Raw genomic sequence first — 54,862 nt, 5'->3', positions numbered from 1 at the left:
TGTTCACTCCTGCTCAAAGGAGTTTGCTGCCCACTCTAGCAGTCCAAACTTGATCGCAAGCCCAGCTCCCACCGCAACCCCCACAGTGGGGGGGCACTTCAAGCCCAACCACACCGGTCAGCCCGACTGCGCCACCCCCCTCGCCTCCTTTGCCAGCCCCGCCGGCACCCGGTCACTCTGACAATCCAGCCATCCAACCCCCCTCAGGGACTTCCCCTCCCTCTAACACGGAGCCCACACCGCCGGATGGGTTGGATCTCACAGACTCTTTTTTGGCCTCCCTTCGTTCGCTTGCCAAGCCGAACTCTCTGAGCAAGCCCTCCCCTCCGCTCTAACTGAATGTGGAGGTTTATGGTACAAAGACACTAAGCTGTATGTGCCTAGGGAGCTCCGAAAAGAAGTCCTACGGCTAGTCTATGGAGCCAAGACAGCGGGACACTTTGGGTTTCTAAAGACATTGCATTAGTTACGGAGGCAGTTTTGGTGGGCGGGCATGCGAACTGATGTGGATTCGTTCATTCGCAGTTGCCCAGTCTGCGCTACGGTCAAAAGGGCCCAAGGGAAACCTCCCGGATTGTTGCAACCATTAGAGACCCCCACTAGACCTTGGGAGGTGATTGCTATGGATTTTATGACTGACCTCCCCCTCAGCGAGGGAAAAACTGTACTTTGGGTAGTCTAAACAGGTGCATCTCGTCCCTTGCGCAGGTATCCCGTCTGCCCCAAAACTGGCCCGCCTCTTTGTGTCACATGTCTTCCGTCTACATTCCTTTCCGCGCAAGGTGATCAGCGACCACGGAAGTAACTACGTGGCTAAATTTTGGAAACCTTTCTTAAAATTAGTGGGGGTGGAACAAGGTCTCTCAAGTGCTTTCCAACCCCAAACCGATGGCCAAACCGAACGAGTGAATGCTGTACTAGAATGCTACTTGCGCGGTTATGTTAACTATCATCAGGATGATTGGGTTGAATTGTTACCCTTTGCTGAATATGCGTACAATAATGCTGTGCATCAGTCCACTGGATTCAGCCCCTTTCGGGCCGTTTATGGGCAAGACTTCAGACCCATAAGCCATAACGATGTCTCTAGGGTGGAGGGGGGTGAAAGTGTTGCAGACTGGGTCCACACGATTCAAACAACCTGGCCTTGGCTGGTACGAAATCTGGAGGGAGCTAAACGTAAATACAAAGCTCAAGCTGATAAACATCACTCACCAGGCAAAGACTATCCAGTGGGGGACATGGTTTATTTGTCCACCAAGAATTTACGGTCTAACCGCCCGTGTAACAAACTCAGTGCCAAATACGTAGGTCCCTTCCCCATTGCTCATATCGTTAACCCAGTGACTGTGAAACTTTCGCTCCCAAAAGCACTCAGGCGGATTCATCCTGTCTTTCATGTCAGTTTGCTGAAACCATATGTGCCTGCTCCCGAGTGGCATCCTGAGCCACTTCCTGAAATACCGGTGATGGTTGGGGGGGGGGAGGAACATTTTGAAATTGCAAAAATCTTGGACTCGCATATCCATCATGGATCTCTCCACTATTTAGTTTGTTGGAAACATTTCAGTTCCGCTCACGATGAGTGGGTACGCGCACGTGATGTGTCTGCACCCCATTTGGTTTGCCAATTCCATGCTGCCTACCCTCACAAACCAGCGCCTCCAAATGGACCGGTGGAGAACGGTGGGGAGGGGGCCTAAAGGAGGGCAGGATGTCAGGCCTGCTTTCCACTGCTCTCAGCAGCCTGTCAGACTGAGCATGTTTTAGTTTCAATTCCACCAGGTGCCTCTCAATGTCGAGCCTGCTAACTGTTGAATTCCTGTTCCAGCGCTATCTCCTGTGGGAATGGCTCCCAGTTGGGAGGGGGGTTACTAACACTTTCCCATATAGGCCCTGTACTGTGCCACCATTTCCCATTCGTGCCAATTTACCTGTAGCTCTGCAAACCTGTATTTTTTCCAATAAATTAGCTCTCTTTTGGACTCCTTGTCTGTGGATGCTGCTTGTGGGATTACCACGGGGACAAGTGCTTACAGCCTAGTAAACATCGGGATGTGACGTCACCCCATGGGTCAGGAATGACCCGGTGCTTGCACAGCGGACCTTTACCTTTACCTTTTTAATAAATTATGCAAATAAATTTCCCTATACCTGTTTATATCCAGAAACGTAAAGCTAGTTCAGGTAGGAGAGCCAGCGTGGTATAATGGTTAGGAGCAGTAGAGTCTAATCTGGAGAACCAGGTTTGATTCCCCACTCCACCACATGAGTGGTGGACACTAATCTGGTGAACCAGGTTGGTTTCCCCACTCCTCCACATGAAGCCAGCTGGGTGACCTTGGGCTAGTCACAGCTCTCTTATAGCTCTCTCAGCCCCACGTACCTCACAAGGTGTCTGTTATGGGGAGGGGAAGGTAAGGCGATTGTAAGCTGGTTTGATTCTCCTTAAAAGGTAGAGAAAGTCAGCATATAAAAACCAACTCTTCTTCTTCCTGCCCTTCTGGAAAATGTTCAGGCGCATACTTTGAGGAGTGTCAGGAACACAGATCCCTGCAGCCATCTAGAGCACCTGGAAACTGTACTGTCATCCCCTCTCCTTAGAATTGGGCTTGGAGATGAAGGCCAGTTTTTTAAATTTAATTTATTGAAACAGTGAGAGGCAAAAAGAATATGTGCACTTTCAAAGTGAGACTTTATTATTGAGAGTTTGGGGGGTGGGGGCGAACATCCTTAGGTACTGCAGTAAAAATTACATCAGCTGTAGAATATGATTAAACAAATACAATAAAACCTGGGAGTTTATTCCTAGCTTGCCTCCAGCCAGAGCTGCTCCAGAGCTAGTTAAGGGCCTTACATGTGGGAGAGGGAAACATGTCCTTGTTCGGGCAACAGGAAGCTAAAAGCACAAAGAAGCAAAGAATCAGGAGCTACCACACAATGGCAGGTTGCTTGGGCACGGAGGATCCTGTCTTTATTTGGTGATTAATTCTGGACACCATGATAATGCAGTATGGGGGAATGGTTAAGTCAGATGGCAGGAGCTGGGCGAGCTGGGCTACCCCAGAACCAAAGGGTGATTGAAGCCCTGCCTTGGCAAGCAGTTGGAATGCAGCTCGCCTCTTAGTCACTGCGTTTATTGACGAGAGAAAGAAACAAAGGGATTGGCCTTTCCAGGAATAGATCCCGAAGTCTCCTTGAAACTCACGCCTGGCAGCATGAAGTCCTTCACTGTGGCCCTGTCAACATGTAGGCCTACATTTTGTGTGAGAGAGAGGGAGCTGACACATCATTGCGGTGCCCACTGCCTTCACGAACTGGCCCTTGTGCCACCTAAGGCAAAGTGACAGTTGACAGAAGAACCAAGAGGAGTGAAGAGGAGAAGAGGGGAGGAAAATGGTTTGCGGCTTTTTCAAGAGGGTTTCATTGACAAGCTTGTATAACTTGCCAGCAGCACTTAGGCATTTGCAGCTACAGAAAGGGAACTGACACAGGAGGAACCACCCAGTTATGAGAGCAAGGAGAACAGGTGGGAATTTGAGCCCAGACTCCCAGAGAATCATCCCAGGAACCTCTGCCCCTTCCGCCCTGAGGACGTGCCTCTGTGTTTCCCCCTCACTCAGAGGCATAGGCTTAAGTCGGTGGTGCACCAGAAAGTTTTCTGCCACTTTGTGAAAATACACGTTGGGTAGTTTCTTAGGGAAGGTACCTGCTGGTGTCCATGCCTGTTGGCTTCCACTAATGAGAAAAGGCTCTGTGGTTTGAGGACATGACCACAGAGATAAAGAGGCTTCTCTAAACACTGCAGCAGTCTTTGGCTGCCTGTCTTGTGCCCCTTTCTTTCCTTCTATCTCCTCAATCAGAAAGAAAGAGGCATCTGACCCCATGCAGCCTACACTGACTGGCAGTGGAATTAAGTGTCTCACCTAAAGATCATTCCCAGCCATGTCTGGACGTGCCAACATCTGAACGTGGGGATCTTCTGCATTCAAGGTATGTACTCCACCACTACACTATCCCACCTCCCCAATCTAATCTGGAAAAACCTGCATCTGAAAAAGTGGACCCTGCTCCACGAAGCAGTGCCAACAAAAATGTGTTATTTTGAAGGTGCCACAGAAGTCCTTGTTCTTCAAAACTAGTTTGTCTTTTTAACTTTTGTAACAAATGCTTTTGGACAGGAATTTCAAGCAAGAGCTAAAGGGCAAATACCTCAGGCAAGTTTACTCACATCACATGTAGCATAGGATTAAGGAATTAAACATTTACCGTAACACAAAAGCATCGCTTCGAGGAAAAGAGCTGCCAATCCTGCTGCCATCAGCAGCACAAGAGGTGGCTTGCTTCTGCTCTTGGGTCCAAGGCATTGCTGCCCACTCCCAAACCAAGCCTTTGTAGAGAGCCAGCGTGGTGTAGTGGTTAAGAGTGGCGGACTCTAATCTGGTGAACTGGGTTTGTTTCCCCACTTCTCCCAATGAAGCCTGCTGGGTAACCTTGGGCCAGTCACAGTTCTCTCCAAACTCTCTCAACCCCACCTACCTCACAGGGTGTCCATTGTGGGGAGAGGAAGGTAAGGTGATTGTAAGTCACTTTGACATTCCTTAGGGTAGGGGAAAGCAAGGTATAAAAACCTTCTCTTCTGTTCAGCTTAGACCTGGCTGCCAATGGCTCAGCCCTGGGAGTAGGGTTGCTAACTCCAGGTTGGGAAATACTTAAGAGATTTGGGGGTGGAGCATTGGGAGGGCAGAGTTTAGGGAGGGGAGGGACCTCAGTGAGGTATAATGCCATTGAGTCCACCCTCCAAATCTTCCCTTTTCTCCAGGGGAACTGATCTCTGTAATTCTGGAAGGTCTTCCCCCTCGATGTGTTGTTGGCATTACTCTTCGTTCCGAGTTTGGCCAAATGTCACTTGAAGCTAGGGTGTGGCTGGCCGCCTTTAAACTACACCTTAAACTGTGCTTTAGCACTGAGGGGTTCCTAGCTTCTCTGAAGCATGACCCTTTCAAATCCTCATGGCAAAAAATCTTAGATGAGAAACTGTCGTTGTTGGGCTTCTTGTAGGACATGTTATTAGATCTTGGGAAAACTGAAGCTTTTACCAAAATTAAAAAGCGCATTAAAGAGCTTGATTGTAACAGCACTACTTTTCGTGCTCGTCGCGTCTGTTCATCCCAGTTCTTCGGAATACCCCCTCCACGTGGTCTGCCTGCCTACACATATTATCTGACAACTCCTCGTCTCTGTAGAGCTTTTTGCTTGGCTAGATTGAATGCTAACCCTTCTATGGTAATGCAGGGCAGAATTCTGAATATACCATACTCAGACAGGATCTGCCCTTGCTCTTCTGGCTCTATTGACACATTACCCCATGCCCTTTTGGAATGCCGCTTTTACGAGGAACTTCGATCGCACTATATTTCCCCCCTTTTAATATACAAATCCAATGCCTCTGTGACTGACATAATGCCTTTTTTACTAAGCGATAGGGACCCCAAGGCTACATTGTCAATGGCAAGATTGGTTTCAGTCCTTATATCCCTCCAACACTAGATATATGCTGCTCAAGATCAATTGATCAAGGAGCTTCTAAGGGATAAAAGGAAAAAAGGAAGGTCTCCCGGCCTCATCTGGTGGTCGGAAACCCTAATCTGGAGGCGTGGGCATACTTTGCTTGGTGTGAACCTGGCCCTGGCTCTCACACTTCTCAGTTCTTTGTGGCCTCCGAGTGAAGGAAGCGGTTCTGCACCCAGCCTTGTGTTCTTCCACTCCTTCACAGCTGCTGAGAGCCCTCAGGGCTGCCAGCCAAAGAGTGACAGGGCAGATGGCTCCTTGGTTGCCTTTTGAGGAACAGGACAGGGAAAGATGGCTGGAGCGTGACAGGGTGTGAACGGCACAAGCTCTCCAGCCATTGTAGAAAAAAGCGCCCCTTGATCTGGGTCCTCTTCCCCATAAATCTTCAACCTTTTCTTTCCCTGGGAAGATGGCTGAAACCCTGAACCTTCAGGACAAACCTTGAGACCTTGAAGTCTTGAGAAGGCAACAGGCCAAGGAAAGTCAAGAGACCACCAAAACCAGGGTGGGCAATGGAATGGGGGGATACTGGTTGGAGGAACCGCAGGGAAAAGACGGCTGCAGAGTGGGCTGACAGGAGAGGTTCAAGCAGCCGGGAGCTGAAGAGTGGGTGGAGGCTGAAGCTCACGTATTTGCTTGGGGAAATAATCAACCAGATCTTTGGCTGCAGGTCATTTTTGACCCAATGCCTCCTGCCGGAAGGGAGTTCTCTTTGACAGCAATGCCATGGCACATACGCCAGGGAAGCTGAGGAAAACTGGGGCCAACGGAACTGGGTGATACAATCTTCTCTCTGGATTAAAAAAGTGAGGCAGAGCTTTCAGATCCCTTTTTTGTGCCATTTCAAAAAGGCCAAAGGCCAGGTGAATCTCACCTGAGCCCCGGATGTGTGTAGCGCTTCTCAGCAGGAGCTCAGTTACGACAGATGTTGGATTTACTCTTATTGCTGAGGCAGCTGGCTGTGATACGAAACCTCGAGGCAGTTGGTCCCTGGGATGTCTGACGTAAGACAGCTCTATTTATATGTGCACTTTACATTGTTTTTACACTGTGTGTAGCTGACAGTCTCCTTTTGCGGGGGTGGGGGCATTCTGCATGATGAAAGAGTCTGTGTATCTCACGCTGCTAGATCAGGAAGACTCGAATCCAGGAGCACGTTGGAGACCAACAAGGTGTTCAGGGTGTGAGCTTTCTAGAGCCAAGGCTCCCTTCGTCAGATGCGAATAGGAAGCTGTTAGATGTTTCTGGGCCACTGTGGTGCGTCTCCTGTTCCTCCGCTGTTCTGCTCCAAAGCAGAGATGCCCTCCAGTGGGGCAACTCGGGTCCAGGGCTGGCATCGGCTGCCCCTCTCTTGCCCCCTATGCCGAGCAATCCTATGAAGAGTTATAGGCTCAGACTGAAGTAGAATAGCATGTAAAAGGCACGATGTTTACATGCGATTGTGTGTCAGTCTTGGTTGGGGGTGGGGGAAATTACCAACACCCAAGAATTGGGTCTTGGCCAGTCATCCTCTTCCTTCCCCAACACTTTCCACATTCCCTTGTGCAGTAAAAGCTGGGGGAGGCAAGGGGCATGAGGTTTAGACACCCTGCACAGTTTTGCAGGAGCCGGGGACCAGGAATAACTACTAAGGGGAGCGGAGGGACAGGAAGGCCAGCCTTGATTTGGCCTGGCAGGCTCCCAGCCGCCCCTGCTCCCCGCCCTTCTCTGTCACTCCAGGCTGCACATTGTCAGGATGAGAATGAAGCCTCTCCCCGTCTTCTTCCTCTCGCATTTTCTCACTCTCCCCCTCCCCTCATCCTGTCAGGGCCACTTACCAGCAGCTCCGGAAAGCCATCCGCCTGCCCGATTCCTTTCTATTCCACTGCTTTGTTGATTCCTAACAAGGGCTGGCAGGTCCTTCCCTGAGCCATGCGGTTCTCCAGGCGCAAGCGGGACCAGAGGCCAACTGAAGAGGGGCAAGCGAGGGGCAGCCGGCGCCAGCCCCCCGGAGGGCATCTCTGCTTCGGAGCAGAACAGCGGAGGAGCAGGAGACGCACCCCAGCAATGCGCCACCGTCCTTTGCCTCCTCCTGAAAGGCTGGCTGGAGCACTGCCACTCTGTCCAGCTGGGACTCGAGAGGGCAGCCATCCCTCGCTGCTGTGCTGAATCCACGCATGGTGGCAGAAGCTGAGGAACTGCGCTGCATGCCAGTGGCTTGCCTTCCCTCTGCCCCGCGGGGCATCTAAGTCACTCACACGGCGGGCGGTGATCAGGCGCTGACCGAGCTCCTGTTGGAAGTGAAGGACTTTGCGCAGTCTCTTAACCTCAGGCTTCAGAGGTGGACTAGACTGTCAGGTCCCGACTACAGTTGCCTGAAGAAGGGCTCTTGGCAGGACCAGGCCAGGCTCTGGCTTCAGGTCAAGTTCCTGGTGCACATGTCACAAACTCTGTGTATAGTTTCCCATCCTGGTTTCCTGTTATTCACTCAGCCTGCAATCCATAGCTGTTGTGTTATCTACCTTTCCCTGGGAACTGTTATCTCGGAATTGTTTCACTTTGTTTTACTTTCTCTGGCTGGAGTGCTTTTAACCGTGTATTCTACCCTTGTCATGCCATTAGCAGCCTTCTTCATTCTGTAGACAGTCAGTTCTTTTAATTTACCTTTTTGCTCCTAATAAAGTATTATTGCTTCAGGACCACCTGCCTGGATGAATTTGCTTTAGGGGTAAACGCCTGATCCTGACATTGACTAGTGAGTCAGAGAGCTAGAGGGGTCAAGGCTCTGGGCATCCTTTCTCTACTGCTCTGAAATGTCCCTTTGATGTGTTACTCTTGATACTCTTAGGGAAAGTTCCTTCCTTCCTGTTTCTTCCACACCTCCACTCCACACACACGCACACTTCATGTTGCCACCACAAGGGAAGGACGTAGGTCTTGTATCTCCCTCCATCCTAGTTAGCTAGACTAGAAATGGGAGTTCCAGAAATGGGAGTTCGTACAATAAATAAAGTATATTAGTTTGAATAGAAAATAAAGGCTCTGAGTATTTTTGTTCCTGGCACACCCAGAGATGAAATGGGGCTTTGCTGCACACATCAGCCTTTGTGTACCCTACTATATGAAACAAAATCTATCAGCTACAGCATTCATCTAGTCCTGGCTGGGCTGTTTGGCATTGCCTTTTGGCTGAATGGGAAACAGGGCTGTGGTCAGTTTACTCAAGGCACACATTCTGGGAAAGAAGATTTTTTAAAAGTCAGCAAAAGACCCTCTGATTATGCATCTCAGGGCAGAATATGCAGTTCTGGCAAATTCCCTTCTTTCTCAGTTATGATCTGGTGCTCTAAAAAGTATGTATTTAATTGAATCTTATTGATACCCTGGTCTTGTAGAAGGGCTCAGGGCTATTAACAGCACACCCTGCTAATGGTTCTTGTGGCTCATTTCTATTACTAAATTAATTAACACAGCAGTTAATTAATTTAGAAATGAATGTCTGCTTTTCAAGAACAGAGGCAGGCCCAGTCCTGCGTGGAAATCAGACCTTCTGAGACAGAATCCCTTCTTCTGTAGCCCAGCCGATGCTGGTTTGCAAGCTCTAGATCAGACTGCAGCTCTCTGCAAAATGTCAGCTCCGTTGAAAATTTAAATGGGTTAACTTTGTTTAAGAGCTTAAATCTACAGCTTTTGTTGAGGTATCACCTGCACCGCATTCCTCAGAATTTACAGAGCAGAGCAGAATTAAACTCTAATTCAGGGGGCTGGATCTTGCTAGCTTTTCCACTCAGTCAACCCAAGTCCCCTCTTCACAACAAGCCCTTGTCCCACGTGACTGTTGTGCGTGCCAGCTGCGTGATAATCAGCATAGCCCCCTCCTTCCTTATTCAGCCCTGGGTTTCCAAAGACTTATAGCCTAAGTACCGGTATGTATGCAAGTACCATCAAGTTGCAACCGACTTATGGCGACCCCAGGAAGGGGCTTGCAAGGCAAGTGAGAAGCAGTGGTGGTTTGCCTTTGCTGTCCTCTGCAGGGCCTTCCTCGGCGGCCTCCCATCCAAGTACCAACCCTGCTTAGTTTCTGAGATCTGACAAGATCAGGCTATACCATGCCTCCTTCCCTCCCACCAGCCTATGTACAAGGGTAATATCATGCAGAGATCCATCGTCTCATGGTTCTTCTTTCTGGACTGTCAGCACTGTATACCATGTTGGCAGTCAGAGGCTGAGCAGAGAGATGAGAACCACCTATGAGATTAGATGCAGGGTCCACCACCCAGCCTAGTATTCTGTCTCCATTTGAGGAGGAGGAAGAAGAGTTGGTTTTTATATGCCAACTTTCTCTACCACGTAAGGGAGACTCAAACAGGCTCACAATCACCTTCCCTTCCCCTCCCCACAACAGACACCCTGTGAGGTAGGTGAGGCTGAGAAAGCTGTGACTAGCCCAAGGTCACCCAGCTGGCTTCATGTGGAGTGGGGAAACAAACCCAGTTCACCAGATTAGCCTCCGCTGCTCATGTGGAGGAGTGGGGAATCAAACCCAGTTCTCCAGATCAGACTCCACCACTCCAAACCACTGCTCTTAACCACTACACCATGCTGGCTCTCTTGGAACAGCAAGATGCCCAAGGGAAGTTTACAAGCAGAGCAGAATGGAGGTACACATACCCTGTGGTTTGTCCAGAGCCCCTGGAGGGGTGGTCTCCTGCTTCTGTCCATGGAACTTAGCTGGGACAATCAGTGGCACCACATTGCCTCGGAACAGTGGAGTAACATAGCAAGGATTAATGCAATGCAATGGATTTAAGACAGATCATATGTATGAGTGCCATCTTTGCATTCTTGAGGCAGAACCTGTTGATCTATCTAGTAGATTTTTTCCACTCTTCCTTCAAGGAGCTCTGAATGGTCCACATGGTTCTCCCTTCTTCATGTTATCCTCACAACAGTCCTGTGAGGAAGACTAGGCTGAGAGAGTGTGACAGACCCAGCAAGCTTCCATGACAGTGTCAGGATTTGAATCTGGCTCTCCCAGATCCCAATCCAACCCCGAACATAGATACGTCATAAATAAATCCAACCAATCAATTTTGAAAGCTATGCTCTCCACAAGCAAGAATTAAAGTGTTTTAGTGTTATTATTCTATATCTTTAACCCCCAGGTTCTATAGGTCTGTACTTGCTCATGTAAGCTGTTTTCTCTCTGCCTCTCCAATAGGTTCTATATTTATCCTATTTCCTCACTGGACGTGCATCTCAGCGGGGTTATATTTTCACTGCTGACAGTAAGGTATGCTACAATGCTCCAGCATCTAAAGGTGTGAGCTGTTTCACTGGTAGGTATCTTCACCTGCCCACCCCCCAGCAGAGGTGATAATGAGGCCAGGTTGAGAGGCCACCTGGGGAGCAAATGCTAAGCAAGCACATGAGCTACAAACAGGACTGAGTACACCAGGATGTTTGGAATACCATAGAAGAGACCCTCGTGGACACTGGGATGTCCCCCCGCCATTGGTCTATATCAGTGAACCCTAACATAATACCCATGGCTACCATGATCCAGAGAACTTTTTGCCATCTTCTGGGCATGGAGTAGAGGGTCACTGGGGGTGAAGGTGGGTAGTTGTGAATTTCCTGCATTGTGCAGGGGGTTGGACTAGATGACCCTGGTGGTCCCTTCCAACTTTATGGCTATTTATGCTTGGTAATTAGCAGCACGTTCCAGTCTGATGTGCCCCACATTTTTTTTTCCAGTTTGTCATGCTGAAACGTCATTCAGGAAGTGATTGCAAAGGTGGCACATACCTGCTTCGCATTTCTTAACAGCCCCTTTAACGTGACCTTTTGTGTTTGCTCCACCCCTGCCTCAAGCATGCAAAATCACAGCTGCATGTTAGCTATGCAAACGGCGGTTGCTAATGGAAGGAATGAAGGAGCAGGTGAGTGGGGAGGGTGGAATTTCTCCTTTTGCATGGGGACCGTGAATAGGCATTTTAAAGGTCGCATTTAAAAAAAGAGCTTTGAGTGAGCATCAAAATTGACCATGCATAAATGGCCAAAGATTCTATGATATTCCCTTGCTGAGCCAACTGGGGTTTTCCTCCGCTTCCTTTGATGCAGAAGATGCTTCAGCCGAGCCCAGGGTAGGGTTGCCAGCTTCAGACTGGGAAATTCCTGAAGATTTGGAGGTGGAGTCAGAAGAGATACCTCAGCAGGGTACAATGTCATACAGTCCGCCCTCCAAAACAGCCAGTGGAACTGATCTCTGCAGTCTGGAGATCAGTTGTCATGCCGGGAGATCTCCAGTCCCCCACCTGCAGGCTGGCAGGCCTTTGTGTCTGCAGTGAGTGCCCATTTGGAAGCAACATGCTTTTATACTGATAGATATTTGCCTGATAATTGGGGGGGGGGGACAATTTTAGGGCCAGTGCAGCAACTTAGATAAATGACTACTCATGATTACTCTGCTCCTGTGACTGAAATTCAGATGCACCTGTTTTTCATGCCACAACTCAGCATGAGTCAAATAATCTCTGAGCATGTGCAGAATGCCTTTTCCTCACCACTGAGTAACCACTACTCATTGGCACAGATCTGGAATGATGGGACAGGCCTTTAGGTGTACATGAGGGTTCCACGGGATCTCAGACTGGATTAGAATCTGCATGCAGCCAGAGAATTTACCCCTGCGTCTCACTCCCCACCATAATGCTATGTGCCAGTGCATAATTTTTTACAGAGAAGTACTGGGACTCAAATCGATCTAGAAGCTATCATCTTTGACCTGCAAGAAGGGTGGTCAGATCTCCTTTTTAGAGGCCTGTCCTCTGAAACGTCCAGGTTCTGTCTGGCCAAGCTGCCTGAATGGCCGAGGAGGAGACCTGATCGATGAGTAGCCACAGGGTGCCCAGAACTCCTTGCAGTTGGCAGAAGAGCTGCTCAAGTTATCCAGGCTGGGTGAGGGGAAAGAAAGACAGCACGTATTAATGGGTTAGAGATGTTGGTACTTGCATATTGATTGGTACATGTGCACTCCCCCTCCCAGTACCCATCTGGCTCACAGCAAATGGACTGGGAGCTTTTCCTGACATATCGATCAGTTCAGGAGAGAGCAACCCCACTTGCATTTTTCCCACCACCTGTTAAACAGGAATTCACCAAATGATTATTATATATCCGTATTGCCCAGCAAGGTGAATATATCCACCACAGGTGGTCATGCCCTGTAGTGTCACAATTTTGGGGGAAAGTGTTTCTAGAAATGACAAATATTATGCATCAAATCAACTACCCATGGTACACCAGCATTGGCTCTGTTGGCAATCTGGGGGAACAACATGGAAAAACAGCATCAAAGGGATTAATAGTGTTTATGTTGATGGCAGCCTGCATAGAGTAATAGCAGCATGCTGGAAAACCACAGAACGTTTAACACTATATTCTTGGTATCCCAAACTGCAGTTTTCCAACATGTTGCTTTACTCTACGGGCTATCATCAACATAAACACTATTAATCCCTTGGTATTAACACTACATTCTTGGTATTCCAAACTGGCAAAGAGGTATGGCAGAAAAACTGACACATCAAATTAGAGTACTCAAAAGTAAAGCTAAAATATCAGATTTCTATGAAATGTGGCATGATTTTATTTCATACATTAATCAGAAAGGTAGCATCTATCTAAACCCTTCCTCAGATTATGGAAAAGAAATTAAGTCAGAAATATATAAAGAATCATTAAAAAACAACAGTGCCATCAATGAAATTCTCTTATTTGTAATTGTAAGATAAATTTGAAAATGTGTGAAATACTATGGCCTCTGTCAATGATCTGATTTAACTTTATATATTTTAAAAATTATATAATTTCTATGTTTATTTTTAAAAGGGTTAGTTGTTATTGTTCTTTGGGGGGAGGTTTTCTGTTTGGAAAATTAATTTAAAATTTAAAAACTTGTATATCTGTATCACATGGCCTGGGTCATAGTTAATCACTTTCTTATTAGTGCTGACTGATTTCCACATGTAAATGAGAGATACCACAAATACTGTACAATGAGATCACCTGTGATTGTGGCGTTGCCACACGGTCCCTGGAGCGATTTTGTACTGGAGGAAAGTAGTGAATCAGTTCAGTTTTGCTTTAGATAGAGGTTGAAAACGCTCCTGAAATTATGTTACTAAACGATGTGCCGACAATCCCAAGTATTGTTGCCAATCTCCAGGTAAGTCCTGGAGATCTCCAGGTAAGTCCTGGAGATCTCCCAGAATTAGAACTGGTCTCTAGGCGATAGAAATCAGTTCCCTTGGAGAAAATCGCCTATGGTATTAAACCCCGCTGTGGTCCCCCCCCTCCACCCTCACGCCACCAGGAATTTTGCAATCCGGGGTTGGCAACCCTAATTACAAACTATATGAGTTTTTTATTTAAGAATGTTCTAACTATAAAATGATGTTTTAAATATGTTGTGCACTGCCCTGAGCCCGGCATTGCTGAGGAGGGCGGGATACATTTAAATAAATATACATTTAAATAAATTAATAATTAAATAAATTAATTAAATAACCAAATAAATTAATAATTAAATAAATATACATTCTGCCCTGAGCCCGGCATTGCTGAGGAGGGCGGGATACATTTAAATAAATATACATTTAAATAAATTAATAATTAAATAAATTAAATAACCAAATAAATTAATAATTAAATAAATATACATTTAAATAAATGAATCAATGAATGAATGAATGAATAGATTACAGCTGTAGGGTTTGCACAGCCTGGAAGTCAAAGGAAATTCCTGAAGTTAATGAATACTTAGATAAGTTAAAGGAGGTTTATCTTATGAATAAACTCACCTCTCTTCCGAGAGTGGAAAACTGCCGAGCTGCGCTCCACGTGGTTAAGAGTGGTTAATCAAACCTGCTTTTGCTCTTAAACGTGCAAGTGCTCGCACTTAACACTTTCACGTTTATATAAAATAAATTAGCACAGATAACGGCAATAACCATGCAGGTAGCCGACAGTCATAACGCGCGAGGTTTCTTTTGCAACCTCAAAGGGCTCCTCGCGGCCAGGGGACGGGCGCCCCGCCCGGCGGTGCAGTTAACGGACAGGCCACAGAAAAACTACAACTCCCGGCATGCACGGCGGCGCCCCTCTTCCGTACCTCCCCTCTGTTTCGCCGAATGGCCAATTAGGTGAAGCCTTGAGGCTGCGGAAGGGGCCAGGCGACCAATAGGAAATAGGCGAGGCCAAATTTGAATCGGGGCCTGCGGAGGAAGGCCGAGGGGGACGCCCCGGTAAGTTGCCCGTTGGGAGATGTTTCTCCCCCTCCCCCCCCCGCCGAGAAAGGGGTCGAAGGAGCCGGTGTCACCCCTGCTCTTTATAGCGTTGCCAACTGACCGGAGAAGGAACCGGTTGGGCAGCTCTTGGGCCTTCAGCAGGAGTTCTTGTTAAGGCATGGGGGAAAGAAGCATTTGGTCACCCGCGGATGTCTGCAACATAATTTTTTTCCGAAAGCATATCGATCAAGCTTATGATAGAGATCCAGGAGCAGAGTCCAAGGAAAAGATTGGCTACCTTATCACTGCTCTGTGAGACCCATTAGTGGAGGATGGGAGAAAGAGTTTAATGACCTTTCTTTCCCTCTGAAGGGAGTCGGAGTGTCACCCCCAGGTCTGGGTTGGGAAACACCTGGAGGTTTTTTTGGGGGGAGGACAGGATTTGGGGAGGGGAGGGGCCTCAGCAGGTTACAATGCTATAGTCTTGTTCATCAGGACATCAGTTGTAATAGTGTGAGATCTCCAGGTGGCACCTGGAGGTTGGCAACCCTAAGTCAGAGGCACACACACACACACACGATGGTCCTGTGTGAAGTAATAAAAGTGGCCTTTCCCATATCTCTAATCGCAGCTTTGCTCTGCCGATCCCGCATGGGGTGTCCGGCTAGGATCTGGGAGACCTGGGTTGGAATTTACACATTCATTCATTCATAAACCTTTAATGGCATATAAGGAATTTACACTCTTGTCACAGAAGCTCTCAGGGTGACCTTGGGCCGGTCACAGATTCTCTGCATAACCTACCTCACAGTGTTGTTGTGAGGATAAAATGGAGGACGGGAGAAGTTGTAAGCTGCTTCGTGTCCCCCGTTGAGGAGAAAAGTGGAGCATAGGTTTGAACAAATGAATAAAGACAGGTGATGTTTGTCCATGTGGTGAAAAATGTCACCGGCTGCTTTGTGCAGCTAAAGCTCTTGTCAATGATACAAAGGCACTATGTATTTTACAAAGGATAGTAAACAATGTATTAGCAACGGATGTAATAGTGCTCTGTATAATCTTATGTTTTTGTACTGAATTATGATTTTAAGTTTGTTTTATATTTTCTTTTTTTTCTTTTTGTGTGTTTAATTATAAAAAGCAATAATAAAAAAAAGGTACAAGAGTTCGGCCCAGTAAAAGAGCTGGCCCCCACAGTGCGGTTGGGATGGGGTAGGCACTTTGCATGGATGGTGCAGGGGGTGAGGGCTCCAAAATCCTGAAAATGTTCACCCTGCAAGACAGAAGTCCCCAATGTGGTGCCCACAGGTGCTGTAGGACCTGCCCACACCTTTTCTGGTGCCCGCCAAATGTTTTTATGGAAGTGGGTAGGTCCAGGTAAGGCTTTTGCCCACCAAAGCTTCTGATGATTGGAGATTTTGATTGGTTGTGCAGATTTTTTTAAAATGTTGCTTGGGCAGCAGCTGCCACCACAACACAAGGATCTGCACTGTGATACTAAAGTTAAACTGTGGCAATCATTTTGTGGCTGGCTCCGCCTCCTGGAGCAGCCATTTTGCTGCTGCGCCCTCACCATGCTGCGTCAGAATTCCAAATGTGCCCACAGGCTCAAAAGATCAAAAAGGTTGGAAACCCCTGCTGCAAGGCAAGGCTTAGAAGACAGGGGATACCAAAGCCATTCTGAGTTTGTGCCCTAGGAGAGCAGTCTTAAAACAATGACAATAATAAAAATTAAGCATTTATGTAATGCTTTTAAAATGCATGTTGCATTAGTCTAGCCATCTTTGCAACAACCCTACGTGGTGGTTCACGGTTTGTTGCTGTAGAACCACACATAACAGAATTTAAGCTTTGGCGCTTCTCCTTAGCTGTCAAAGGCACCTCCCATGATGTGAGGTATCGGGACCAGGCAGGAGCCATCAGGCAGATAATGGCTGGACTCAAGTGGCTCAGGGTAAGGCCAGGTTTCCAAATCTTGTGAGCACGTGGAAGAGGTCAGCATGAATTTCTCCATGAGTTTATAGATAGATCCTCTGATAGGTTTTCCACAGCTGCTTACTCAATACTTGTGCTGAAATCTGTAGACATTGTGGATGAGGAATGTTTCCAGAACCTGGCCTGTTTTAAAAAGGTGTAGATACCACTTTAAAAAGGTGTAGATACCACTTTCCCTGCTCCTCTGGTTCCCAACTCCTCTTGGAAGGGTGAGATGGCTTTAAAAGTATCCACCTTCTAAGGGCTCTGCTGAAACAGGGTTGCCAACTTGCAGATGGTGGCTGGAGATCTCCCACTATTACAACTCACCAAACCCCGCACTTCACAGGCTCCACCTCCAAAATCTCCAGGTATTTCCCAACTCTGAGCTGTCAACTCTACTGCTGAAATAATCTGCATGGGTTTCTTTTCACATCTGCTTGATATCCCTAGGCAGAACACCATCAGTGCTGCCTGGGTCGGCACTTCCCAGAAAGAAAGAAAAAAAGATCATGCACCCAGAAAAAAGGGGTGTGTTTGCACATACACACATCCAGCAGCTACAGCAAGCTTTTCTCTACCCACTCACACACACAGTTTTTGCCTTCGAGTGTCTTGAAGAGTAACGTGAGTTAACAGGTTAACAGGTTTTGCCTTTTGGGAATTCATGTTCACCTAGTGGAGTGACAGATTACCTAGTTGATGGTCCGGTCCAGTGCTATTGAGAGAAACTCCAAGACCTTTCTGAGCTTTGACTCATGAAAGCTCTGGAAGAGGCTACTGCAGTCAAATTTTGTTCTGCTACAACAGACTTAGCCCTGACCTGGCTGGCCCAGGCTAGTCTGATCTCGTCAGATCTCAGAAGCTAAGCAGGGTCAGCCTGGTTAGTACTTGAATGGGAGACCACCAAGGAAGTCCAGGATCAAAAAACATTTGGAAAGGCAGCCTTTAAGAAACCCAAGGTCCGTCTCCTAAGGTGAATGCAAACAGGTTGCCTGGCTGCCAAGCAAATCAGAGGTGATTGCTTTTTTCCTGGAGAGGACACCTGTTATTAAAGTCCACATTTATAATCTTGCAACAAATGAATGCATTGATTAGTCAATACAATCGATCAATGAATGCCTTTGGCCCTTAATCTCTTGTAGCTAAATGGAGCTGTAAATGCGTTGCCTTGGCAGCATCAGACCAAGATGGATTAGATTCTGGGCTCTAAACTTCAAGAAGGTTCTTGAGTCACTGGAAAGGGTTTGGAGGAGAGGTGCAACTTGTTTCTTCCCTGCTCATGAGGGCTGAGTCGCACTGAACAGGGGAAATATTGTCCCCTGTTCATAATTTTGTACTAGCTAATGTTGAATCTATTCTATTACCCGGTATTAATGCTTTGCAGTTTGCTTGGGATAGTCAGGGATGTGAATTCATTCTTCTGCCTATTAATGGAGCTCTCTTTAACACAGTGTTTAGGAACGATGGTGCCCGTACCATCCGCTGAGCAGGGCAACGTGTCTGTGGTGGTACGGGTACGGCCCCAGACCCCGTGGGAACAGGAGACCAACCGCCCAAGTGTGGTGCAGGTGGTGAATGACTGTCTGCTGGTTTTCGATCCTGAGGAGCCCAGCCCACCTGGGATCTTGGCAGGTTTCCAAGGTCATGACTCTGCTCCAAGACGGAAGGGCAAGGACCTGAAGTTTGTTTTTGACCGGGTGCTCGGCGAGAGCGCTACTCAAGCAGAGGTGTTTGAGAATACAACCAAAGAGATCCTGGATGGTGTCCTGAATGGCTACAACTGCTCTGGTAAGGAGGCTAGAGATGGGATTTATGAGTGCAGTGGGTGGCCACAAGGTGGTGCTGTTGTGAGGGGGGAGTGGCTCAGTGGTAGAGCCTCTGCTTTGGCACGCAGGTTCAATCCCCAGCATCTCCAGTTAAGAGGATCAGGTAGTAGGAGACCCATTGCCAGTCAGAGCAGACAAGATGGACCTTGATAGGCCAACGGTCTGATTCAGTATAAGGCAGCTTCATGTGTTCAATACTAGTGTAACACTCTGCTTGATTGAAATACACAGAACTTCTAAAATCTGCCATTGGTCTTGATTCTCTCTCGTTCTATCCTGTTCTCTATGGTTTGCACCCTGTTGGCAGTCTTACTGATGATGCTGCCAGCTTAGTGTCATCTGGGACTTTGGACCCCTACTGTAGGACATCCGGAGGTTTTGTTCATGAGCCAGATGTCCAACTCGCTCTCCACTCCTGTTTTTGGAAGTATCCTTTCATAATGCTTGTACTTCCTTCAGCTCTTTCTGTATACAAACAGATCCCAAAATTGCCCTGAGCAGCTGCCGTGTCATAGAACTGCCGTGGCTCTTCTGGAGCTTTATGGAAGCTGCTTCCCAGGTCGGTCTCACAGTTGGTCATGCTTTTATCCCACCCTTCCTCTAAGGAGCTCAGGGCGGCCCACGTGGTTTTTCTCTCCTCCGCTGAATCTTCACAAGAACCCCTCTCTGAGGTAGGTTATGCTGAGAGAGAGTGGTGAAGGCAAGGTCACCCAAAGAGCTTCAAGGCAGGTATCTCCCAGATCTTAATCCGACACTAACCACTATCAACCACTGTACTACCCTGGCTGTCTGGTCTTGAGGTTTCATGTGCTCAAGATCTTTCTAGGGCAAGTTTATAAATGATCAGTGGTTAGTGAGAATTACTTCCAGACAACTGGAAAATCTTTTGTTAATTGGCCATTAATGCAAGCAAAGGTGGGCTAGTAAAAATATGGGGGAGGCAGGATTTGCTGAATTCTGGGGATTTATTGGCAAGGCTGCTTTGACATGAGAGCCAGCGTGGTGTAGTGGTTAAGAGTGGTGGACTCTAATCTGGAGATCTGGGTTTGATTCCCCCACGCCTCCACATGAAACCTGCTGGGTGACCCTGGGTCAGTCACAGTTCTCTCAGAACTCCCTCAGCCCACATGGAGGCAGGCAATGGCAAACCACCTCCAAACGTCTCTTGCCTTGAAAACCCTACAGCTGGGGTGTCAAACATGTGGCCCGCAGGCCCGATCTGGCCCCTTGAGAGCTCTTATCCAGCCCGCGAGCCAGGTGAGGCAGCCCCCCTCCCTAGTCCCGATCTGGGCTGGCAAGGCATGGCTTGGCCCGACCAAGTGACATTTATGTCATATCCGGCCCTCGTAACAAATGAGTATGACATCCCTACCCTACAGGATCGCCATGAGTCAGCTGTGACTTGATGGCAAAATCACACACACTGCTTTGACATGGCCCTTCTATGGCCCTCCCCATAGTTTTGACCCAGTTTGCACCCCTCTTTGCCTCAAACCGATAATTGAAACACTTTGTTAACGCCACAGCCATGTCCCTCCTGAGGACGTGAGAAGTCTTGTAGCACTTTCTGAAGTGACACTAACAGTTTATTTTTTATGGTCTAGTATTTTTAACACAGTATGTAACGCGTAACACAACCATTCTAATTGCGAGCAACAGTCACTAGAACTGGCTTTTCAGTCTGAAGGTGTGGCAGGTTTTCCTATTGTGCTTCTAACAACATCTGGTTTAAAGGATCAGCTGATCTCTTTTTCTGTGAGAAGAATGTGGCATTCAGCCCCTCCCAGAAACGTGGCTTCTTCTGTACCGGAAAACTGTCTTGTATAGCTTTTCTCAGAGTGTCAGAATACTGGTATAAAATTAGGAAAGGAGAGCCTTGTGTGCCATCCTGAGGAAAGATGAGGTAAGAATGTGCTAAATAGATAGGTGAGCATTTGATCCTTGCCTGAGGAGAGCCTTCCTAGATTGGAACAAAAAAAGTTTGTTCAAAGTCCTAAGGAACTATCCAGTCCCAAATAGACTTGTATGTTTATTGAAATTAGAAAATATCACTGAAATAACACTTGTGTAAGTGGTGCATGCATATAGTGGCGTGTTCACGCAAAGCAGGAGGGTGTGGTGAACACATCCCAAAATGGCTTCCAAAGAGGCAGAGTCAAACACAACTCCCTCCTCACTGGCAAAGAGTTGCTGCTGAGATTGCGTGTTTTGCTGTGTGGGGCTTCTCAAATGAAACACATTTCGATCCTTCTGTACCACAGTGTTTGCCTACGGCGCAACTGGGGCTGGGAAGACGCATACCATGCTGGGGTCCGAGAAAGACCCAGGCATCATGTACCTCACCATGGCAGAGCTGTACAAGAAAATAGAAGCCAGGAGAGGGCAGGAGCGCTGCGAGGTGCTCATTTCCTACCAAGAGGTATCGTCCTGGCTCGTTTTTCAGGCTGCTGGTTTGCAGCATTCATCCTGGACTTTTCACCCACAACTGCAAAGCTTGACTTACACATGTGCAAATCAGACTAGATCAGCTCTCAGTCCCCCTCCCCCCTCCCTTCCTTATGCTTCATATTTCCATATGTCTGCCTTCTTTAAAACATGTATGTTTGTCTCCAGGTATACAACGAGCAGATCCATGATTTGCTGGAACCAAAAGGCCCTCTGATTGTCCGGGAGGACCCAGAGAAAGGGGTGGTGGTTCCAGGCCTCTCTTTTCATCAGGTGGGTAGGAGAGCGACCTGGCAGGTGGTAAAACACCGTAGTGGTTTCAGGGGCAGCAAACAGCACACTCACGCTTACTCCAGATTACGTTGCAAGGAATTCGACTGCACTCACCCCCAGGTTGTGCATGTAGGTTTGCAAAGAATTGTGTGACTGTTCAGCATTTTCTCTAGGCACCATGTGCTATCCCAATCTCAGCCCTGAACAGGTCTTGAATCGCTGTTCCTAGCAGGAAGGCAAGGTAGAAGTATTTAAACTTTGTATGGTTTGTGCCCCAAGGGCTTCAGGCTGAGCAGGTGAGAAGGGATATAAATTGTTGGTTGGCAGTGGAAGTGGGGCTGGAGAGAACTGGGGAGAAGTAGAGGAATGGGGTAAGTAAACTGGGTCGGGGGCTTGGTCTCCTTCAAAGGCTGGCAATCAGTACATTTCAAGCAATAATTTGAGGAGAGCCTGGAAGAGGAAAGTGAGGAGAGCTGATGGAGGAGGCGATGGTACACTTCCAAGCACAGAAGCAGCACAGTGATCTGCTGTTTTTTCTGTGTGCCGCACAAAGGTGGAATTTATTTATTTACAAAAATGTATACCCAGCCATTCTGAACACACACATGAAGCTGCCTTATACTGAATCAGACCCTTGGTCCATTGAAGTCAGTATCGTCTACTCAGACCGGCAGCGGCTCTCCAGGGTCTCAGGCTGAGGTCTTTCACATCACCTACTTGCCTAGTCCCTTTAACTGGAGATGCTGGGGATTGAACCAGGGACCTTCTGCATGCCAAGCAGATGCTCTACCACTGAGCCACAACCACTCCCCCAATTAAAAAAATTCCCACAATGATCCAACCTCAGCACACGTTCCCTATTAGCAGGTGAACAATCCAACGCTTGGTGCATTCTGCTTCACAATGGTAGGAAGAGCTGACATCAAAGGATCAAAAAGCAACGTAACTAGGAATGCTGGGCCACCACAAGCCATTTATCCATGTGGTAACTTTTCTGACACCTCCTGCTTAAAACCCCAAAAGTCAAAAGGATGGTGAGGCCTTCTTTCACGGTCTGTACTCATACTGAAAATAAAGATCAAGCGAGCTTTTGCCCTTCTGCTCAGCGGGAGGTTTCTGTCCTTCCTGAGCTTGCCTTATGACACCTGCGTTACAGTTTTACAGGTGTACCACCCCAGTCAAACTCCCCACCTGACACTGTCCCTGGAGTGGTTGCTCCCAGCCCGCACCAGGTGCTTGAAGCAAGAGCCCCTCGAGGCTCGCCCCTCTTCCTCACCGGGTAAATGAAAAAACGGGCCACCAAGGCACCTAACAGATTAAAAATATACATAATAAAAACACATCTTAAAAATCATTAAAACCAAACAAAAACGCATTATTAAAACAATTAAAACCAAGGTAAAATACATATTCAAAAATATAAAAGCAACTATTAAGACATATGGCAGGAAGGAGGGATCATTGAGGGAATGCCAAACAAGAAAAAGTCTTCACCCGCTGGTGGGAGATGGCAACAGAAGGAGACGGGCGAGTCTCTCTAAGGAGAGATCCAGGCTTTTAGTGCCACGACCGAGAAGGGGAGCCTTTCCTCAGGCTGTCAAACACTTACCAGACCCTTTCCTCTTTGCTGGTGTCTCCACCTCCCTTTAGCCCAAAACTGCAAAGCAGCTGCTGGAAATGTTGGCGCGAGGGAACCAGAACCGCACACAGCACCCCACGGATATCAACGCCACTTCTTCCCGCTCCCACGCCATCTTCCAGGTAAGGCTATGCTTGGTCAGAACCAAAGGGCAGTTGTCTTCATGGCCAGACTCTTAAGGGTAAAACTCACAGGGCACCACTGGAAATGGAATGCTAGCCTGGACTGGTCTTTGCTCTTATCAGCACATCTGATTATACACTAATGAAGAATTGGATGTATACATGGCGATCTGGTCTGTCAACATGGGAGCTCCTTAGAGCTGAAGAGCAGCCTGGCTGGTTCAGACCAATAATCCATCTGGTCAACAGGCCTGTCCCCAATAGCAGCCAGAGAGCTGACACGGGGAAGCCCAAGACCCTGGTGGCAGCAGGCCTCCCCTGCATTTGGCAGCCCGAAGCATTCTGCCTCTGATTCCAGAGGCCCCATCCAACTATCACGGCTAATATCCAACAGTAGACCTGTCCTCCGTGAACTTGTCTAGCCCCTGCCCCTTTTGGAAGCCCTAATAGCCCAGACTAGCTTGATCTCATCAGATCCTGGAAGCTAAGCAAGGTCAGTACGTGGATGGGAGACCACCAAGGAAGTCCAGGGTTGCAACACAGAGGCAGGCAATGGCAAACCACCTCTGCTCATCTCTGCCCTGACCTGGATGGCCCAGGATCTTGTCAGAGCTTGGAAGCTAAGCATGGTCAGCCCTGGCTAGCATTTGGATGGGAGACCCCCCTCCCCAAGGAATACCAGGGCCGTGGCGCAGAGGCGGGCAATGGCAAACCACCTCTGAATGTCTCTTGCCTTGAAAACCCCATGAGGGGGTCACCATAGTTGGTTGTGAGGCAGCAGCATGCTTTACCTTTTACCCTTTTAAGTCCACCAAAGGCAGTGACCATCGCCACATCTCATGGCAAGAGTCCCAGAAGTCAATTGTCCATTGTGTGAAGTAGTTCAGTGGAACATCCATGTACAGAGGCAGTCTACCTCCGAGTACCAGAGACAAGCAATTGTGGGTGGGATGCAGGGGAGGTTGTTGCCGTTCTGTCCTATTGGTGATAGATCACGATAAGTAGCCATGTTAGTCTGTCACTAGCAATAGAAAAGAGCAAGAGTCCAGTAGCACCTTAAAGACTAACAAAATTTCTGGCAGGGTATGCGCTTCCCTGAGCCACAGCTCACTTCTTCGAAAAGAGCAGTAGAAAAGAGCAAGAATCCAGTAGCACCTTAAAGACTAACAAATTTTCTGGCAGGGTGTGAGCTGTTGTGAGCCACAGCTCACTTCTTTGAAAGCTCATACCCTGCCAGAAATTTTGTTAATCTTTAAGGTGCTACTGGACTCTTGCTCTTTTTTACTGTCCTATTGATCAGTTTCTCGGAGGCATTTTGCTGGCCGCTACTGGAAACAACCAGGATAGTCAGCTGGACGACCCCTTGTGCGCATGTGTTTTATTGGGCTCCACGTTCAGCCACAGTGCGGAAATGTCGGTAGTAAAATGGCCCTCCCAATCTCTTGAAAATTACTGTTACAAAAGGCAGCTTTGTTAGTAAGGGCTGCTTAGAGAGTGAAGGTGTATCTGGCTAGGACGGAGGTGGGGAGATCCTGGTTCAAATTTCCCTTCTGCCATGAAGCTCATCGGTTGATCTTGGGCCAGTTGATCTCTCTCTCTCGTAGACCTTGCAGGGTTGGTAAAAATGGAAGTGCAAAGAACCAAGTATACCACCCAGAGGTCCTTAAAGGAGGGATAAAAATGTGACGTAGAAGTACTCATAGAATCATGGAGTTGGAAGGGACCACCAGGGCCATCAAGTCCAACCCCCTGCACAAATGCAGGAAACTCACAACTACCTCCCCCCTCCACACCCCTAGTGACCAGAAGATGGCCAAGATGCCCTCCCTCTCATCATCTGCCTAAGGTCACAGAATCAGCATTGCTGACAGATGGCCATCTAACCTCTTCTTAAAAACCTCCAGGGAAGGAGAGCTTACCACCTCCCGAGGAAGCCTGTTCCACTGAGGAACCGCTCTAACTGATAGAAAATTCTTCCTAATGTCTAGACGGAAACTCTTTTGATTTAATTTCAACTCATTGGTTCTGGTCCGACCTTCTTGAGCAACAAAAACAACTCTGCACCCTCCTCTATATGACAGCCCTTCAAGTACTTGAACATGGTTATCATATCCCCTCTCAGTCTTCTCCTCTTCAGGCTAAACATACCCAGCTCCTTCAACCTTTCCTCATAGGACTTGGTCTCCAGACCCCTCACCATCTTTGTTGCCCTTCTCAGGACACGTTCCAGCTTGTCTACATCTTTCTTAAATTGTGGTGCCCAAAACTGAACACAGTACTCTAGGTGAGGTCTAACCAGAGCAGAGTAAAGCGATACCATCACTTTGTGTGATCTGGACACTATACTTCTGTTGATGCAGCCCAAGACTGCATTTGCCTTTTTAGTTACAGCATCACACTGCTGACTCATGTTCAGTGTTTGGTCTACTAAGACCCCAAGATCCTTTTCACACACACTACTGCTCAGACAAGTCTCCCCCATCCTATAATTATGCATTTGATTTTTCCTACCTAAATGCAGAACTTTACATTTGTCTTTGTTGAAGTGCATTTTATTACCGTATATACTTGAGTATAAGCCGAGTTTTTTAGCCATGATTTTTGGCTTAAAAAACTCACCTCGGCTTATACTCGGGTCAATACAGTAATTCGCCTGCCGGGCCCTCTCCCAGCGCGCTCCCGCCGGCCAGCTGATGGGCGGGCTGTCCCGCCTTTTCCACCCCACCCCACCCGATCACGCCTTCTGCGCGGCAGCGGTGGCAGCTTCTTCCCCACCCCACCCAATTGCGCCTTCTGCGCGGCGGCGGCGGTTTCTTCACACCCCTCCCCACCCCTCCCCACCCCGCCTTCTGCTGGGCGGTGGCGGTTTCCTGATTTGATGTAGACACTTCTTTGTCTTTTTAGTGGTCCACCGGATCTTGTACTCTCCACCTACACATTTCAAAGGAATCAACTTTCTTCCTGTGAGCTCTCCATCCTCCTCTCCATGCACCTCCTAGCTTGACTAAATGGGAACCTTCACCTTCAGAGGTAGTAAACCTCTGAATCCTAGTGCAACCTTGGAGGAAGGCCTTGACCTCCAAGCCCTGTCTGTTGGCTCCCCAGGGCAAATGGTTGGCATGTGTGAGACAGGTGGAGCTGATGGAGCAGGGGCTCTTCTTATGTTCTTCTTAGCTTTTTAAAGTCTTCTGGCTCCACAGCGGCTTCTCTTGTAGAGACCCGTGGCAACCCCAAGAGCGGCTCAGAGCGGGATCTTTTTCTGTTCTTTGGCCTTAAGGCTTCCAGAGATGATTGGGGTGTTGGGGGGGGGGGTGTTGTCAGATGCTTGAGAAATAGCCCTGAGTCACAGTGACGTCATGTTCCCCACACTTCAGTTGTCCGAGGCCCACTCCTTTCTAAATCAAACTTGGAGGCATGATTCACTTTTATTCCCCAAAATATTGCCTTCTAGTGTGTGAAAGAGTAATAATTGTCTTCTCCCAGCGGAGCCCACCCAGTATGAGTCACTGACACGAGTGTACTTCTTGACTGGAAGGAGGCAGTCCCAGAACCAGTGACTCATGTTCAGATGCAACAGGTCGGTTCCTTAGAGAGCAAAGTAATTCTGCTCTGTTTTGGGTATGAATGAATGTTCCAATCCCACCTGATGCAGCAGAATTATCTGCTCCCAGCGGAAGGAACCTAAAGAGCAGGATTACTTGTATTGACTAGCAACAAACCCATACAATTTCCACCTCTTCCTGTGATAGTCATTGCAGAGATGCAAGAGGCTGCCTCATTGGTGGGTGGATACTTTGGGGTGACAGAGTTTTATTATGACATTAGTTTAATTTCCAAGGCACACCGGTAGTTCTCCCACAGCAAGTGAGTGTGCCCTGGCCAGTTTGGGTGTTTAATGTCCTCTGCTGGGCTCTAATGTCCTCAGCCAGGGTTACTTACCAATGTTATAGACCAGTGATGGCGAACCTTTTACAGACCGAGTGCCCAAACTGCAACCAAAAACCCACTTATTTATCGCCGAGTGCCAATGCGGCAATTTAACCTGAATACCACCCCCAGAGGGGGCCCAGAGGGAGAGGCTAGGGTTGCCAAGTTCCTCTTCGCCATGAGTGGGAGGTTTTTGGGGTGGCGCCTGAGGAGGGCGGGGTTTGGGGAAGGACTTCAGTGCCATAGAGTCCAATTGCCAAAGTGGCAATTTTTTCCAGGGGAACTGATCTCTATTGGTTGGAGATCACCTGTAATAGCAGATCTCCAGCTAGTACCTGGAGATTGGCAACTAGTTCCTTAGTGTTTTCTCTCTACATATCAAGACAAATGGAAAGGTGTTTGGAGGATAGCTTGTGGGCACTTCAAAGGTGGAATAGGACTGCACGCCCCTCCGCCCGCACAGACCCAGAGGGTGCCGGAGAAGCCGCTGGAGGGAAAGAAGGAAGGAAGGAAGGAAAGAAGGGAAGGGAGGGGGAAAGGGAAGGAAGGGAGGGAGAGAAAGAAAGAAAAAGAGAGAGAAAGGGAGAAAGAAATGGAGCAAGGGAGAGAAAGAAAAGGACAGAGGGAGACAGAAAAAGAAAGAGGCCATTTATGCATGGGAGGTTTTGCCTTGGATTTGCCACTCGGTGGGGCGCGGCAGCAGGCTTGTGAGAGGCGAGCAGGGTGGGGCAGAGGGCGCCTCCTTCGCACCCACCGACCAGCCATGCCCCTCCGCCCGCACAGAGGGCACCGGAGAAGCCACCGGCCATGCCGAGTGTGAGCGCTCGGCTTCTGTTCCCCGCTCTCCCACCCGCCTGGCTGGCCGCGCACGCTCCAGCGGCGGCAATGGCGGCAGCTTCTGTGGGAGAGTCCGGGGGCCACCGCCAATCATGTCGGAGGTTCCCCACCCCTGGGCTACAGCCTCCCCCATCCGGGGTGGGGCAGAGCCGGAAAGACCAGTGGCTTGGAGGAACCGTGCGTGCCGGCAGAAAGGGCTACGCGTGCCGGAAGTGGCACCCGTGCCATAGGTTCGCCAACACGGTTATAGACAATGGGACCATTTCAGGCTGGCTCTCTAGAGTGTTGTATTTCTGCACAAAGTGCTCAGCTTTCGGGAAGTTCAGATGTCTGGCAGATAGGTGAGGCCTGTTTGCTGGCCTAATCTGGGTTTGAGCAAGACGCACCTGCAGATACACCAATCACAGCTAAGGCAAAGCAAAAATGAGGTTCACAGGCAGGGTTTGACATGCTCCGTGGTTTAAAAAACAACAGTGGTGAATTCTGCAGCAGGGAATCTCAGCTCCTGCCCCGAAAAGAGCAAGATTACTCATATTCCTGCTCAATTTCCACTTCTTCCTCTGATAATGCAGCGTCCGTGGGCTTTGATTGTTTTCTTTGGTTACGGAGTTCCTTGCTCCACTTGTAAGTGCAGTGGTACTTACTCCATGGCTTATGGAAAGGCACTTGCCATTACCATCAGCCCAAAGAGCCACATTTATTTCCATCTTAGGCATAATGCCTACACCTCATGGAAGCTCGCAGCTTACCTGCTCCTCTGTTGGCATTGTTTCAAGGTGGGGACCAACTACTAACCACAAGCCCCACTGGGCAAGGGTCTTGCCCACTTTCCTGAAACATGGAACAGATACTGTATTGGGAACAGTGGAGCCACATGTGGCTCCAGAACCACTGAGTGAGTATCATTGCTTTAGAATGAACAGAGATGAGAGGGGACATTGATGCAATTGATAAAGCAAGAATAGAACTGGGCAAGCAGTCAGTTAACCTTGTACTTTAATCAATATCCATGAACTTCCTCCTGTACATCTTTCACCACTCATAGCGTTCCAGCGCCCTTCTAGCCAGTGTGGCCTTTGCCCTCCCACTCTCCTCTTTGCAGATCTACGTGAAACAACACAACAGTGTGGTGGGCATCACCCAGGACCTGCGAGTGGCCAAGATGAGTCTGATTGACTTGGCAGGCTCAGAACGAGCCTCTGTTGCAAACACCAAAGGGGAGCGGCTGCGTGAGGGTGCCAACATCAACCGTTCACTTCTGGCCCTGATCAACGTAATCAATGCCCTGGCCGATGCAAAGGTAATGAGTGTCCTCCATACTCCCGCACCCGCTTGTTTTGGCTTGGTTTGCCCAGGGATACTTACATAAGGCATTTTTTAGAAGGAAAATTTGCCTCAGCTTCAAGATTATTTTTAAAAAATATCGTACTCTTTTTAAACTTCCAAGCAGTTGACAAAGGAGAGTATAAACAAAGTATCAAATACATTCATAAATACATCCTATACAAACTGATCAAAATGGATGGGTTGTTCTTTCGGAGACAACCTGTTTCTTGCAGCTGCAGCTCAACTAAATAACAAAGTCTTTGATTGCTTCCTGAACAACTTGCATTGCTGCCTGAACAAGTTGGATTGCTTCTTGATCATTGTCAGACAAGGCCCAAGACAATTCTCATGGGTTTGGGGCTTCCACAGAAAAAGACATGTCTTTCCTAAAGGTAAAGGTCATTCCTGACCCATGGGGTGACGTCACATCCCGATGTTTCCTAGGCAGACTTTGTTTACAGGGTGGTTTGCCAGTGCCTTCCCCAGTCATCTTCCCTTTACCCCCAGCAAGCTGGGTACTCATTTTACCGACCTTGGAAGGATGGAAGGCTGAGTCAACCTTGAGCTGGCTACCTGAAACCTTCTGTCGGGATCGAACTCAGGCCGTGAGCAGAGCTTGGACTGCAGTACTGCAGCTTATGGTACCACTCTGCACCACGAGGCTCTTATATGTCTTTCCTACCAGTCTTAAAAACATTATGGGAGATGCTGACCCTCTCTTGGCTGTCAGCCGCAAGGGCAGGACTGCACACACCAAGATGGTGCCATGTCATCCATTGTGTTTACCTAGTCATTTTGGAAAAGTGGCAGAGACGGAGAGAACAGCAACAGCTCTCTGGTACTCACAGCCTCTGGATAGCCCCCAACTCCCCCCCCCCACGCACACACACTTCGTGGTTGATAGAACGTTAAGCCAGACCTGCTCAGAAAATATTAGAGGACTTCTGAGTTTCCTCAGTGAGTGTCATTCCTTTAGTTTTGTTTTTTTTTTTTTTGTATAATGAAATGTTTTTGCAAAAATGCTATCAGAACTCTTAGCACACGGAATTCCATACTGAGGGAATTCAATCTGCCTCATCAACCAAAAATTCCTGCTTGGTTATTTGTTTTTATCAATTGTTCTGTCCACGTAGAAGCTGAGATAGAACCAAGGGGAATTCAGCCCCTGAACAAGTAACCACAGAAGGGTTGCTAGGAAATGTCACTCCGTGGGGGCATTTGCCTATTAAAAATGACTCATTAAAAATTATCTTGGTCCCCAGAGCAAAAAACCTCACATTCCATATCGGGACAGCAAGTTGACGCGCCTTCTGAAGGACTCCATTGGCGGAAACTGCCGGACCATCATGATCGCAGCTGTGAGCCCGTCCATGCTTTCCTATGAGGACACGTACAACACCCTCAAATACGCCAACCGGGCCAAAGAGATCAAACTCTTAGTAAGTACCGACAATAACGTTTAGAGCATGATAGGTTGGTGTTCTGGCCCAGCCTAGCAGTTCTTATTTTTATCCTTTGGATGGATTTGTGTTATTTATAGTCCAAGTTTCTCACTAAGACTCAAGGCCGATTACAGAATATAAAACAGGGCAATCAGCCACCATAAGAAAACCGGTGAACAATGCAATCGGACGAGGATCGCAGTATTAGAGAACAATGCAAACGGCAAACTAAGTAAGGCAGGTGTACTGTGAACAATTCAGAAAGTGGACTACAGGTTAGAAGACAATGCAGTAAAAACAGATGGTATCTGAAACGTTCCCAGCCCTGTGGAGGTCTTTCTCTCTTCGCCCCGTCCCTTGCAATCCTGGAGTCACGTGAAGAAATCCCAGCCTTCACTGTGAGATTCCTTCTGTGCCCTCCAAAACCCTGGCAAAGGTTAAGGATTTGGAGGGGCCCTGGCAAATGGCTGCCACCACCACCCCTTATTACTCTTCCCAAAAGCCTTTTAGTGCTAGTACTCTTGTTTGCCCCTCACTAGAGCTGCCATTTAAAAAGGAAGCCCCGCACCTGTTCCAAATTCTGCATCAAGATAAGCTGGGTTCTGTGACATGCGTAGATAAATGTCCGTATTTTTTGCAGGTGATGAGAAGCAAGACGCGGAAGCACTGTGACCCCTAGGCACCCTTCTCGCTCCTTCCTTGGGCTTCGCAGATTCCACCAGACATGTCCCTGTACTTTTAAACTTATGTTCAGACTCACAAGTGCTAGAAACTTGAGGATTTTTTAAAAAAAGAAATGAGATTCTCAGGACACTGAATTTTCTATCCCGTGCCACTTCCTAGAATATTCCTTAGCACTCACCATGTAACCGACAGCCTCTTTCTAACACTGATTAGCCAGGTGGACACAACGTGTTAGTTGTCCGACCACAGGAATGGGAACTGGATATAGAATGTCACATCCTGAATGGGTCAGCTTTTGTGTTTATTTTCCCCCAAGCAAAATTCTAGTTATATGACTATTTATTAAAACAGGAAAGAAAACTGTGGTTCCTTTCTCCTTACTGAAAATATGCAGAAAACTTAATCTCCACCTACTTCACAGCTTTCATTGTTCAGTTTCCCCGCCTGAATGTTGCACAGCATAAAAATCTGGGCGGGGGGCAGCTTCGACAGCAGGATGATCAACAAAGAGGTTGATTTCGATAGTATTTTCGTTCCTCCCAGATTTATGGAATTGGCGTGATAAACTGATGTTAGAATTAGGCAAGAAATGGGCTTGGGGGGCTTTTGCCCAGTTGTCTGGGCCCCCAATCGATAGAAAAGTAGGTACTTTTCATCAGTTAGAGCCCTGGCTCTTTGGGCCTGCATGGAAGTGTAGTTGTGTGTTGTATTCCCTGAGGGTTTTGTTTAATCCAGCCATCCCATTCTTGCATGTGATGTGAAAGACCTCTGCCTGAGACCCTGGAGAGCCGCTGCCGGTCTGAGTAGACAATACTGACTTTGATGGACCAAGGGTCTGACTCAGTATAAGGCAGCTTCATGTGTTTATGTGTTTGCACAAGCTGGTTGGAATTCCAGCTTGCTTAAGAACGGGACAGCTGGGCAAAGCTGCCCTTTATTCCCCTGCTGGACTGACATTGTTTTGCTCCTTTTCCCCCACCTTGGTCTGCAGATGAAGAGTAACGTTCTAACGTTGGACAGCCACATGAGCCAATACGCAGCCATTTGTGAGCAGCTGAAAGTAGAGGTGAGGCTCCCTCACTGAGGTCTTCTCTCTGGAGGGATGGAGTGCGCACCCCCCCTGCGGTCACCTCAGAAGACTCTTCCTTTCTTGTGGGAGAGGGAATAACCTGGTCCTGCCTGTCTGTCCTCCTTGGCGCTTTCCCATCCTCTCAGCTTGGCCTCCCAGTGGTGACAGGAAGGCCATGTTGGACCACCACGTCCCACTCCTCTCCCATTCTCTAAAGCTGGGTGCCTTGGTATGGAGCTGCCTTGGTATGGAGCTGCCTTGTCAGTCTGTCACTAGCAGAAGAAAAGAGCAGGAGTTTAGTAGCACCTTAAAGACTAACAAAATTTCTGGCAGGGGATGAGCTTTCGTGAGCCACAGCTCACTTCTTCAGATATCAGATATTACTTCTTTAGATATCACAAAAGCTCATAACCTGCCAGAAATTTTGTTAGTCTTTAAAGTGCTACTGGACTCTTGCTCTTTTCATGCTACTGTTCCTCTCTCAGAGGATCTTCTCTTCATGCTCCTGGGGCTCCTTCAGAGGGTGCCATGATGCTGAATCATCCCACTGCATAAAGTAGATGCTGTCCTCTCTCATAGGCGCTTCAGCAGCACCAGAAATGATTAATTTTCATCGCTTTCAGGTGGCAGACCTGCGAGAGAGGCTCCGAGTGTATGAGGAAAAAGGCCCTCTGGTGAACCCCCATGGACTGGCTCCTTTGAGCCCCGAGGAGGCAGAGCTCGTCAGGTAGGACTGCAATTTCTGAGGGAGGAAGAGGAGGGAAGGAAGGTGATGGCCCAGCACCAGGCAAGCAAGAGGGGTTCTAAGGCACAGTTTGGCCACGAACAAAACTTGACATTTGAAGGAGATGTCTAGGAGAATAAAGGTTTTCATTCTTGAAGCGGTCATTTACTGTGATAGGTAATTAGGTTTCTAGATTTTGTATTTTACTGGAAAATACATGACCTTACTTAACAGGTTACTCCAAGTAATGATACAAACTTCGAATTGTTTATTCTAATGAGCTGCTATTGGGCGTATGCCCGGATCTAGCTGACCTTACTTTCTGCTTCACTCTTAGCTTTCTACTAACCATAACAATTTGTCCTTGCCAAACTCCAGCCGGGATTTTAGAACCTTAACATCCCTAATTGCCATAATTTGCACTACATTTAATGGTCTTTAACTCAATATTTGCCTAATCCTACAACATTCTTTTTTCCCCACTAGAAGTTAAACCTCTCTTGTTTCCAAGATATTTAGGTCTTTATATTTGTCCCTTTTTCCCCCCCTGTCATAACCTTGAGGGCTAGAAAGTTTGTTTTACTTAGAAAAGAATACTCTTTTAAGATTCTCAGTGTAGTGGAATCAGAGACACCACTCATATAGTCCTTATCCTACTGATATATACGAAAGAGGGGAGCTGGTTACAGAATGCCTGGTGGGGTGGGAGTTTGGGGAACAGAGCTGGCTGAGAACTGGCATAGCATCCTCTCTCAGGGAGCAGACTTGGCATCTGGAAAACCTTTGGCTTGAGACTCCTCTGCCATGATCTCACAGTGGCCTTAAGGGAGCCCCCATCTCTTGCCTTCAACTCCCCTTACTGTGCCCAGCTTAACAACTCTTCCATGGGGGGGTTAAGTGCCCTACTGTACAACAGTCAGACATCAGGAGCAGAAGATCGTTTTTCAGGCACTGTCTCTTGGCAGCAAAGTCAGGCTGAGGGGACCCAGATCCGACATGCTACAGATCATAACATGTAATTCAGGCCTAAGGGAGATCTTTGCTGGGGTGGGGGGGAGCAGGGGTAGGATTGAATTAGATTGGTCTTTTTAGTCCCCGCCATCTTTGTATGGTCTCTTTTGCCTGCTATAGGGTAAAGGAAGCTGGTTTGGGTCGTAAGGGTGATCGAGAGACGGAGGCAGAATCTGAGCAGCTGAAATCAGGCTTTGGCACCTCTTGTTTGGGAGAAAGCAGCCTGAAGCAGGTAAGGGGAAGGAGGCTTGAGGGTGGGGTCTAGATCACCTAAAAATGGATACTGCAGAGCTTGAGAAGGTGCAGAAAAGAGCTACCAAAATGATCAGGGGACTAGAGCAAATGCCCAATGGGAATGGTTAAAATGCTCAGGGCTGTTTAGCTTGGAAAGAAGATGGTTAAGGCGAGACATGATAGAGGTCTATCAAATTATGCATGGTATGGAGAGAGTGGACAGGGAGAAGCTTTTCTCTCTCTCAATACTAGAACGCGGGGTCATCTACTGAAGCTGGAGGGTGAGAGATTCAAAACGGATACAAGGAAGTAATTCTTCACACAATGCATAGTTAAATTGTGGAACTCCCTGCCCCAGGGTGTGGAGCTGGCTGCCAACTTGGAAAGTTTTAAGAGGGGAGTGGACATGTTCATGGAGGAGATGGCTTTCCATGGCTACTAGTCAAAATGGATACTAGTCATGATGCACACCTATTCTCTCCAGGATCAGAGGAGCATGCCTGTTATATTAGGTGCTGTGGAACACAGGCAGGACAATGCTGCTGCCGCCGTCTTGTTTGTGGGCTTCCTAGAGGCACCTAGTTGGCCACTGTGTGAACAGACTTGATGGGCCTTGATCTGATCCAGCATGGCCTTTCTTATGTTCTTAGGGAATGTTGGCAAACATGTAGTTTTCCCACGAGGCTTCTGTTCTTCCCTTTTGTGATCTCTTTTGCTTCTCATCCTGTGATTTCGCATGTACAGTCTGTAACCAAGTGCTCAGAGTGTTTCTGTGCTAACGCCAGGGCATCTAGCTGCAGTTGCCCCTCTCCCCTACTGCTGAGGAGGTGATGGCTAGATCCATAACACCCAAGGTAGTTGGTCAGCAAGGAGGATCCGGCACTTTGGTTCAAGGTGCTGTCTCTGTCTTCAGGGGGCTAAAAGGCATTTTCCAGAGGTTGCCTCAGGTTGGAGTTTTCACAGTGGACTCCTGTGGTCTTCAGTATGACAAATGAGCTTCCTGTGGAGTGAGCTGAAGCACACGCTCAGTTCCATGCAGACGTCTGGGGCCTGAGGGGAGGTGCATTCTCCAATTCCTGCTGAGCCTCAAAGCTTGCCGGATTTGGGGGGCAAGTCCCCCCCACGTCCCATCTAGCCAGCCTCAAAAAGTAATTATGAAGGCATATTGAAGGACTTTATGGCGATTTGTGTAAAGCTGTTGAAAAGTAGGAATAGCTAGAAGCATGCATGTGAGGAGTTGACAGCAGGGGTCAGAGAGAATAAGTGACCATTTTTTGCCTCCACAGCCTGATGTTTTGGGCCTTGCTTCGTCTGAATTCTCCTGTCAGCAAAACACTTTTGTTTCCACATGGATTTCTGTCAAGAGCACACACCTCTTCTCCTGTTTCTAGGCCCCATGTAAGCCTTTTTCGCAATCCCACATGGTCTCAACTTTCGCTCCTTCTCTGTCCCATTTCCCCACTGTTGCCGCCACCTTTATTTTTCTCAGGTACCAGCTCAGTGCCTCTCCTGTCCTTTTGTCCTGCCTCCTGGGGGAGAGCCCCCCTGCCTCAGTCTCGTGGGCTTCTCCTCTCCTTTCCTCCCTAGATAGGAGTTTCACCCCAGCCAAATTGTTTTGTTTTCCCTCACAAAACTTCCAGCACGGGTGTCAGTTTCCAGTGAAACATCCCTTCTTCCTCAACATTTAGAATGACTTTGAAAGTTGCATGACATCACAGCAGCCCAGCCAATTGTGGGTGGGAGCTTACCAGCAATGAGCACAGCTTAGCCTCTCCTGTAGAATATAAATTTTGTAATGCCATATTCTCTGCCTTTCGCTGTGTTGGATGAATTCAGGAGTCAGAAAAGATACCCGGTTGCTCCAGCACAGAATCCTCAGACCCAGTTAAACAACAGGAAAATGTGACCGTTGGGCAACAGGAAATTGCAGGAACTCAGCTGGAGAGGTGAGTTGATACGTTCCCACCCTCCCCTTCAGTGTGGGGAAGGAGCAAAGGATTTGTTCAGCCTGTAGTCCTGTACACCTAAATTTAAGCCGTGTGTGTGGTCAAATCCATACCGAGACACTTCAACGTTTCCCAAGTCTGCTTTTCTCATGGAGAGCAGTTGTTGCTTTTCAACACTTCAGATGATTTTACCTGTCCAATTATGGTCCCACAGTTCTTGTGTGTTTGTTTGTTTGTTTTTCCCTTTAGACTAGTAACAGCCATCTTAAGCATAGCACGAAAGCAGTATTCTGTGCTGAAAGCCGCCAACCTTCTCACTCCAGATATGATAACAGAGTTTGAAGAGCTGGACCGCTTGGTGCCCCGACTCTCCAGAGAGCCCCCAAAGGCTCTCGTGGTGGAGAAGCAACTAGAGGAGCCCCAGATGGGTCCCAAAGTTGCCCTTCCTCTGGAAGTGCTGCAGTTTGTAACTAACGGTATGCCTTTGACTGGTAACAGGATTTATTCAGTAGAGAAGGGGACTGCAGGATTTAGTGGGGAGGGGCGAGAGAGATAGTGTTGCATCTCTTGTTGCTTTCTTTATCAATTGAAGTTGCGCTTTTGGCTTCCTTTCCCACAGCTGAGCAGGCCAGTCCGGTGGGCAGTTCTGGCTCTCCACCCACTTCTCTGGAGATCCTGCCAGCCCCAAGTGATGTGTTCAAGACCCCCCGGCTCCCAACAAAGAGGAGGAGGAAGTCGGCAGATAGCACGACACCATCTGAAAAGAATACCCCACCTGTCCAGAAGGGGCGGGCAAAGCGTCGGCGGAAAGCAAGCGTCCTTCCTCAGCAATTGAGATCCCCAAAGGAGTGGGCCGTCCTTGCAGGAGCGGACTGCACCAGCACCCCTCTTGTGGAGCGAGCAAGATCTAGCCCGACTGGTCTGCATGCCCCACAGCCTTGCCCTTTGACCGTCACCAAGGGCCGGGTGCCCATGGCCCCCTCAGCCACTCAGAACTGCTCTACACCGCTTCCCCCACGAGGCCTGAACGCAACTTTCGAACTTAGCAAGAATCCTTGTCCAGAAAATGCTCTGGAATTTGCTGCTTGGGAGAGCATCCAGCAGTTTCCCAATCCCCAGGGAGTGCCTCTTATACCCAGGTGAGTGTCTCTTAGCTACCCTGCGTGTTTTCTTCTCTTTGAAGAGGCTTTACCTAAGGGGAGGGGATGGTGTGTGTCACAGACTCAGTGACACTAGAGCGGCCTTTCCAGATCCCGACTGATCACAGGGGGGCCGGCCAATACAATGCAGCAGGACGTGGCAGTAGGTGTGTGTCCTGCACATGATATCATTCAAATTGAATGCAGAAACCAGGACTGTATATAACCCTCATCCTTCTTTAGTTCTATAACCCTCTGTGGGCCAAATGGCAGTGTAAATGCTTCAGCCCAGTGGTTTTTAATGGGGGTACTGGTGGAAGGAATGACCACCCAGGGGCTGATCTACAAATACTGGGGAGCATGGGGGAGGGGGGGTGTCTAAGATCTTTGGTGCCTTTTCCCCCCACTTGCATTTGCTTCTGACAGCCAGTGAAGAACTGTCCTGTACTGCTGAACCCACAAGGATCAAAGTCCTCGGTTTCTCCCAGGTTTCTGTTTTTAAAAGTAGCACACAGCAAAAAGGAATCTGGCCCAGTTGCCCATGAGGCTCTCAGTGAATTGAGTTTCCCAGAGGTTGTGATTTGATGTATACTCCACCCTTTCCCGACAAAGCAGGGCTCAGGGCAGCTAACAACATACAATGTGTGTGTGTGTGTGTGTGTGTGTGTGTTAAGTGCCGTCAAGTCGCTTCCGACTCATAGCGACCCTATGAATGAAAGTCCTCCAAAATGTCGTATCTTTGACAGCCTTGCTCAGATCTGGCAAACTGAAGGCTGTGGCTTCCTTTATTGAGTCAATTCATCTCTTGTTGGGTCTTCCTCTTTTCCTAGCATGACTGTCTTTTCCAGTGACTCTTGTCGTCTCATGACGTGACCAAAATACGATAGCCTCAGTTTAGTCATTTTAGCTTCTAGGGTCACTTCAGGCTTGATTTGATCTATAACCCACTGGTTTGGTTTTTTTTGCATATATGTGTGTGTGTGTGTGTGTGTATATAAACACAAACATATAATTAAAACCATTAATCCTAGTCTAATACAATATAAAATGGCGTCCTAAACTGTACTCCTACTCTTCTACCACACCTAGGGAGAAATTATCACAGCACGGTGATGGTGGACCAAAGATGGCAATAGGGAGGGCAGAGATCTGTGTCACCTATGCATAAGTCATATATGTATTTAAGTCGGGGACCCATAAGGACTTGCAGGGGAGAGAAAATCCCCCTCTCTCCCACACTCTTCCCTCCACTTGCACCCCCTCCAGTTGGTTGCTCTCCCTTCACTCTTGTCTCTGTTTCTCCCCCCCCCCTCCAGGTCACCCGTTCTCCTGCTCCTTTTCTTTTTCCTCCCTGTATTCTCACCCATCCAGTCTTTATCGACCCCTTCCTCAGCCCCAGCGGTTTCTCCTCTTCTCATTCCTGCTTCCCTCTTTCTGTAATTTTTTATAGCAAACCCAAAATGCCATCCAAATCATATACTTTATCTCTGTGCACCCCCCTACCTTGTGAATTTTTTGATCCACATTGGTGGAGGGGGACATACTTGGCTGTTAGGTGGGTGGTGGATAATGTTGCCTTTTCTGGAGTGTCCTAATTTATTTTTCTTTTTGTGGCTTAGGCAGCATTTAATGATGCTGTTGTGTGTTTTGTGGGCAGTAAAGGTTAAGAACCACTGCCTTAGCATGTACGTTTCTTCAGAGTTGGTTCTTGGTTCTGCTGTGAAGGGATTTGGGATAGCAAGACACAATTTAAACAACAACATTCAATTGTCTGATTTTCAGCTGATCAGCCCATTACGGTAATTCAACAAAATCACTTCATAAAAGTTTAAGTGCGAAGGCAACACCCTGAAGGAAGGAGGCCGGTTCCTTTTAAGTATGGTATTAAATGAAAGCTACTTACTCCTTCTTGAAAGCAAAGGTCATCTACTTTCTTATTAAATTTGAGGATGTGGAATGTTTCCACTTCCAGTAGCCCAGTGGTGCCAAAATGACTTCAAATATTAAAAAGTTGAGCCCCCTCTGTGAATAATCTGGGTCTTCAAATATGTACTTGTTCTGTGACAAACTGCTGCTTTGGATCCTGCCACTAGAGTAGGAAGTCAAAGGAAAGCAGCACCATTGGCTGAATGGAGTGATAGGATCTATCCCATTGCTTTTGCTCTGGGGCCCCTATTGTGGGGGTGGGGACAGCTAAACTTACCTTGCTCCGATTGGTCGCTTCCAGGGCCTCCATGCCAGTGTTCACCATGAAGGGCTCCTCCATTCCAAGATCATTATCCTTGGCTTCCAGAACATCCATTCAGAAGAGGAGGCATGCTGCAGGGTATGTTGTCCCCAGCTTCAAGACGAGCTCAGATAGAACTGGACTCGGATTGGGTGTGCTTATGCCGCAGAATGAAGTGGGAACAGTCTTTCTTGCTTAAACGGAATAATCAATGTGTGCATGGCACTTTGTAAGGAGAATAAGCATTTATTCCAGATTAGTTTCCGCAATGGAGGGGGAGGAAGGGCTTCTGCCAGAGGCTTCCCAGAAAGGGTGGGTTTCGAGGAGGATTAGGCATAAGGGGCAGAAAGGAAGAAAGGGCAGAGTTGTATGATACCTTTTTGGGGGCTGGAGGTGGAGGGGCCACAGGTTGTGGGCAAAGATGTATCGGGATATGGGAGCAGAGGGGTAAGGTGGAGCCAAGGGTATAGAGGGCCTTGGAGACGAGGGTGGACAATTTGTGCAAGAACCAGCACCGGACAGGAGGCCCATGCAGGGATTTATGAACATGAGTCCCAGGACTGGATTAGTGAAAGAAGTGAATGATTTTCAACAGCAGGTAAAGGCGAGGGGACTTCATGTAGGATAACAGAAGACCAGGGAGGAGGGAGCTAGTTGTCAAGAAGAGTGAGGACCCCAGAGTGTTGGAGAGGACAGTGTTGGAAAAGAAGTGATGTGACTTGGAACAATGGGGAAGAGAAGAGTCAGAAGTGAAGCCAATAGGCTTCATGGCCTTTCCACTGGGGGGGGGGGGGGAGGTTGCCAGTAAATATAAAATGTGCAAGGAGAGGAAAGATGAGGAATTGTGCCTTGGGCATAGCGCGGGATATCAGGCGCCCAAACAGAATAGACAGGTAGCTGAAATTGTGGAATGGGATGGAGAGACAGAGCTAAGTGTCATGAGTGCTTTAGTAGTCATGCATGTTGTGGGATTTGATACGGTCACCCAGGGAGAGTGTGTACAACAGGGTCAGGAACCCTAAAACAAAGTTCCTCCTTTGGAAATACAATGAAATAAAGAAGAGAAACTGCCAAGGGCAGAATCACAGAAACTTAAGGAGCGAAGGGAGTTGAACAGTGAGCAGCTGCGGCAGAGAGGTCAAGGAAGGTAAGGATAGAGCTGAGAACGTCAGACTTGGCAGTGAAGTGAATTTGGTGTGGGCAGTGGAGTACAGAGGGCCAAAGGAAGAGAGGAGTTAGGAGTCGTGGCAGTAGGAGTAAACAGCACACTTGAAGAGTTTGGAGGGGAAAGAATGGAGATGGAGTGGTTGTTCAAGAGAGTATGAGATGAAGCAACATTTTTTGAGAATGAGACCGGTGGTGGGTTTGAATGCAGGAGGGAAGGAGCAGATGGGTTGTTTACATGGCAGAGAGGGTGGAGAGGGGAGGGGATCAAGAGGAATATGGAGAGTTCTTAGAACTCTGGAGGGTTTAACCCTGCAAGGAGGGGTTTCCACTTCTGAATGCTTCTCCGTCTTAAAATACAGCAAGAAGTGAGCTGGTTTAGACCTGGGAATGCTAGTTTTTTTCACTTGCAAGATTTTTCTCATTCAAAATGGTTTCCCCATCCTGCAGTCTGAATTGTCCTGGTTCATTCTTCCGCCTCATTCTGCTAACTGTGCCAGTCAGGGCCTAGTTTCATTCAGTTGCAAGGGGTTAATAACATCAGTAAGATTTGGATAGGTCTGGAATGAGCCACTGTGGCGTAATGGTTCAAGACTAGGATTCTGGAGTCCCAGGTTTAAATGCCCACTCTGCCGCAGCAGCTTGCTGGGTGACCTCGGGCCAGTTGTTTTCTCAGCACAAACTAACTTGCAGGGTGGTTGTTATAAGGAGAGGGAAATGATGCTGTGAGCTGGTTTGGATCCCCACCGGGGAGTAAAGCAGGGTTATAAATGTCTACACAAGTAATGCTTGAGAGAGGATTTCTGGAAGCAGCCTGGACACCACCAATATTTGTAAGTATACCAAGTGTGCAGATTTGGGGACTTTGCTTTTCTTGGGTTTTGCTTTAAGGCACCTGGGGACAGGGGGTTGATGCAGAGAACATTGAAAGCCCCAATAAAGTCTAGAGAGAGTTGTGTGTCTTTCCTCATGTCTCGTTCCAGTTCCGCTTCCCACTTGCTGGGTGTCCCACGCAGCCGCATTGCCAGGCTACAGGGTAGCTCTGTGAAAGCGTCACGGACCACGGATGCACCAGGTAACCAAGCTCTGGCCAGGAATATGGGCTGGGCCATATCCTGGCACAACACGTAAGCCCTGCTCGGCCGCAGCCTCAACGAAATCACATTGTCATGGTGGAGAGTGTATGTGTGTGTTAAGTTTGATAAGCAATCAGGAGGACAGAGCTCACCCCTTTAAAGTTTGCATAGCCAGCCCTATGAATGAATTGTTCACCCCAGTACCAAAACATTTGCCATTCCTTCCCCGCGGTGTCTCCACCTACTGCAGAGAGAATAGCTGGTTTCTTTCTATGAGAGAAAGCTCTGGAGCTGCCAGGGCCCATTTCGAGCACCAATATTATGATAAGCCCTGCAGAGAACATTAGAAGCACCCATCCCCCAGAGAGTGGGAGTGGGAATTCTATTCTGGGTGGAGCTAGAACCGGAGTAGTATGGGATCGGCACACAAACTGCATGGCTGTGGCTTCCAGCAACTGGGAAGGAAGATATGCTTGAGTCACAGTTTGGGAAATTCTAATCAGACATACCTCACAGAGCTGAGGCTTCCTTTTACCAAATATCTTCCTTGGCTCACGAGGACATATCCGTAATGCTGGCAGGCAGCCAGGTGTTCCAAGGGTGCCCTTTCTAGAGCTACTTGGATTGCCTTTGGTGTTGTTTTTTTGATGCAGTAACCCCTTTGCCCCCTCAAAGGCAATTCTAGTTCCTTCTTAATCACCCACAATGGCAAGAGGGAATTCAGGCCCAGGCATCCGAGGTCCTGTCCTCGGTGGCACCTTGAGTCCCATTTGGGAGGGAGAGATTGTACCAAAGGCTGCAAAAAAGACGGCCTTTCAAAAGGAGCCACTACAGTTTAGCTTCTGTGGCGTGAGCCCGGTTTTTATAACTGGCATGGCTCATGCATATGAACAGCTTGAATAATGTGTTGGTTTGTCAAACCTGCCCCTTTCCTTATGCTTCAGGCAGAGTGTCTTTGTTTTTATTTACCAAATCAGCATCTTGTTGCTCTTTTAAGAAGGAAAGAAAGAAATGTTTTTTAAAAAGCCACAGTTTTTGGAATTGGAACGATGTGTGTGCTGAGTGGATGGTATCATTCGTGCTAGACAATTCTCACCCCACTGTTACCCTAAGCAGGAGGTCCCCACTTAGGCTGGGGGAATTAGCTGGAGACAGAGTGGGGGGGGGGGTAACTGGGATCGATAACCTGTGTATACCAGGATTGTCCCGGGTGAGAACTCTTAAATGAGCAATTCAAATGGGTTTTATTAAGGATAAAATAAAATAGATGAATTATCAATGAGCAACACACACACATAAATGCACAAGAGCTAGCTAGAGAAAAGGGAGGAGATTGGATAGTGTTGATGGAAAGGTGATACTCACCGGTCTTGAAGGGACATCCACGAAATCAGCGCTAAGGAGAAAAATGACCAGTGTTTCCAGAAGCAAGAGAACACTCCCACACAAGTGGGGATGAGTCCATGGATCCACAACACACATACATATTATGGGGACCAAAGGACCAGTTTTTATACCCTAAAATGGGTCCAGAGGCAGTATGAGGTATTCTGGCAGGAAAGCAGAGAACAAAGAATTGATTGCTTTTCTGGGGTTTCAACAAAAGGGGTAAGAGAGGTTTGATGGGTCATCAGGACCCAAGAGAATGCCTGGGCTATTCCCTTGCATACTGATTGATTGGAGGGATGGGTGCAGATAGAGTGAGTAAGGGTCTGCTCGGAGCACTGATTAAATCATCTTAGGGTGACACAATGGGGTTTAGCTGGTCCCATTGTTAAACCAGGCACACTTGTAGGCTGAGAGGACAGTCAGCTGCCAACCCTTTCCAGCCCAGGCTTGAAAACAACAAGATGGATCCCAAAAACTCTGAGGGGTATCCATTTTTGGGGAGCAGTGGCCTGCTGTGATGCCAGTCTTAAAAGCCCCCTGGCCTCCATGAAGCCTTTAAGGGGAGGAGGGGTCTGACTACTAGTACCACCCAAGTTAGTTTTTCCACCACTGGAATGGAACCCCTCTGCAAACTTGCAGAACATATATGTTTTCAGCCGTTAGAGAGGAATAGATGTCTTTTTCTGGGCAAGATGAGGATGATTTCAGACGTGTCCAACTGGTTTAAAGAAACTGATATCCATTTTCACCTTCTGATGATCTTTCCCACCCACCCATGCAATTTAGCTCCTGCTTTGTGTCTCATTGACGATTGGCCGTGGTGTTCAGTTAGGAGTGGTTTCAGCTAAGGTCTTGTTGGCTAGAACCCGAGACAGAGGCTGCCAGAATTGTTTCTGTGTGAGCTTAGACAGGCCATTGCCTACAGATCTAGAGCATCCCTCCCTCACTCTCTTGTGTTCTCTCAGCAGGACATCCGCCTTGCAGCCTTGCATGGAAATGGCGCTAGAATGGTTCTGCAGTCCCAGAGGATCAGCACTGTCTCCTGCTTTGTCTCAATCCTGGAAGCTGATGTACTGATGGCTTCTTCCAAAGTTTGGGGCCATCAACATCCTCCCTCTTTGTTGTCTTGTAGTATACAATTTCTCTCTCTTTCTCTCTCTCTCAGATGAATTCTTGCTTCATTTGCTGACCCCAGCTCTTCTATAAACCTGGCCTTGTGTGCTTAGAATTAACTGTCAGAATCTGAACAGCAACACATCTTTTTAAAATAAACTCTTTGGAAACAAGAACCAGGGCGTGACGCTTTATTCAGCACTGCCCTAGATCTTGTTTTTGACTGCTTCCCTCCTGCTGAGTTGGGGCCAGAGGGAGAGAGAGTGCACTGGATTTCAAAACTTGCAAGCTCAGGCCCAAAATAAGCATGACACAGACTTTCCTGTCTTTCCCCCACAAATGCATATAATTGAAAAGCAGCCTTAAATGGTTGTGGTTGGAAGCAGAGGTGTGATGAGTACCCAGCTTGCTGGGGGTAAAGGGAAGATGACTGGGGAAGGCACTGGCAAACCACCCCGTAAACAAAGTCTGCCTAGAAAATGTCAGGTTGTGACATCACCCCATGGGTCAATAATGACCTGGTGCTTGCACAGGGGACCTTTACCTTTTTAATACCACCCCCCTCCAGCTCCTTTCTCTCTGCAGAGAGAAAAGCAGGTTACAAGGGAAATGGTATAAGCAGCCCACCACTATCCCTGTTCTGCTCCTGGCTGCAGCTTTCCAAGGCTACTTTTCATGGGTAGACCTGGCCTCCATGGGAGTTCTCAGTTGGGAACCCAGGTCTACTGCCATGCAAACCAATGGGTAGACCTGGCCTCCGGATGGAGATGGGTTTTTCCCCCCCACGGAGGCCAGGTCTACCCATTGGTTTCTATGCGCATAGAAACCAATGAGTAGACCTGGCCTGCATGGGGGGAGGAGGAGAAGGAAGTCCCTGTCAGGCCAGGTCTACCGCCATGCAAGCGGTGGCCTGGGTGTGCCCAGGAGAGGGGGGGGCAAGGAAGGTGAGCCTGGCCCCCACTGGGGCCAGGATCGCACAGGAGAGAGGGGGGTGGCGACGGGGAAACAAGCCTGACCCCCACGGGAGGGGGGGCAGAGAAAGCAAGCCTGGTCCTCGCCGGGGCCAGGATCGCTCGGGAGAGTGGGGGGTGGCAGCGGGGAAGCGAGCCTGGCCCTTGCTGGGGACAGGATCACGTTGGGGGTGATGGGGAATGCGAGCCTGGCCCTTGCGGGAGGGGGGGGCAGGGAAAGCGAGCCTGTCCCTCACCGTGGCCAAGATCGCACAGGAGAGTGGGGGGGCAGCGGGGGGCGGGCTTGGCTCGCGGGCCGGTGAGCAGCCCTCCAGGGGCCGGATCCGGCCCAGCGGCCCACCACTTTGACACCCCTGCCCTAGAGGGACTCAAGCCAGCAAGGCCAAGTGTAGGGCAGGCCTTCCTCTACATACAAAACAAACTCATTGCTTTACATCCCAGTTCCTGATGCAACCTCTTCTGACAACCCACGTCCATATATGCTTAGCCATGGGATCAATGACAAAAACTGCATCTGCACAGTCTGCTTTTGGGAAGCAGAGCGGCCTGCCCCATGTATATACGCCTACCACATTTCCTGCTCTAGAAAAGCCCTTTAAAAGATACACTTTCTCCTTTTGAAATGCTAACAGAAGAATTGTGAAGTGGGGTAGAGGTTTAAGGGTTAAAACCCTTCTCCCTTTCCTGCACAACACCAGGGTAAATCGTGGCAGCACAAACCTTCAGCTTGCATTTTAGGGATTGGTCTAGGCATAATCTGTGTCTCACATGTTTGAGCCCATAGCATGGGGTCTTGTCTTGCAGGAAGAACCAGCTGCAGATGTGGCCCAGCTTTGCATTGGTAGAAGTGGGCAGATGATAACTGCAACTTCCAACTCTCTGGGAGTCTGTGTCTCTCATTAAGAGCTGGGCAGACAGTCCTGGTTTGTCTCTGCCCAGGAAGATGCTGCACCAATAGCTCGTCTTCCATGGGATACCGTGGAGGGCAGAACTATCTGGGGAAATTTTGTGACCACCCCAAAGACCTTTCCGCTCCTTGTCATTGCACCCCTACTGCTCTTATGTGAGCAGCAGGTCTTCGCAAAGCCGTCACCTCAGAGATAACAAGCCTAGCGATGCAGAGCAGATGCCTGTCTCCGTTCAGGCCTCTTCTCTGCCTGCCCCGCTCACTATCTGGGAAGGTGTCGCAGAGATGCAATTAAGGAGCCCTGTGCTGTGGAGCAGAGAAAGAAAAGGGCTGTTGCTCTGCAATAATTCTGGTTTACTAGCAAAATGTGGGCACAATCCAGCCAATATTCAGCACACTTAGGACGTGGGGCTTTGTTCAAGCTGGTTGAGTGACCTTTAGCCAGTCACCTCTCTCAGCACAACCCATCTCCTGGGGATGATATGAGGAGAACAAAGGATACATCTCCCCGTTACCCCACTCTGAATTCGTAGGAGGGAGGGAGGATAGAAATGTGACAGGTGGATATGAAACTGCTTGTGGTGGTTGGGCTGTGGCTTGGGGATACGGCTCCATGAAACGCAGAAACAGAGAACTGCATTCAAATTCAACTCCTAGCCAGGCCAAGGTTGTCCATTCCCCATTAGTTGTGGGAGCAAAGACCTTCACGTGCTATTTGCGACAAAGCATGATACATTTTAGAAAGGCTGTGTTGCCTCCCCCCCCCCCCGCCATGTCCCAAATGCTGCGAACAAGCCATTAAGGCACGGCCGGCTCTTCAAGTCCAGTAGCTCTTCAGCCCCAACATATGACCCCAGAGGCACCAGAGTTTCAGCTTTCCTAAGCAAAGCTCACTTTGTCACGAAAATCTATAATATTTTGTTGGCTTTTAAGATGTTACTGTACTTGAATTTTGTTTTCCTACTACAGACTGATACAGCTCCTGTTGAGATAGATTGTGATAAATCGTGATCTTGCGGATCAAAAATTAGACACACACACCAAGTTCAAGACACATTGCTTTTCTTCAGTTAATATAGAGCACTGGTTCCCAACCAGGGGTCCGTGGACCCCCAGGGGTCCGCGAGAACTAAATTAAGGTCCGGGAAACAAAGTTATAAACCCATAATAAATTAATATTTTCAATTAAAAGTTCTCTATTATAAAAATATATATTCAAATGTTATTCTAAGTTTAATGTTTAACTAACAGTTATGATTAAAGTTTATTTTCAAATTCTCTGGATTTTTATTTTGAACCTTGGGGTCCCTGCACCGAACAAAAAAGTCCTAGTGGTCCCTGGTCAAAAAAAGGTTGGGAACCACTGATATAGAAGTTTACTATATCAAAAGAGGATAAACTTGGAATATAAATTAATAACTCATATCTACAATTCATTTCCTAAACTCTTGCCAGCACATGGCTAACAGGCTCTAAGGCTTAAAACACAGTAAAGAATATAGTTAACATTATCTACTCGAGGAAGAAGAAGTGAAAGGAAGTAAGTCTCTCCTTAACCAAAAACGGCAGTTCAACTGAAGCTTCTAGGATCGCGCCCGGACATCACATGACCAATAGGCTCTTGATCTGACCAATCAGCACTTGCCAAGTGGCTAGCACCAACCCCCTGAGTCAATGTAAACAGAAACACAAACATTTAAACTTTTTAAAATAATCCTGGCAAGAGACAAAACTTGTCGACTAATTCCCAACAGCTCCCCACCTGAAACCATCTTCAGCCCCAACAGTTGTTGCTAGCAAAGGGTAGGTTGTCATTTCCCACCATTCACGTTAAACTGGGTTAGAAAACATCCTTGTTTAGATCAGTGACTCTCTGCTGTATTGAGGACTGTTATTCTGGGCTGCTTTTTCACGGGCCTAGCCCCAAGGGGGAGAAACGTAGTGTGTGTGTGTGGGGTTTGCCTACAAAGCTGCATTTGCATTTTTGTGGCTGATCCAGCAAAACCTGATGTGCTCTCATTGGTGGTCACTCAGCATAGAGCTGTAGTTGGGATTTCTTTGGCAGACCAGTGGCTGAAGAGGCAAGCTGTTTTCAATTTTAAACAAGAAGCGAGTTGCCTCTTCTTTTTTTAGGCAATGTTTAAAGGCTTGCAGCCATGCTTTGGCTTCAATAGAGCCTTGGCCTAACTCTAACCATAGGCTAATCCAAGCTATATATCTCGGCACTCCTGTAAAATGCTGCAGGAATTGACACAATAGGAAGTCAATATTCTCCTTGATGTCTAGAATCCAGACTGCACTTCCATATAATAGTTGAGGGATGATTTCCATATTGAATCCATATAACCCCAAGGTATATATTTGCCACCTTTATAAAACAGAAAGCGTTCAATTGCTGCCGCCAAAGGTTTAATTTTCCTTGTTACGTAGTTAATATGGGGTTTCCAACTTAAGTTAGAACTAAAAGTCACATCCAAGTATGAAAAACTTGCTCTAAGTTGATGTTTTCAATTATCCAAATATGTCTCTTAGTTTTGGAAAATATCAGAACTTTAGATTTTGAATAGTTAATTTTAAGTCCTTCATTTTTGCAATAGGTTGAAAATTGGGATAATAATCTTTTCAAACCCACCTGGGTGCACGACAAAAGTACCGCATCATACGCGTATAAAAGCAGATTTAAAGCTTTTGAAGATAGATAAGGGGGATAGTAATCAGCTGAGGAGAGGTTGATAGAAAGGTCGTTTGATAGAAAGGCCATTTAAATATAAGTCAAAGTAAGGGGGCCAGAAGGCAACCTTGTTTCACTCCTCTATTCAAATAGAAACTCTCAGAGAGTTCTCCCTTTTCGCCACAACGTACTTGGGCCACAAAAGAGGTATATAGGTTTTTAATTAGCCAGAGTAATCTTCTTTCAATAGAAATGAGTTCGAGTTTTCCCCACAGCCTATTTCTGGGTATGGTATCAAATGCTCATTCCAAATTCATAAATGTGGCATATAGTTTGCCGTTTGTGGGAGGGGGAGCATTTTCCCGCCAAATGAGCTAAAATTAGGCAGTGATCCTGAGGAGCAAAACCCTTCCTAAAACCAATTTGCTCATATCCTAAGATGTTAATTAGTGGCGATCCAATCCTCCAATTTGAGATATAGATATGAGGAGTAAAATTTTCCCACAGAGGATAGAAGGCTAATAGGGTGATAATTTGCCGGATCATCTTTAGAGCGTTCCTTATAGATTGGAACTATAATGGACTGTTTCCAGATGGAGGGAATTTCCCCCGAATAGTTTATTTCGGAGAAAATTAGGACCAATATTTTGGCCCAACATGTTGGACTTATCCTGAATAAATCATTGGGTACCATGTCTAAACCTGGCGCTTTGCCAGGGTGTAAATGTTTAATCATATCGATTACTTCTTGGCTAGTTACTCCAGGCCAAGTGGGGAGGTCAATTAAAGTCATTATTTGGGGGATCTTGTCCTCTGAAGAGAAAATTCTCTCAAAGAATTGTGACCATAAACTTGACGAAATACAGCATGGTAATACAGCCTCCTATTCCAGCTTCTTGCAGTTAATGACCAGAACTGACTAAAGTAGTTGTTTTTAATAGCGGGTATAAGTAAGCCCCACATCTTATATGTTCCCTCTCTTCTTTTCTTGTTTAGTATATTTTTATTTAAAAAATTAAATTTAATAGATCCCTAAGGGCATTTGGTGCATTACTCCTTTTAAATTCAGTGTTTACGATGAATTTTTTTCCCCTTTAATGTCCTACACTCTTCATCAAACCAGCAATTAGGTCTATTTATTTTAGGATAATTTTGGTGAGGTTTGGTGTACAAGGGTTGAAAAACGTTTGTAATTGTAATATTATCATTTCTTTCTTACTCATGAGTATCTGTTGCTCTTTCTCTTGAAACTCTATAGAGTTGAATTGGGTCATTACCACTTCTTCAATAGCTAGGGACCATCTAATATGGTATTTTGTTGTTAAATTATCGTTCAGTTGGTTCAGATGTCTATCATGCAGTCGACCATTGGTGAAAGTGGAGAATTTCAGTGAGATTGGGAGGTGATCTCCTTCTATATAATCTTCTACTTTAATTTCCCTAATTTGGTGGAGATAGTCTGCAGTTATGATAAAGTAGTCGATTAGGCTGGCTCCCCTATGCCCGAAGAAGGTAAAATCTCCTTCTTCATCTATTCCTCTTTGGCCATTTAAGATGACTAACCCTTTTTGAATGGAGAAATCAAATAATTTTATGCCTGCAGTGTTAATTACTTCATCCTTAAGTATATCTGTTGTGAAGATAAGGGGGGGCACAAGGTCTTCAGGTTCATTCCCCAGCCATTTCTCAATTAGTTGTTCATCGTTTGGACTAATTCTAGGATTGAAGTCACCTGCAATCAGTAATGGATAATTGGGAAACCGGATGGTCAAATCATCATAGATTGTCATTAAGGAAGTCCAGTGGAAAAGGAGAGCATTTTTTTGTTGGGTGTGGGGGGATATATACTGAAATAATGATATCAAGTCCTGACATTTGTATCAAGACAGCTAGAATAAAATCCGATGATTCTATAACTTCTGCCTTGTGGATTTTGAGGGCCAAGGATATGAGGCAGGTAAGTCCGCCTCTTGGTCTCCCCCCATTCAAACCATTTTGGGCTTCTCTTGAAAAACTAATATAACCAGGAAGATCTATAGAGTTTCTTGCCCAGGTTTCCTGTAATACTATGATGTCAAATGTAGATAAGAAGGAGTGTACTTTGGGTAGGAGGTGCTTAGTATTCCATCCTGCCATATTCCAACTAACTATTCTTAAGTTATTACTTATGTTTTGTCATTTACTTCTAGTGTTGTGCTCTTCAATTAAGCTGGCTGAGAGAGCAACTTCAGGGTTGGTAGTGCGTATATGAATTTTAGGCTCAAGGGGAGTTGGTGCTGGACGGCATCTTGGTGAGTTTTTTAAAACTAAAAATGGTATAATTCCTTCCTGATTTTTCCTGGAAGAGGGGTTTTTTTCCTCTAGGTTTTTTCCCCCCTCTAGCCTTTTTTCTCTCTAGGTTTTTAGAGAAGTTGTCAGTCACATGTTAAAAGAAGTAGTCTGCTTTTTGTGGAAGCCGAATAGCGGCATGCTTCCAGCTGGTAGCAGAATCTGAGGCAGGTACCTCATGCATGAACTGCATTTTAGCATCTAGCTACCCAGTATAATCTTGCAGTTCACTTTTAGCAGCTGCTCAGTGGGCAAGGAAGTCCAGGTCTTGCCAGGATGCTCTGTTGAGGAGTAGCAGCTCAGATTTCACAACGCTGCATTTTGAAATACCTGATGGAGCTCAGATCTTGCAAAACTTCCCTTAGCTGTCAATGGTATCATTTTAGGGAATCTCAGTACATGGTACTGAAAGTATTGAAAGAACAGCGAGATCACCATTAACAGGGTCTTTCACAAGGTGTGTGACATTCCCTTTGAGAATCTGTTCCTGTGTGTTGTTGGTATGCATGTTGTGGACATGTGCCTGTGTGGATAGGGTCTGTCTCTTAATTGGATCCAAATTCACTCTGGGGAAGCCAAAGCAAAGGAGAGAAACCTTTCTTCTGCCACCTCTCTAAAGCTTAAAAAGGTGCACCAGGTTTAACACATGGCATAAAGGGTGTGTTTGACACATACATAGTTCTGAGGAATCCTTTAAACAAAAGGACAACTCCTAAGCAAGCTGGAACAGAGCAATATTTGAAACAGAGTTTTATTTAAGCAGGAAACGGGATACATTCATGCAGTCAGAATAAATTGGAGTATGTAATTACTAACTACTGGAATACGCTCAATAAAATAAATATTCACTACGCTATGTATAAATTTAAGAGGGAAATTTGAGAGGAAGGTGAGGGAGAAAGAGTCATGAGAAAGCAGAGGGGTTAGATTTACTCTTCCTGAGTTGTGGGAGGTTCATCTGGGAAGAACGAAACACTTCCATGGTAGCAGGTACCCTTTGGACAGACGCACATTGGGAGTTCCCTGATGTGAGCATGCCAGGGCTGTGAGGGGACCCAAGGAAGGGTTCTGCTAAAACCCAAAGTGAAGAGAGCCAAGAACCATCTCAGGGAAAGGGTGTGGGGGCACCCATGTGGAGCAGCAAAGGCGCATAAAGCTCAGGGTACATGGCAGAGCAGGAACATGTTGAGATCCTATTACCAAGTATATCTGGAAGGAGCCAAGGCAGGACCAATATGGGAGTGGGGAAATAATAAGAGCTGAGTCTTTGGATTGCTTGGGCTTGGAGATGGGCAAAACTCAGGGGAAATCAGTGGACAGCTACCCTGTTTGGTTGGAGGTGTGAACAGGGAAATCCTGATGTGGGAAAAACTTCCAAATCTGCAAAAGGAGTCTTGGGGCAGTGAAGAGATGCATGAGAGCGCTGGGCTTGGTTTCCTTATTGTGTTTGGGGGTGACTTGAGGGGAGAAAACAACACTGTGCCTAACAACACCCTGATTGTACCAAAATACCATGAACAATATCAGTGTGGTATAGTAGTTACTGGGGAAGGCACTGGCAAACCACCCCATAAACAAAGTCTGCCTTGGAAACGTCGGGATGTGACGTCTCCCCATGGGTCAGGAATGACCCGGTGCTTGCACAGGGGACCTTTACCTTTATAGTAGTTACAGTGTAGAGTGTCAGACTATGATCTGGGAGACTTTTTCAGGGATAATACCATAGTTTAGAGATAATCTATTATCATTCCTATTTATAAAAGAGGTTCCAAGGGTAATCCCCGTAATTATAGACCCATATGTCTGTTGTCAGTTATAAGGAAGCTTTGTATGTTATCATCTATCAGATTGGGCTGAATCTCTATTGATAATAAATCTTGAGCAATCAGGATTCAGAAAGGGTAGATCAACTAGTGATAACTGTTATATCCTAAGCTTTCTTGTTCATAAATATGTTAAACGTCATGGTGGTGTTCTGCTTGTGGCCATTATTGATTTCCAGGCTACACTTGACAAGATATCACATGAAAAACTGTGGTCTGAACTCCAATGGTATAATATAGATCACAGACTTTTATTTTTACTTAAGTCACTTCATAACACAACAATACAAGTATGATATAATCAGTTTGGTCATGTCACTTCAGTTATACTGGTGTATAAAGGAGTTCAACCGGGGTTGTGTGTTATTTAACTTGTAATTAAGCGACATAACTAAAATTTTCCAGGCAGAGAATGTACATGCTCCCTAACTGGGCAATGAAAGAATTTCTAAACTATTATATGCAGATGATATAATTATTTCATTAACAAAGGTAGGACTAAAGAGAGCTCTGTGGGCATTATTTAGGTATTGTTCTGAATATGAAACGTCTATAAATATTGATAAAACCAAAATAATTTCCTTTGGAACCATCTCTTGGCCACTAAATAGTTGGGTGATAGGAGAATATAAAATCGAACAAGTTAGGCCATATAAATATCTGGGGGTTATTTTCGCCGAAAAATTGTCTTGGAAATTGCACACTGAATCAATCCTAGTTAAGGCTAAAAAGGAGATTGGAGCAATCATAACATTCTTTTTTATGATGGGAGCGCAGTATATTCCAGCGGCACTGCAATTATTTACCTCTATGATTACTAATCAGCTTTTATACGCAGCTCCATTTTGGGTACAAGTGGCTACTCCTATCAAATTGATTCAATTCAAATTCTTGAGAACAATTCTTAAAGTGCCTGGGTGTGCGCCCCCTATGGCCATCAGATTAGAAACTGGTCTAACGTAGTTTATAAATTTGACTTGGATAGCAGTCTTTAGATTTAGAATCTGACTTTTGTTCATTGGTGATCAGAACAATTTTCTTTACAGCCTAATGACTGATCCTTGTACTCCAACTTGGGTTAACCCAATAGATGAGAAATTGACCACTTTTGGTCTTTCCCCTCCTTGTTTCAAATCCATGGGGCTACATAAGGCCAGTTCAGTGATCAATGACCATATAAATGATATTGATGTTCGGGAAACATTGGCTAAACCTGTGGTAGTGTGTTCTTCTCTACTTGTCAATTTAGCTCCAATGATCCCACATCAATATGCACGTTATCCATCTATATTAACTGGTCCAAGATGTCACCATGCATTTACGCTGGCTTGATTTAAAGTGCTACCATCTGCATTCCTGACAGGAAGATACAAAAACATTCCATGTAATTGTACATTTTGTCCTTATTCTGATAACTTGATTGAAACATTGATTCACATAAGAACATAAGAAGAGCCTGGCTGGATCAGGCCAGTGAAGGTCCATCTAGTCCACCATCCTGTCTCACACAGTGGCCAAGGAGTTCCTCTGGAGGGCCAAAGAACAGGGCATAGAGGCCGAGGCCTTCCCCTGATGTTGGCTCCTGGCACTGGGATTCAGAGGTTGACTGCCTCTGAACATGGAGGTTCCCTTAAGTCAACATGGCTAGTAGCCACTGATAGACCTCTCCTCCATGAATATATCTAATCCCCTTTTAAAGCTGTCTATGCCTCTGGCTATCACTATATCTTCT

At 47.1% G+C, this 54,862-nt stretch overlaps 1 protein-coding gene across 1 annotated transcript; it reads left to right on the top strand.

Moving 5' to 3' along the window:
• Positions 1-18,280: 18,280 nt before the first annotated feature.
• On the top strand, positions 18,281-41,983 carry KIF18B (kinesin family member 18B). The gene is made up of 14 exons (XM_056864710.1): positions 18,281-18,605; positions 20,905-21,062; positions 21,257-21,361; positions 23,012-23,122; positions 28,989-29,186; positions 30,475-30,651; positions 32,330-32,404; positions 33,031-33,134; positions 34,263-34,374; positions 36,213-36,322; positions 36,572-36,798; positions 36,942-37,461; positions 39,689-39,787; positions 41,836-41,983. Exons 1-14 carry the CDS (start codon positions 18,281-18,283, stop codon positions 41,981-41,983), a joined length of 2,469 nt encoding a protein of 822 aa, XP_056720688.1.
• The last annotated feature ends 12,879 nt before the right edge of the window (positions 41,984-54,862 follow it).

The sequence above is a fragment of the Euleptes europaea genome, chromosome 18 (genome assembly GCF_029931775.1).
Source record: "Euleptes europaea isolate rEulEur1 chromosome 18, rEulEur1.hap1, whole genome shotgun sequence".
Lineage (NCBI taxonomy): Eukaryota > Metazoa > Chordata > Lepidosauria > Squamata > Sphaerodactylidae > Euleptes > Euleptes europaea.
Note: the sequence above shows the minus strand (reverse complement) of the source record. Positions and strands in the feature narration are given on the sequence as shown.

Bases quoted from the DNA above. Each gene is read 5' to 3' on its own strand.
- KIF18B (XM_056864710.1), top strand. From the start codon at position 18,281: ATGGTGCCCGTACCATCCGCTGAGCAGGGCAACGTGTCTGTGGTGGTA. The intron at 18,606-20,904 runs GTAAGGAGGCTA...TCTGTACCACAG, and splicing joins GAATGGCTACAACTGCTCTG to TGTTTGCCTACGGCGCAACT. The intron at 37,462-39,688 runs GTGAGTGTCTCT...GGTCGCTTCCAG, and splicing joins GGAGTGCCTCTTATACCCAG to GGCCTCCATGCCAGTGTTCA.